The sequence below is a fragment of the Panicum virgatum genome, chromosome 8N, assembly GCF_016808335.1.
Source record: "Panicum virgatum strain AP13 chromosome 8N, P.virgatum_v5, whole genome shotgun sequence".
Taxonomy (NCBI): Eukaryota; Viridiplantae; Streptophyta; class Magnoliopsida; order Poales; family Poaceae; genus Panicum; species Panicum virgatum.
Genome location: NC_053152.1, coordinates 41,371,541 through 41,440,661, shown reverse-complemented (window position 1 = coordinate 41,440,661; position 69,121 = coordinate 41,371,541). Strand labels below are relative to the sequence as shown.

Sequence of the window (69,121 nt, the reverse complement as noted above, 5' to 3'; positions counted from 1 at the left end):
GCGAGATGATGCCCCGGCGGATGGATAGGTAGACTTCAATTCCCCTGCGCTAGGTGAGATTTTGGTGAGCTCTCGGTAGTAGAATTGCGGATTGTTTTGGTTTTTCTACCCTGCTAGTGTTACGATTTCGGTATCCGTATGGATTGCTTGGAACATATTTGTGGGAGTGATGGGGATAAAATATAAAATTATTCCCTTGCTTTTGCTTTGCTCGATTGCCAAAATTCAGCCTTAACACTGGGATACTGCGATCTGGGGAACTGTTTTGTCGTCGGAATTTGATTTACTGCACAGAATTTGGTGCATCGGTCGCAATGATTCATCTCTTTGGTTTGTTGAGGGCTGGCTGTCTTGCGTAAAGCTATTTGTTCTGTTTACATGTGGGGTTTGGCCTCGTCTGCTTTTCTGTGGGTGCATTGCTGTTCCAAGTATCCAAAAAGACCTGACTTTATATATGTCTGTTTCATGGGATTTTCGTGATCACTGATTGCAACATTGGCTTGGTTGTGTTGTAGGGCCAGTTAAGGAACCTGCATTGTGCGATTGATTCGGCACTGCCCATCAGCTGCTGCCGGGGTGTTCAGCTGATCATCCTGTTTCTGACATGGAGGAATCACAAGGTAGTCAGGAAGCTTCAGGGTTCAGAGCTTTCGGCAACGGAATCTCTGGTGCTGCTCAGGAGAGTGCTGGTGACAGGGAGCTCCACAACAATGTGGGGATTGCTTCTCAGGCTGCAGGGACTTATCTGAATGGTAGAAGGTTGTTCCCTTCTGAGTTTGCCATGTATGGCTCATCCGAGGCTGGAAGCAATCAGCATTTTCAGGGGTTCTCTCACAGTGGCAGTCTGTATGATGAGCAGTCCCTCACATCTGCATTTGAGGGCATGACTCTCGGTTTCAAGACCCGTGCAGATGATCCGCCTACCAGCCATCACAATGTGGCACTGACAAACGGACACCATCCATCTGGACATGTGGATTTTACTCCAAACCAGCAACACGTGCCTGCAACACGCCAAGATGATTCCCTGCCTCTACAGTTTAGTGTAGCACATGCCAAGCAAAAGTCTGACGTTGAACACCAAGAACAAGGTTATGGGTTTCCAGCGCACTTGGGGAAACTTTCAAGAACCTCTGGGCTGCAAAGCTTGAATAGCAATTTTGGTGTTCCTTACCACCCATCAACTGCATCTGCTTCACCCTTCCAGCAACAATGTTATGTTGATGAGCAATCTCAGATGTACAGGCCACATGATCAGAATGTTAGCTCAAACTTCGTATGGCCACATGGCGTACAACCATACTCTGTTGTGCAACCACATTATCTCTGTCCACAAATGCAACAAGTTTCTGGTTTTGATGTTTATCAACATAGAAGCAATGAGCATGCTGCAGTTTGCAATCCTGCAAATGTCCCATCCTCGCATATTGGAACGCCAAATTCTCTTGGACTGGAAAATGGGTATCCTTACTTCAATGTTGCTGCTTCTCAGAACAGAAATAACTGGCTGAATAATGCATTCACAGACAGCTTACCCAGTACATCTTACAATGACAGTTCAAGTGGCAGCGGTGATTTTCGCCATTATCAGCAAGCTGAAAAGTATTTCCATCCATGTGGACAAGGTTTTTCGCATCATCAGCAAACAGATAACCTTGCTCATCCATATAGACTAGGTTTCTCACATCATCAGACATCTGGTAGATTCAACACAGGCAGTTATCCAGAAAGCTTCCTGAGGAGTCATGATGTTGGAAATTCAATTAGAGCTATCAAGTTTGCTCCCTCAGTTAATGGCAGTGCTGATATGGACCACAGGACTAATGGCTATGGTCATGACCACCTTGGCATTCAGAGTAATAATTCCATGCTCCAGTTATTTTCATCAAAAACTGAGCCGACAGTTGATGAAGTTGTTGGAAGAATATGTATCCTAGCTAAGGAGCAGAAAAACTTCCACTTTCTGATGAAAATATTAACAGAAGGCACTCAAGAGGATGCTGATAAAGTCTTTTATGGAATAATTGATCATATTGGCGAGCTTATGGTGGATCCAGTTGCCAACTATTTGGTGCAGAATATTCTTGGAAACAATGATCGAAGGATGCGCATAATTTATGAAATCACCAAAGCACCTGCAGAGCTTATTAAAATTTGTTGCAACGCCCATGGGTATGAACATAATCTGACCTTTGCCATTTCATCACTAATATTTACTGCTTTCATCTCTTATCTTTTAGAGATAAAATTTCAGGACTCGTGTAATGCAAAAGGTCATCGAGACTATAGCTACCCCAGAGCCGGCTTCGATGCTTGTGACAGAGGCGGCTTCGATGGTTGTGACTGCGTTGAGCCACGGAACAATTCGTTTGATGACAGATCCTAATGCATACCATGTTATGAGCCTCTGCTTGGATACATTATTACCTGAACACAAGGCGGTAAGCCATCTGCTACATCATATGATTTAGCTATTATATTCTTGTGTACATTAGACACTATTCATATTGATTGTATTTAACTTTGATTTGTGTTTAGGTATAGTTTGTTCTTTGTACACAATGTCTCTGTAATGTTGTGACTGCTGGATACAGCAGAACATATCCAACATTAGAGAATGTGTACCCTGCAGCCTGAAATTTTGCAGTACAGAATATTAGTGTAGGTAAACACTCGCCTATGTGACTACCAGATAATTTGTTCTCTGTACACGATGTCTGTCTCTGCGGTGTTTGTGACACTGCTGGATACAGCAAAGAATCCAACATTAGAGAATGTGTACCCTGCAGACTGAATTTTTCAGTAGAGAATATTAGTGTAGCTAAACGCTAGCATATATGACTCTCCAAGCAGCGCATCAATTCATTAACAAACCAGCCTGCATTTTAACAAATTTTGGATGTCTGTATAATTCTTGCAGTTCATTATTGAGGCCGCTGCATCACGCTATCTTCAACTAGCAAGGGATCGTCATGGCTGTTGTGTCCTTCAGAAATGTATTGAACATTCAAATGATGAACAGAGGAATGATTTGTTGAGCAAGATTACATCCAGTGCCCTTAGGCTTTCAGAAGATCAGTATGGGTATGTTCGTTCTTTTTCCATCTTAATTCTATTTTTATCTAATCTGAATGATATACTGCTGTTACTATGCCTTTTGCATAATGCAAGATATAATTTCGGTTCTGGCAGGAACTATGTTATTCAGTTTATTCTTGGCCTCAAAATTCAATGGGCAACAGCCAGAGTAGTGGATGAGCTGGCGGGTCATGTTGGAAATCTGTCCATGCAAAAATGTGGTAGCCACGTTGTGGAGCATTGCCTTAGTCAGTCACCACAGCTGATGTGTGATAGGATCATCAACGAACTCATGAATGACCCTAAATTGCCTCAGATCATAATTGATCAGTATGGGAACTTTGTGATTCAAACAGCACTTAAACAGTGCCAGGTAAAGATTCAACTCCACCCTCAGCCAAAAGAATTCCATGTGCAATTCTTACCCAACGGTTGTTTAATGTTGCAGGGTGAACAATATGTTGCCTTTGTCGAAGCTATCAGACCGTACATTGCTACACTGCAGAGCAACATGTATGGGAAGAGGGTTCTCTCAAGGACATACTTGAAGAAAAAGCACTACCGCTTTGGCTTCTGTTAACCTGCCATTTTTGCCGAATGTATCCTCAGGGACAGCCAGAATCCTATAGATAGAATGTATCTTCGCAGAACGGCAGAAGATCTTTTGTTTCCAGGGAAATTTTGATTAGGGGAAGCATCACCCTTTTTGGTGTGTTCTCATATGTAGAACAAGTATAGTTTCATCTGGCTGTTGTATTTGCCAGGATCCTTTTCAGTATGTAGTTTATTGTACCTGTCAAACTGTAATAATATCGTGTAATACTGTAATGTGTTAGTGTGTTATGCGTTAGTTACGTCGTGTAATGTGTTAGTTGTATTATCTGGTAAAAGCTAAAGTGGTACCATATAGTTTGGTCTTGTGTTTTCTAGTTCAACTGAAACAATCTTTTGCATGTTGTTGGAGCCATCAACAAAAGCTGAACAATCATGTGATTTTTTAGCATGTTATTTGCACACGCTTCATTTTTTTTCTCGTGTACTTTACACATGATTGCTGCAATGTTTCTTGCAAATTTTGCTCATATTCAGGATGATCTACTGCTTGAATCAAACAAACTTTGTCCTTTCATATAGAGAAAATATTGAAAAAGCTTACCTCTGTCGAAAGAAACAGTGGAAGATTCAGTTTTGTAGCAGGATTTGAATGTGTTCTGCTCAAGTATTCACCTCAGAGCAGGTTTAATAACGCAGCCCGCCGGCTGGCTGCGTGCACGCGAATGTGCCGGCTTCTGCGGTGCGAGCGTTTGCCTCCGTCCAGTCCAGACCCACGAGCAGAGATCCATCCGCCCACCTCAGACGGCGGCAGCCAAGCGTCCGCTTTCTTCTCTCTCTTATCCTCTCTCCTCCAAGTACTTTCTTCTCTCTCTTATCCTCTCTCCTCCAAGTAAGATTCAGCTTGCTTGCAGCCTGCTATAACACTTGCTCTCAGTAATCTATGGTTAACCAAAGCATACATCAGACAGGTGCTCGAGTACCAACAGACTTCATTTCAGTAATCATCTATGAACAGGTGCTCGAGTACCAACACTGTGACTTCATTTCAGTAATCTATGGTTAGACCAAAGCATATTTCTAGCTCAACCAAAAGCCAGAAATCTCGAAACATCTGGTCCATGGTGGCTTCAAGAACCTGCAGAGTTGACAACTTTTGTAAAGGAAACTGCACGCCCATGATCAGCATAAACAAGGCCAACTGGTAATATTTTTCAATAGAGAATCTGAGTTCCACACATAAAAAGTTGCAAGTGCTCTGCCAATTTAACATCGGGTTACAAGAACATGAAAACTTCCTATTTGGTAGAGTAGGATATGATGTTTGTAGAACATCAGACTCAAACTACACCTAGAATCTGCCTCGGCCTCTAAAGCCGCCACGCCCTCCACCCCTTGGAGGCCCACCACGCCCCCTCGGTGGTCCTCTTCCACCACGGAATGAACCACCCCGGCCTCGGCCACCACCTCTTCCACCACGGCCACCACCTCTCGGTGCTCCTTGAGATTGCCCCCTGTTTAAAATGAGGTAAAAAGAATAGGTTCAATTAACTCCTCATGATGTTGGATATAATACCTGAGATGTCAGAAAACTAGATTTCTAGATAGCACTAAACCTATTGTGTATCTTCCTTGCTGGGTATATTCACTACCTATTTTATCAGAAAGAACTTTACTTAAAATTATAATTCATAATAAAGAAGATTCAAATAAGCTGGGGCTCTCTGCATCAGTTGGTAGCTTGGAACCAGCATTGCATTCTACAATGCAAACTAGTTTTGCATACAAAAAATAGTCGCTTTCATAACTTAATGGTGATATCATAGTTTTAATTATTTCTGAACTAGGCGAGAATTGAACATAGAGAATAGACAGTTTCTTTTTCAAGATTTAACGCAAGCAAAATGAGTTCCAACACAAATTGATTGAAGAAAGCCGTAATTTGCGAACCTACCAATTTACTATCAAGTAAAATAATGAATTGTGCAAATGAATGGAATATTTCAGTTTGCTTTTTCAGAAATAGGCAAGCATTTGCATGAGAAATGGCAACAATTAGATCAACCCGTACTTTGGCTGTGGCAGGAAGCGCGAGAGGGGCAACAATTTCATGGGGTCGATGTAGAACTTGTCGCCTTCCTTGTAGGAGGTTGCAATGATCCCTTCCATCATCTTTACAGAGAAATACTACACACACAACAGAAACAGATTCAGCACAACAGTAGAAGCATAATACTTTCAAAGCACTGTCAACTAGAACACTTCAGATAAAATCTGTGAGCCTGTAGCCCTGAAACTATGCATAGAATTCCAAAGAGGACTAGTAAGAACAAAGAATATTTCAAAAAAGGAAAATCCAAGCTACATAACATTTTCACCGTTAAATGTGCCAACCTATCCAAACACATAAATCGATGCAAATAAAAGACCCTACTAGAGTAAAACCTGCAAACCATATTCCTCACTGAACAAATAACTGCGCTCGTTCTCTCTACGACAGCCCAAGTCAATAAATAAAGCTACTCCACAGTCCTACCTACGCAAGGAATAAAGGGCAACTTCACAACTCGCTGTGAGCAAGAACAAAAGGCTCAGATTTCTCAAATGCACGACAGGATTGGTAGTAGGCGGCGGGACGAAGGGGGGCGCTCACCGATTCGTTGATGGGGCCGAAGATCTCGTCGACCTTGCCGATCTGGGTCTTGTTCTGGAGGTAGATGGGCGCGTTGAAGTAGGGCACCTTCTCGTTCGTGAGCTTCGTCACCGCGTCCCCCTCGCACGCGTGCAGGAACGTCGACACCTCTGCGCACACAAGCACAACACCAAGTCAGCGAATCCTCCCCCCACTACGAAACGAAACAAAACCGTAAGCTTTCCTCGGAGAGCGTGGAGATGGCACGCACCGACGACCTCGGCGGGCGGGCCCTCGTCGCGGAACCCGCCGCCGCCGCCGCGCCCACCGCCGAAGCGGCCGCCACCGCCGCCGAACCGGCCCCCGCCGCCGCCACGGCCGCCGCCGCCGCCGAAGCGGCCGCCTCCGCCGCGCCCTCTCGGTGGCCGCATGGCGCGTGTGGTGCCGCCCTCGGGCTCGCTCGGGGAGGAGGTGGAGGACTTTGGCGGCGCGGGAAGGGGGAGGCGGCGAGGGTTTATTAGGGTTTTAGGAGGGGAGGGTGCGGCGGGGGGTTTTGTGGGTAGGTTAGGAGGCTGGCAGGTGGGCCCGGGGAAGGGGAGGAAGGGGCGGCCGTTGGATCGATGGCTCGGGTGGGGAGGGGACGAATGGACGGCGATGCGGCGGGCAGGAGTTTCTCTTGCTCTTGGGCTCGTTTCGCAGCAGCTAAAAGAGTTTAGTATAGGAGTGAAATGGAAGCTAGGAGACATAGATTTCGAATTTCGAAGATGAAATCTGGTAAGTAAAAATCAAAGTTTGACGATACACGGCATACTAAATGTTACTTTTTCTGAAACCTGCAAACTCACATATTGTCTAACATTGTTTAGATTCCAATTTTTTTTACCAAAAACGTCACATAAAATGTTTGGACACATGCATGAATTATTAAATGTGAAAAAAACTAATTGCACAGTTTGCATATAAATTGCGAGACGAATTTAGTGAGCCTAAATGTGCTATGATTGACAATGTGATGCTACAGTAAATATTTGCTAATGACGAATTAATTAAGTTTAATAAATTCGTCTCGCAGTTTACATGTTTTGTTATTAGTCTATGCTTAATATTTCAAATGTGTGTCCATATACTTTAAAAACTTTACGCCAAAAGAACTAAACACACCCTAATAGGAGTATCGATTTAAACTTTTTAAAGCTGCCACGACAGTTCGGTACCATGCTATATTTCTTGACATGGTTTTAGTTCAGTGAGAACTTAGTATGCATAGGCCCTGTTTAGTTTCCAAAAAAAAATTATAGTATCCATCACATCGAATCTTTCGACACATGTATAGAGCATTAAATGCAATTGAAAAAATTACTAATTACATAGTCTAACTGATTAGCACGAGATGAATTTTTTAAGCCTAATTAGTCCATAATTGGATATTATTTGTCAAGTAACAACGAAATGTGCTACAGTACCAAAACTAAACTTTTTCACCAACTAAACACACCCATACTTTACATGATATTCTTTCATAGTGTATTCATCCTAAATATAAAAATTGTTAAAGAGCAAAATAGCCGATTTGATCCCTCAACTTTTGTCTCAGGCTCAAATTTGTCCCTCAACACCAATCTAGTCATCAAACTTTCTATTTGGACTCAATTTCATCCCTAATCATATGTTGGCATGGCTAGTCAACAATGGATGACCTAAAAATGAGTCAATAGATATAAATAAACTCTTTAACCTTTGATTTTCCTCACGTTCGAAGTGTAAATCTTTTATTCATAGATATAAGATCAACAAACTTATTTTTTCTATATCAATAAATTATAGGTTAATATAACTCTTTAACCTCTGATTTTCCTCACGTTTGATGTGTAAAAGAGTTTAGTATGGCAGTGAAATGGAAGTCAGGAGACATAGATTTCAAATTTCGAAGATGAAATATGGTAAGTAAATTTGAAGTTTGACGACACATAGCATGCTAAATCTTACTTTTCCTGAAACCTGCAAGCTCATATATGTGATATCTATTTGTCGAATAGAAGTATCGATTTAAACTTTTCAAGCTATCACGGCAGTTCGGTATCGTACTTATATTTCTTGACATGGATTTAGTTCAGTGAGAATTTAGTCTTAAGTGTAAAGACTTTTAAAAGTAATTCATATCTAAAAGCAAAATAGGCAAGTTTTCTTTGTTGCTCCCTCCTTACCTAAATGTAAGGACTTTTTTAAGTTTCTCATAAGTTAAATTAAATAGTCCTAAGTTTGGTCAAGTTTTTAGACAATAATATTAACATGCTATCACTTCAAATAAGCAAATGATGAAGCGAACTCAGCGTAGCTCAGCTGGTAAGGTTTCTTGTGGTGGAACCTGTTCACCAGGGTTCGAGTCCTCGACTCAGCACTAGTGCTCGTATTTTTCTGAATTTATTTCAGGATTTAACCTGTGCTATTCTTTCAGTGGTAGGCGACGTGCTCGTCGATAGCGAGACGCCAGTGGTGACTTCGTCAATCTCGAGGATCAGCCGGTTTAGTCTCTCGGAGGTGCTCATAAGGGTAGGGTTGCGTGCGTGTATTCATAGAGGTGAGTGTGCGTGCGTTTGTGAGCGTCTGCGTCTGTACTATATTTTCTAAAAAAAGCAAATGATGAAAATACTTCATAGTAGATTAGTTGCGATCATGTGATAGGGAAAAAGTATTTTCTTACTGTTGGCAGGGGCGGGCCCAGGATTTGGGAGGTGGGTATAGCCCAAATTTCATGAATTACAATGATAATTTTTAAAACAAAGATTGAATTTATCACTAGTCAGCTCACCCTGTGTTCAGGCTTGATTTCGCTCAGATCTGCTTTTGCTTGCTCGCCGACGCTCCACATGGGCACAACTGCTGGAGCGGCGGAGCTGTGGAGGCCCTACTCGCTCCACGCCTTGGGCGCCCGAGCCCTGCGCCCCTGCCTGGTTGTGACGCTAGCCTAGGCGCTGCCCACATCCTGCCCAGCAACCACGCCCGTGTCGCCGTTCGTCTTCCTAGCCGCGAAGGCCCTACCGCCGTCCGTCCTCGCAACCGCCGAGTCCCTACCTCTGTCTGTTCGTCTGCCTCATCGTGCCCTTGTCCCCGAGATCACCGATTGGAGGAGCTAGGATTGCTATCTTACAGCTGGGGATTGAGAAATTGAGGAACTGAGGGGGCGTACGGGCACTTGGTCTATTGGTCAGGATGGCTGACTGGTTGCATGACCGCTAATAGGCCTATATATGGGCGGTCGGTTGGGGAGGGTGGGACATGAGATGCTACGATTTTTAGCACCAACTAGAAACTAAAAATTTGAAATCCCGTCATATTATATAATATTCATATTTTTGATTCATATACATATAATATACTCTATATATATATAAAAGTTTGCAAAAAATAATGAGTATTCAGTTGAATACCCTTGGTACAACATAGGCCCGCCCCTGACTGTTGGTCAAACTTAATATCAATGTACATATGCATGAATCAAGGACGCACCTCACCTCTAAAGATCACCCTAAGTGGTATATGTGCCTTCATCACAGTGAACATGCCCTAAACCATAAATCATAGATAGTATCACATCAAACTGTAGTTGGATAAGTAAATCATTTTTGAATGCATATAGTTCAAGATTGGTATTCAAAATGAAGCAGAGTATCACAGTGATCCTCTATCATCAGAAAAACGATATAGACAATAGGATTACCGAAGTATACGCTCAACAAATATTGGTTATACAAACTAGTACTAGTTATATTTTAGGACGGAGGTAGGAGTTGATATTACTCCGGTTACCGGCTATAAACTAGCTTATTCACTTAAAATTTAACCCTTGTATATTGCCATCGCCATGCCAAGAGGCGAATCTAACATTATCCTTCATGCTGCGGTCGGCGAACAAAGCATGGTTAAAGGATATAACAGAGTCGATTGTTTTCCTCTCCATCTTTGTAGTTTCTTTTATTCTCTCTAACCTTTTAGTTAAGTGCCGTGAAGATACTTTGCCAACAAGCGTCTTGTCGTCTAAACATTGCCTTAAAGCATAATACTATTTTCTACTTAAACATGGTGTTAAGCAATGAAGCAAATTGCTATCAGAATAACCATACTGCATTTAAAACTAAACCGATTTTTAAATTTTAGGTAAAATAATGGCAAATTTGGAAAACTTGGAGAGGGAAATTAACTCTTCCATAGCACCCTTGCTCAACTCGAATTATCCCTACAATGACACTTTCCCCACCCGGACTCGCCCCCTTCTTTCTCGCATGCGTCCACCCTCCGCCGTCCCCAAATCGGAGTCAATCCCGGCGAAACCCTAGAAATCCTCCCGCCATGAAGGCCGCCAACCCTAACCCGAAGCACAAGCCAATGCCTCCACCCGCGGCGCCAGCGGCGGCGCCCAACCCGCACGCCGCCTCCTCCAGGGCGTCCTCCTCCTCCTCGTCTGCTGCCGACCCCAACAACAAGCGCCCCCACCCCGGCGACGCCGCCGCCACCGCCACCAGTGGTGCGGCGCCCGCGCCCCTGGACCCTGCCCCGAACCTCAACGGGGAGGCCGGCCGGTCCCCTCTGCTCCCCGCGCCGCACCCGCAGGCGCACCGACCCCTGGGCGCACCGCCGCTGCCGCCGCCGCCGCCGCCGCCCGTGCCCCAGCCCCTGTCGCGGCCGCTGCTCACCGTGGCCGCGGTGGAGGCCGTGATGGAGGCCATCCCGCCGCCGCCGCCGTACGGGCTGGAGGACCTCGACCGCCGCACCGTCACGCTCTCCGACGGCACCGTGCGCACCTACTTCGTGCTCCCGCACGAGCCGCCGCCGCAGCTGCGCCAGCCGCCGCCCCCGATACCGGCGCACCTCTTGGCCCCACCGCCGCCGCCGCCTCCGCTATTCCAGCCGCGCCCGCTCTTCGAGCGGTGGGCTCCGCCTCCGCCGCCCATGCCCGCGCTCCTGCCCACTGCTGGGTTGCTTCCCATGCCGGCCCCGAAGCGGAAGTGGGAGGATCAGGCCAATGGTGGCGGCGCGCCTGGGCAATCCTCCGGACGACAGCAGCAGCAGAAGGCTGAGGGGCGGGCCGTGAAGCAGATGAAGGTGGAAGAGACGGGGGTGGACCCCAAGGCGCTGAAGAGCTCCTTTCTTAAGATGGTGAAGCTGATGAATGAGAATGAAGCAGATAAGAAAAATTACCGGGCCAATGGGAAGCTTTCCCAGCTGAAGTGCCCTGTCTGCCAAAGGTATGCTGAAAATCTGAAAGATTTTGCCTTGTTGGTTTAATCCTATGTTTGGATGTGGTTAGCTGAGTGCAAAAAGTTCAAACTCGATTTAGATACCAAGCAACTTTGGAAGTGTTGCATGATAAATGATTTGTGAACATACTGTTGTTGGTAGTATTTCATTATACTAGGACACTGGGTTCCATATAGCACCTTTTCTTCCCCTAAAAAGAAGGGGGCAAAATATAACAAATGATTTTGGATTAGTGTTAGATAATCTTAACAGTTGAAAAAAAGACTGTTGTCAAGTTTGACATTTTGGATTTATCATGGAATGGCACTTCCACAGATTGTTTATGTATTTCTGCAACGTTTGGTATTTTGTTCACTCATCTTTCTCCTTGGTTAGCTTCTCTATTTGTCCATTTTTTGTATAGATGTACCAGTTTATTAATCAATGAAGTTACACCATTTGGCTTTTTTCGTGCGCTATATTAGTAAAATAAATGGAAGGTACGAAGGTTCAGAGTCAACTAAAAGTGAATCTAAACAAGGAATCTATAAGTGGAAGATATCTATAGCGTTTGTTTGCAGTTCCTAATAGTTACATTGCCATGTTTGATGTCATAGAACTACTAATTGGTGAAACTTTCACCAAATAGTTTCTGCAGTCCGTGTTTCTTTACATACTTCAAGCTCATATCTGAAATTTTTGGCTTCTTCAGAATTGTGGTTGCATCCTTTGTTTGCCTCTGCCTTCTTGCATGATTGATTATGTTTATTTACCTTCCTCTGCCTGTTTTGTTTTGTTTTTATCTTTTTCCTCTTTCCCCCTTCTCCCTGCTGCATTTTGCCTCTTTATCAGGCTGGTAAGGTGTTGCCTTTGCTGGCCTTATAAGTGCATAGGTGTTTGGAAGAGGGTGAGTCGCTGCACCTCACTGTAATGTCTTAAAAACCATGCCCTTCTCCATCACCTGTCTTCTATTTGGCTCTTGTTTGGTTGGCTCTTGTCTGCCCCAACTTCCTTGGGACAAAGGCTTTGTTATTGGTGTGAGGGCTACACAATGATTGTACATTGGACAAGTTTGGCAACTGTTCTTGGGATCCTTGGGTTTAAATTTGATCTCATTCTGAAATACATTAAAAAACTTTTTGTCAATCACTTTTTTCTTAGTTTGACTCTGCTATCTTATAGTGAACATGCAATGTCATATTGGGCTTCTAAACAAACTTGATATACCAGCATCGTAGCATATAGCATACTAGACTGTCAAATTGAGATATCTCTAAGTTCTGTATTTTCCTTTGGTTGTTTCAACATTTCCTTGTTCATTCAGTGATTGTTAAAAATATTTCTATTAGCACTGATGTTTGAAGGTAATTATTTCTTGTTAAGTGTTGGTTTGAGGAATGGGATAGTGATGATCCATTGATCCAAACTCTTAGGCTCTGTTTGGATGTAGATATTGGAGACCTTGGTATTGAATTGGCTTCAATACCAAATCTGAGTAGTATTGGTATTAGGTTACAATATCAAAACCATTGTTTGGATGTAGATGAATTCGCCAGATGGAATCGAAAGAACACTGGCTGCGGTGGTTGCTCGCACCACCCACCTGTCCGGGGCGGAGCTCCCCCACGCCGCCCGCGCTTCGCCGGATGGGCACGGGAGCGGCACAAGGCGAGGGAGCTGTGCGGCGAAGGAAGGAGGGAGGCGGCGCCGCGGCTCGCCGACGGAGGAAGGACGGGGCCGGCGCAACTCAGTGGCGGAGGGAGGAGGAGGCGACGCAGCTCGCCCGCGGAGGAAGAACAGGGCCGCTGCGGCTCTCCAGGGGAGGGAGGGAGAAGGACGGCGTGGCGCGGCTCGCGTGGTGGAGGAAGGATGGGGGTGGCGATGGAACTAGCGGAGGGAGGATGCGGTCGGTGGAGGATGGGGTCCGGCGTGCCTAGCCGGTGGAGAAGGATGGGGCGGGGACGGGGCGGCGCGGCATGGCGATGCGTGACGGAGATGCCGAGCAATACGGAGGGGAAGGGGTCCGAATTGAGGGAGGGGCTTCGGCTGAAGGGGCAATGCCGCTCGGTATTGGAGAAAATTTCCATTTCCAATATCAAGAACATCCAAACAATAAGCATTGAAGGAACCCAATTACAATGCCAAATTCCAGCCGCCAATGTCTACATCCAAACGGGGCATTAGCACACTTGTTTGGTTTGAGGAATGACATCAATAGGTCCATTTCTATTTTGTTCCTCATAGGCACATGTTAGTGGAAGTATAAAAATGATGTCACCCCCATCAAAATCATGGGTTGATTCTATGAAGGGCTATCCCATATATGACGAGTTGCTTCCGCGAACCGTACACCTCATTGGTCTCTCAGAGCCAATATAAGGATGTTGAGATGATAGCCATTGACCAATTCATTAGCATTTGAGCTTCATCCCTCTGGGTTATATTACCAATGATTAGGTTCCTCTTCTGGATGGTTAACTTAGTAAGCTCACTCAGCAGCAGAGAAAGCGCTTACCAGGCTCAGTTCTGCCTGTTGCTGTTTGCCTAACCATTTGTGCGGCATAATGCCTAAAAATGGCTATTCCTGCATTTCGTGCATTAAGTTTTATTTGGACTGCTATTTTAAACTTCTCTCAGTAATATAATAATTTCCGGTCACATCACAGTTATTGTGGATTAACTGACTCATTTTTTCCATTTATAGGAAGTTCCAATAATTTATTTTGAACTTTTCTTTCAATAATATAATTATTCCCAACGGTCACATTAACGATATTGTTGATTGGCAGCCCCTGGATTTGATCAGATGCGGCTGCTTTTCACCATGAGTTTCCAATTCCATATGTAACACAACTATTCACTATTGTGAAATGTCTTGCTTCCACTAGATGATTCAGCAGGGCTAACCTGCTACGAATGCAGGGGGTTTTCTGTGAACTTGCTTATAATTTATTGTTTTTAGTTGGGTTTAGTGGGAACCCACCTATAAATGACCTATATGCGAGTTTGGCAATACATCCACTGGCATCCCTAGGCCCTGCTATCTGTTCTTTTAAAAATGCGATATTGTCGATTACTTGCCCCATTTTTGGATCATAAACTTGGCAATATTCATATATTTGTTACAAAGATGAGATACATTGCCATACTGTGTATGACAATCAATTACCCCAGGTTCTGATGAACTCAACTGTCTGACCATTCTCAGTCATCAACAGAGGGGTTTTCAGATATGTACAGATTTTCAAGCCTTATTAGGGAGTTAACTGAACCCTAAAGTAGTTCAAATGGTTAGCAGTCAAACATGTTACTTGAATAGATAAACATACAAGAGCCCCTTTAGCTCCAAACCATCAGTTTTTATTTTGATTTGATGAAGAACACAACAATATTGCTTAGGATCGCACTCTCTTGTCGTGTCCCCATTTTTTGTTCTGGAATGGTCTGTGCTTGAAAAACTGTAGCATTATTTTCTTAATTGCTACTTTGTGTATAGAAATCGGTTTAGGAGCAAACAATACTAGAAAATTTGGGAGCATAAAACTTGGAAAAAGAGACATGTTGTGTGTACTTTGATGTGATACATACAGTCTAGATTGGAGGATTCCACAAGAGTTTCACTGGTTTCAAACTACTATATACAAAATTACTATACTCTAAAGATATAACCACAGGACACAGCTTAATATGAGCCACAGCCTTTAAGGACCTAAAGATGCACAGTTACATACTTGCATGTTGCACATTATTTGTTCTTTTTGTGAATGCTTGCCTTTTGTTTTCAACCCTTGTCATGACTACCTGGAACTATGAGGTTGTTCTGCCAAGCAAAGTTATTTTGCCACTAGGGTTTACTCCCGTTCTTTGTTTCAACAATTATTATGGATATTTTTGGATTGTTCTTTTTGTTCTTAGTTTCACAAACATGTTGTATCTTATTTCACTTTTCTGAGATTTTGTCAACTGTTTGGTTCATACAAAATCAGCTATAAATTGTCAACTGTTTGTGCATAATTTCCATTGAAGTTGCTTGTGTGCATGATTTGGTTACAGGGATTCTGTAGATTTGCATGCGCTCCTCAATCATGCATACCATGCAAAGAATGCGGAGCATCGTGCTGATCACTTAGGGTTTCACAAAGCCCTATGTGTTCTTATGGGTTGGAATTACTCCGTATCCCCTGTTTTCAAAACCGCTTACCAAGCATTATCTACTGCCGACGCTGAAGCCAATCAAGGAGATCTTATCTTATGGCCTCCAACAGTGATAATTGAAAACACATACAAGTCAAAGAACGACGGGCAAAAGGATGTCATGAGTAATAAAGAGCTGGAGAGCAAGCTGAGAGGTATTCCTTCAATGCTTGCTCTGTCACTGTGTTCTTGGTAGTTCTGAACCTCTGATTGATTAATATATTATTAATCTTCAGAGCTTTAGATATTTTGCCTTCTCTTAATTCATTTGGAGGGATAAATTGTCTGCAAATCGTTTTGACCAAAACTTTGTTAATTGCTTTCTTTAAAGATATGGCAGTCTACCCAAGCATTTTGTAGAGGTAGAAATGAAGAATAAAGTCAAAAAGATGTATCGGCTAACAGTTGGATCCCCAGTATTTCTGTTTGATAGTTTTTGTATTTACATAGTTTGTTACACCTGCTGAAAATTCCAAAAGGAGCAGGTTTGCTAACTATGGTGCTACACCAAATTTCCTCTATGCTTAGTATAGATACAGTCAACAACCTATAGCTTCCCCCTTTTTGCGTAGCAGAGCATAATCTGGCTGTAGCCTTGATCTGCGAAAGTATATGTACAGATGTTCTTTGTATTTGGAGGCTATGGTTCTCCTTTTACTATTATTATTCGTACTATAATGTTTTTCCTTTCTGTTTTTTTCTTTGTGTGTGGCTCCTGTAGGGTTTCATCCCTAGCCTACCTATCCCAACTTTCCGGGAGTAAAGGTTTTTTTGTTGTTGTGTTTTTGTGCCTGTTGCAGAATAGAGAGACCTTGATAAGCTAGCAAATCTTTTCTCCTCTCCATGATAGGGTTCAGAATGTTTCATTGCACTTTTGATTAGTGATGCCTCCACATTCCATGTAATGCTACATTTGGGTGGGTGATAATTCATGTCAGCACCAAACATCTTTGAATCTTACAATGATTTTGCTCTCTCGGTCGAAAACTGACATGTTCTTCACCAACTGTTATATGTTTTCCAGAAATGGGCTTTGCCGATGTCGATGTGCAGCCACTGCCTGGGAAGGATGGGCACAGGTCCATGCAAGCAAAGTTTCCAGCTAGCCTCGACGGTCTCAACAAAGCATCGCAGCTTGTTGAGTTATTCGAGCGCCAAGGCCACGGGCGGGCAACTTGGGCTCGCATCCGTAGCATCGCCCCCACCGCCGATGGGGGCAACAACCCCATGCTGGTGAAGGTAGATGGCAAGGGGGAGCGGACATGGGTCCTCTATGGCTACTTGGCCACGGCATGGGACCTGGACATGCTTGACCCCGAGTCAAAGCAGAATGTGACTGTGAAGAGCAAAAAGGAGCTCGATTTAGACTAGGAGAACCTGACCCAGATAGAGCCGTGTATTGTTACAGATAAAGACTGGTTCGGTTCGAGAAGTTCTTTGTTGAAGTAATCAGTTTCCATTGATATTGAAGGCAAATAACGGTTCTCTTCCATGTAAATTTTGATTTTTGGGTTGTGAAAGAGTCCATTACATTGCTGCAAGCCTGCAATTGTAGCATTGTATGACTACGCAATTTTTTTTCTCCAGAAGCTAGAACTTTGTGCCTTTTAGTACCCATTCTTACTGACAGTGGAAGACACGGCTTGTTTGTACTCCATATCTTGCTGTGGAGTACGAGGATTAGTTTCCGTCCCAGTTGCTGTGAATTAGCTCATTTTATCTTTTTCGTATGAAATGAAGTTTCCTAATCGCTGCTTACAAATCGTGTTCACCAAAATGGGCTGTCTCCCACTGCGGGTCGATCCTGTCAACTTTTTAAAAAATATTTTAACTTCAGTCGAAATATTTTCATCTAAAAAGTTCACTGCTAGACTACTAGCACGTGCGTGGATGTAGGAAAAATAATGTGAAGAAAGAACAGCAGAAGCCACCGAAGCAGCCTACGTGGGCTGTTGGGCCCACATGCCATCTTCGGCCCGCAGAGAAAGCGTGAAAGAGGCAAACAGCCGCGCCGGCCATTGCCGTGGTTAAATTACCATCTTGCCCCTGAGTCGGCTCCCCAAATTCCAATTTCCAACCGCCCCCAAACCATCGAGCACCTCGCGTAGTCGCGTGCCGCTCCCCGAAGCCCAAGCAACGTCCTACCAAAGCCCTCCCATGCGGCGCCGTGGGTGATTTTGGGCCGCGCAAGAAATTTGCAAAAATAAAACTGCAAATATTAATTTTTACAATTTTATCATTGGATCCACATTTTATAATCACAGATAGTCCTATAGTATTATTTACTAGGAATGTAAAATCATGAGTGGTCTATATTGTAATTATTTCGGGCCTGTGTTATTTGCAATTATTTCGCCCATAGTGTTATTTGCAGTCATAATATTGCAATTATTTCGGGCCGCGTCCCCCGCATTGCCGCCACCGAGCCGGGGGGACGACGCCGAGGCCGACCCCGCTAACTTCTCCCTCGCAGTCGCGCTGCCGCCGCGGGTCGCCGTCCTCGCCGCGGCCCGGAGCGCGCACCGTGACCCCACGTGGCCCGACAGGCACCCCTACATCCTCGCCGCCGGCCCCGGGTGACTGCTCTCCCGCTTCTCCGCCGCCCCGTTCTACGGCGCGCGATTCGGCCTGGACCCTCCTGAGACCCACGCCTCATTCTGGTACGCCGCTTCGGCACGGCCGCGGGCGGCAGCGGGATCACGGTCTCCGCAGTGCGCGTCCCCGACCGCCCCGCCTCCATGCCCGCCATCCGGAACATTGAGGGCGTAGGCCTCGTCGGCGCCGACGACGGCGAGGGCGAGGGCTACGTGATCGTGGAGCTCCAGATCGACAGCGGCAGCGACCGCGCCAGGCTCTTCCGCGTCCGCACGAGCGAGGACCACTGGATCGAGACGGACCCGCGGAACCCCCTGCCCGCGCGGGACAAGGAGTGGGTTCCCGGCGGCGTGGTCTCCCTCGGCGGGAAGCTCTACTGGTTGGACCTCTCGTGGGGGATCCTCATCTGCGATCCCTTCGTCGACGCCTCGGATCTTCCCTTCCGCAGCCTCCCGCCAGGCCGCGTTCTCGACCTGGCTCCTCCCCACATCCACGCACAACAGCCGCATCATCATGGATTCACGGTGAGCCGTGGCGGCCTGCGGTACGTGGAGATCATTGCTGAGGACGGCGACAATGGTGAGGCCGAAAGAGTCTTCATGTCGACACTGGAGCCCACCGGCTGGGAAGTGCTGTACGAGGAGAGGTTCGAGGAGATCGAACGACAATAGCTACAAGAAGACCTGGCTGCCTAAGGAGGCTGGACTGGTGATCGTGTACCGGTCGAACCCCGATCTGGTCTACTTCGCCCTGGAGCAACTAGGAAGTATTTCGAAAACAAATTGTAAATGTGTCATAGGCCACCTATTTAGTAAACCTAAAGTAAATAGCAAAATAAATTGACACAATAACATATACACATGTCACCATGAAATAATTCGAAAAAATCATTCTAAATATGTGATAGTCAAACTATATAGTTAACTTTCTCTAAAAACAACAAATAATTCTACCTTGCTCAAATTAATGAACAAATTGATAAATCATGTTCATTTTCCCTCATCCTTAAAATCCTTAAAATTTTGCATAATAACATATAGACATGTCCCCATGGAATAATTCAAAAAAAACAATCTAAATGTGTCATACTCAAACTATCTAGTAATCATTCTCTAAAACACAACAAATCAATTCTATTTTGTTCAAATTAATGAACAAATTGAAAAATTATGCTCATTGTTCCTCAACCTTAAAATCACTATTTTCTTTACCTAGAAAGCATGAAACGAAAGAATAAACACTGTGAAAGAAGAGTGGAAGAAGCTGCTAACCTTTAATGCACTTGGATGAGAGAAATCCTCACAAATTTTGGAGAAAATGGGCAGCACCTCCCCTCTAACACGCCATGGGAGAGAGGAGAAGTTCGGCCAAATAGATGGGTCGGGCTGGGGAAGAAGGGAGGGGGCAGTATATACGGGGCAACTTAGTGCCGGCCAGTGAATTCAGCCGGCACAAACTGTAGACAGTTAGTGCCGGCTGGACCCTTAAGCCGGCACTAACCTGCACCGTGCCAAGGGTCTAGCCGGCACTAAATTGGCTGCTGACCGTTAGGGGGCAGGCTGTTTACCGTTGGAGGTGACACTTTAGTGCCGGCTGTAGAGTCTAGCCGGTACTAACGTGACTGTGGTGTACTGTAGATACACGTTAGTGCCGGCTCACTTGTGACCGGCACTAACGTGCTGGTACCGATAAGCGTTTCTCCAACAGTGAACACATCTTCAGCGTCAATATTCGTGTGCATCAAGTCCTGGAGTTCGCAGAAGAGCCACATGAGCTGGTGAACCATGCCATGGCCAACATCGGCCTCGGGCCGCTATGTCCTCGCTTGGGACCTCCCATCAACGGCTGCTGAAGGTAATGCATGCAATGCGCTTACTAATACTGCATGTCCTGTTTCAACTTTGAGTAAAATACACGGCCGGTCCTCGAACTTATCAGGGTATGTCATCCCGGTCCCTAAACTTATAAAACTAAAAATCCGGATTCTAGAACTTGTCAAGGTGTGTCATCCCGATCCCTAAACTTAGAAAACCAGGAATCCGGATCCATGCAATAATTAAAAGTGGTTTCGAACCATGCTTTTAGTTCAAAAACAAATCCAACAAATAATAGATACAGTTTTAAACCATAAAAATATCTCCAAGCCCCCAAAATTCTCCAAAAATTCAAAAAAAAAAATACTAGAGATACATCGGAGCAAGGGGAGCCTAAATAAAATAATTGAAGCTCATGAAAATATCTTGTGAAAAATATATTTTCACATTCTTCTAGAGTTAAATCTAATTTTTAGAAGCTTCCAAAAATATTTTCATGAGCTCTAATTATTTTGTTTAGGCTCCGTGCTCCAATGTATCTCTACTATCTTTTTTGAAATTTTTGGAGGCTTAGAGATATTTTTTTTGGTTTAAAAAGCATATCTAGTGTTTGTTTGATTTTTAATTAAAAAAGTATGTAGAGATACACTAGATAGTTTTTTAGCTAAAGATATTTTCATGAGCTCCAATTATTTTATTTTGGCTCCCCTTGCTCTAATGTATCTCTAGTATCCTTTTTTTTGAAATTTTTTGGAGAATTTTGGGGGCTTAGAGATATTTTAATGGTTTAAAAACTATATCTATTATTTTTTGGATTTGTTTTTGAACTAAAAACATGGTTCGAAACCACTTTTAATTATTGCATGGACCCAGATTCCTAGTTTTCTAAGTTTATGGATCGGGATGACACACCCTGATAAGTTTAAGGACCTGTATTCCTGGTTTTATAAGTTTAGGGACCGGGATGACATACCCTGAAAAGTTCGAGGACCGGTCGTGTATTTTACTTTTTAACTTTTAAGAGGTTTTCCTTCTGAATCATTAGTTGAAATGACCCTCCAAGGGTGTAGCTTACACAGAATTTCAATTATGAATACTTTGTTTGTAAAGATAATGGAAGCTGTTTAGATATCTTTGTGGCAAGGTATGCATAATGTTGGTTACAGGGAGACATTAGGAATTCATAAAGAAGTGAATAGAAACTCTGTACTTATATCAGTTCTATGCTAATGTAGATTTGAGGTAATGAAGATAAACTGCATGCAATCTTAAAAACCAAAATAAGATGAGTAAAACAAGTACCAGATTGAAGTTTACTAAATTGACGTACTCAGTAACACTAAAGGCTATGCTACTTAAAGACTTCTTTTATCACATAATCATTGTGGCCGCACATAATCATGTAGCAGTTGCCTCCATTAAGGTGGTCATCACAATCTATGCATGTTATTGGTATGGATATTTTTGTAGATGAACTAGTTTTGCAAAGTTTTGCAGCAACCAGACTTTAAAAGGGAAGAAGGATTGTGAACTATGTCACACATGTTTCTTTAATAAAGGATGCTCCATATCCGTGAAGAAAAAAAAGTTGGATTTCAATTACTTTTTTATCATCTTTAACTAATAAGTTTCTTGAATTGTGCCAATCGTTTAATTTTCAACTCTCCGCAGATGGAAGACCGTTGTGACAGAGTCCACAAAAACAAAGGGTTCTTATGCGATAAAACTGGTTGCTTTGTCCGAGCTAAGACACTCGTAGAGGTTGGCTTAGAGTATCTCCAAGATCTCTTCTATCCGGCATGTGCTAGCTAGAAAAAGAAAACGGAGAGCAAAAACTGCATCCAACAGCTATTGTAAACGAGTCGTCATCTATCCAGGTTATGTATTCTTCCCCCTCCACTAGGCTTTTTTTGCAAAGCTCGGAGCGCTAGCCATCTTGAGCCCGGCCCCGTCGTCGCCCCTCCTTCCCGCCCCCTTGCTCCTCCTTCCCGCCCCTTCGCCGGTCAGCTGATCAAAAAATTGCTTCACTGCAGTACAGAACGGAGTAAAGCACAACATTGAAGCTAGTACGTCACGATACCTCAAATTAATTTGATCCAACTTACAGTCTCCTTGCATCCACGTATAGGTGCTGTCGCCGAGGGTCTTGACCACGTCCAGGCGGTGTAGCTCCAAAGGGGCAGCGGCACTTACGTCTAGCTGGGGCGGCGGCGCCAATCCAAGGGCTGCGGCGCTCAACGTCGAGGGCATCACGAACAGATGGATCACGGTGGAATCTGAAGGGGCCGACGGAATTGAATGGTGTGGACCCAGTTTTGAATATAGACATCACATTTTACCTAATCTTTTGGACTACTCTATAGAATTAGGTGCTTTTCTATTTTTACAAAGGCCCTACAATCTTCAAGTTTAGCTAACAAAATACAAAAGCTCTTGGAGATGCTCTTACACCACTACTACCTCCATGGGCAGAGTTCAAGGGGTATGTATTTTTTTTCTTTGTTGTGCAGTTGTCTTCTTTCTCACTTCACTAGCGATTTTAGGCTAATTTCATCAAATGTTCTGTTTCGTTAGATTGGTGGCGATCTTATTTGGAGGAGCACGAGTAGGTGCGAGCTGCATGTCGTGATTGGGCAGGAGGTGTCGGCATATCCATCACGATGCAGGTCAAAACATGTGGTGCTATCTGACACTGATGTGTGTCTTGCTCTGAAGAAAATATGTACAGTACCTCAAAAAGAAACTAGAACAGATGTACCTGAGCAGAGCTTTGCAGCTTGTGTACCTGAACAGAACTTTGCAGCTTGTGTCCCACCGTCTAACCATTTCACGCTGTGCAATTAAGAAGTGATTGACCTTTGTTATCAGGATCTGCGACTTTAGTTTTTGATTTCGCAATGGATAAAATTTCCTTGCTATGCTTTGTTCGTCAGCATTTTTTCGAGGGCAAGCTTTGATTTGAATTTTCCATCCTGGTTAAGCCAAGTATTGTGTAGGAGTGCCAAAATGTTGCTGAAGTGACAGAATATATTGTTTATTTACTTTGATGGGCATGCAAAGCAGCACGGCAAGCTTCAAACTACCAAAGAAGTAGCACGTCATAAAAATGTACATCAAAGGCAGCAGTGTCACTTCATCACATATTTGCATGGAACAACTCCAGTGCAATAACCTGCCATCAAATAGTTAATGTATGTATTCAACAGAAGTATTAATATTTGCATTGTGTTGAAAATTACCTCAAGAAGAACAATTTCCTACAATGGTAACGTGGCACCGAAACTCGATATATTAAACGCCATCTCCTTTACTAACAAGAAGAGGATTTTGGGAGCAAATTTTGGCAGAAATTGAATGGGTATGAAGAGGTTTTCCTAGGCTGTCGCACCAACACGGCAACACAGTATATGGCCTGTACAGAGTGTAATACCCCTATAATCTATGAAAAGACATACTCTCCCTTTCTGGCACAAGGCCATGGTAGGACCTGACATGTGCACACCATTTTTGAGCAAGTCAAATATGTAAAAGACCATTTTTGACCTGACATACACAACCGTTTCCAATTTGGTCCTGTTTTACTAACTATCAAATTATGATGACGTTTGGTAAAAGACCGTAGCAAACACTCCTTGTTGAGACGACACATGTTCAGGAAACAAAATGCTACGTAAGAACAACACACAGCATGCTATTAAGTTACATAGAGAAACAAGCATGAAACCGATTACAGAGGGGAACGCTAGTGTGTCTAACTGTGTGTTGCTAAACTCATTCTTCGAGGATTTGGAATCAGCCACACAGGGGTTGGCCAGTTAGACCAAAGCTGAGGGGTTGTGAGTTCCTGGCTGCTGTTATTTTCCAAGTCAAATACACCAATGTCGCGGCGGTTATTCTTGAAACCTGTAGTATAGAGATAGTCATCATCAGTGTAGTAGACATGATTTGCCTTCAGCTGTGGGTATTCTTCAGCATGGAGGCAAAGTGATTGATTATGCCCAAGAAACAGAACATTCTGACCCAAGCTACTTATTTTCTCAATCTTTTTTGATGCAGGCTCCACTTCATAAACGGTGATCGCGGTGGTATTGGACACAAATTTGCCACGGTCTAATTCCAGTTTTACATCTGAATCAGTTTCATCTTCGTCTTCTCCACGTGGTACTGCATCAGACCTCCATATTTGCAGCATCTCAGCACCTGAACCTTGAACAATGTACATCCTCTCGCCATAAATGTCTATCTTGTCCAAAAATACCTTGTGTGTGACTGCAGGAGCACCAAGATTGAATGTATGAATTTCTCCAATTGTAGTGGATGCATACAACAACCCCTCCTTGAATAAGCAGTCTTCATAGTAAGAATGTGGTGGCAACCAGGTCCACTTATCGTCCCCTGCCCTAGCAAACGAGAGCTGTGAATTTGGGTTGTGGATGAGCACCACGAAATAGCCTCCCATAGACGGATCCGAAGACAGGAAGGCCTTGTAGAACAGGTAATCCCTCACTGAAGGCGTGTATGAAATCACATCTTCTCCAGTGTAATACCAATACTCATAGCTGCACACAGCGCCTTCATCATCGAAGACCGGCTTCACTTGCTCGATAGTCGTGACTGATGGTAAGGCAATCTGCTCGCCGGTGATGGGATTGACAAGGTGAAGCTCGGACCTCTCATCAGCTGTGATGATCCATCCATATGAGGAGCCAATGATATACCTACTACGGATAGGCGGGTCTGGGAGAGTCAATGTGTAGGCCTTCTTCTCCGTGATGCTGTAGAGACCCGCTTCCCTCGCATCAGTGGATTCGGAGGTGTACAGGAGGTACGGTGTCTGCCGCAACCTGCAGTTTCCAGTGCTGCACAGGCTGGTGTAGGCGGCACGCCATGACGAGCAGACTGATCCTGCACGCACAAGGTCAGGGATCTCCAAGATAGCAAATATACGCCGCAGGACGTCCTGCGGCACCTCCGGCGATTTGTCCATCAGCTTCCAATGGAGAGAATTATTGACTAGTCTGGATTAAAATTCAAACTTTATTGCCGAGCTTATATCCTCATCAACTCAGATCCCCACTGTTGAAATCGTGGGGCTGAGATCCAGACCTGAAAGGAGATTTATTAGATCAGCAACCACCCCATGTCCGAATCGATTCTGAAATATCAAAGCTATTTGCTGAACCGTACACGAATCGGATTAGAGCCCGAATCTCTCGCGAAACTGGTTAGAATTCTCAACTGTGATATGTTCTAAAAATAGACAACTGTAAGTTTAAATTCCGAACAGAATTAAACCTAGCATGCATGACTCTAACATACTAGACAGTACATATATCATAAACATGATCTCAGAAAATATGATTATGAAACAGATCTGATCACAAAATACGTACTGTGCGGGAGCCGCCGGGAAGACGAAAGGTGCAGACGAGACGAAGACGGTCCTTCGAACGGAGCGCAGCAACCGGCCAGGCCCGTATCTGGGCACGTGCAGCCCGTGCGACCGCACAGGACCCCCGAATTCGAAGGGCCCCCAAAATATTAAGTATATATTAGATATAGTCATGTAAACACTTTAATTTAGTTGATTGTTTGACCCAATTTGTGGCAAAACATGGCCCAAATTGCTCCTAAAAAATAAATCGTCGTAGGCGTATCACTTGCGACTTTTTTTACATGAGTGCTATTTGGGGTCACGTGTGTGATCTCAAATGTACCTGTCACAGCACCCCAACCTCTTCAAGATTTCGTGTTTTGGGTATAAAATCGGCCTAATAAACCAAACCCCTCAATGCTTTGTTGCTAGAACAAACTTTTTTTCGGAAAAACAATTTTTGTTGCCCAAACAATAACAATTGTTCCAGCAACAAAAAAAATTCCGGAACAAAAAATAGTTATTGGGCCTTATGTGATGATTTAACTATCAGTCACACGTGTGACTTCTAACATTTGTGCTTTCACACAGCACATTGCGCTCGTGTGACTTCTAACATTTGTGCTTTCACACAGCATATCGCGCTTGCCAACTGGTATCGCTTGGTATTCATGATCCTTCACTAGGCCACCAGGGCCCCAGTCCATTGTTTCGCACAGGGCCCCCGAATTTGCCGGTACGGCCCTGCAACCGGCGTTGCAGACGACGGTACGCCGCAGCTCCTGACTTGGACGGAGGACGAGCCGTGGCGAAGAAGATGAGCAGTCGCGCTTAGCGCTTCCCGGTGCAGGATCACAAGAGCGAGCGGTTCCGGAAACCTGCTCTCCCGTTCGCCGGTGCACGCTGGCACTCGGGATGGAGAAGACCACGGTGGCGGCGCAGCAACGAGAGGAGGCAAAACCCTAACTCAGATTAGATCTTCTTATGAATTCCCAAACCTTAGAGGCTCCACGTATAATGATCTATGGTACACTTTTTCCATGAGGGAGGTGGTCCGTATTTAAAGGGAGAAAAACCCCTTACACTCTCGTCCATTTGTAATACGGGACTAATAGATGTTGTACCTTCTCTTAACGCTAATGAGCCTTTGAGATTTATTAGGATTATTTATATGGGCCAAGCCCATAAATCTAATATGATACCGGCTCCAAACAGGCCTCAGATCTCGCCAGTAACCACCATGTCTCGGCTAGCTAACAAGGTGATGGAAGGATTGACTCACCAGCAGGCTGCAGCAGGCGCACGGAGAGGAGCAAGAGCAGCCACACCACCACGATAGGCGCATCGCCGGCGAGCCGCGACGGGCTCGGTCGCCGGCGGCTAATCCGGGGGCAGAAGCGGCGGCGGACTGGCGGAGGGAGAATCTGGATGGGTCGACCACCCTCCAGCGGGGAAAAAAAGAGCTGTCGGCTTGTCATATCAACCCCCAAAGTTTCCATTTATTAATTCTCTTACAGGTAATTTCTCATCCAGACCCCAATTCTAATTTTATTTTTCTATATTTTGTAAAAGCGTTTCTAAATTTTGGTAAAAGTTTGTAGTTACTAAAGAGACCGATAAAATATTTGATTTTCGCGTATCGTGAAACATTATGTGGGCATTGTTGATTCGTTTATATGTGTGTGCTTATATATTCACTCAAGAAGACAACTATGGGGGTGTTTAGTTGGTGAAAAAGTTTGAGTTTGGGTACTGTAGCATGTTTCGTTGTTATTTGATAATTAATATTCAATCATAAATTAATTAGACTTAAAAATTTGTCTCGTTCTAATCAGTTAAACTGTGTAATTAGTTATTTTTTTCAACTACATTTAATGTTTCATGCATGTGTTCGAAAATTCGATGTGACAGATACTGCGCAAACTTTTTTGCCAACTAAACACGGCCTATGTGCAGAAAGGGGCTCTAGCTAGAAATGCTTTTGCAAAACTTCTATTTGCATTCTGACTTACCCCCTCCTCCCTAAATGAATGCCGCTCTAGACAATAAAATCATATACGATGTAAAAGCCTCTCAATTGTTGATTTGAATTATCTTGTTTTTTCTTTTTTGAGATTGAATTCATCTTGTGTAGTTGCATGGTTGTTGTTCACATGGCTCAACAAATTTTTCAAATGACGTTCATCCATGCTTTTCTTGGTGACTAGTCAATCCATTAGATATTGCTGGCTCAACATTTATTTTGAAAATGGTGGCTCAACATTGTCGTGTCGCTGACCTTTTTAATCACTCTACTTAATCCATATACTTATTATTGACGCATTTTTTTTCATGAAACTAGTTGGTCCAACCCTCACCTTTTTATATGTCTAGCTAATCTATGTATATGCATATCATAGATCAATATTAACCTTTGAAGATATTGGCTCAATATTTCCTTAAGAAACTAGTTGATCCAAGTTTTCCTCGCCCCTTGAACAACCATTTTATAAGTCTAGAGAATTAGTGACTTGACATTTCTTTGAAAATGTTCATCCAACTTTTCTTGTTGACTCGCCATAAAACAAACACAAATGAAAAATGGACTTCAGCATCATAAAGCAATCAGCGTGTTGGGGGGAAAAAAAAGAAAAAAGAAAAATAAAAAGACTTCAAATACAACATGATTGGGCTGTGGGCCACTTGCCAGTGCGTGAGGGCTGCATAACTATTGGGCCGTGGGCCCAGTTTGCAGGCGCGAACAGTGAACCGGCCTTCTGGCTTGGTGTCCTTCTCTGGTGCCCTCTGCCGCCGCATCGCCGAGCTCCCCACCTGATGGCGTCTTCCACCTCGCCGGCGGCGGCCACGGCCAGGTACTGTCCCGTGTGCGCTGCCATAGAAAATTACTGGTTTGAGCGGTTCCCGTCTGCGAGGGTCTACCTGCACCCCTGATTGTGATTGGGGTTTTGTGGTTATGCTTCCGTTCGAGCGGATCATCTTTTTACGAATCTGTCTGTAGTATGACGAGTTGGGTGGAAGAGGGCGTCGCCCGCTCAAGGTCTGGTTCGGTTAATCCCCTCCGCAAGGGGATTGAGGGGGATTTTAACTTGTTGGGGATTTAATCTCTCCCAACATCCTCTAATCCCCTTCAATTCCCTCGCAACCGAACAAAACCTGATTGGTTAGGTTTCGCCTGGGATTGCCAGTTCGTGTGGGTTTCCATTTCTATATCTTAATTATGTGTGTTAGGCCATGTAATCTATAGATCTGGAAGCGAAAAATACGATAATTTCTGGCAATTATGCACAACAACAACTCCATGACCAACGATTTACATACTAAAATTTCAGATACACCAACGATTTTTTGTTCCATCAGTGGCCATTGTTCTCAGTTAATCAGTATGCAGCACTCTTGGTTGCTTCAGTTCATTAACTCTTAAATTGCTATTTTAAACTTGAAATAACCTTTGCCTCAAGTCCTCTTGAATAATTGCTTCAGTACACTCACTCCAACATTTAATTTGCTACTATAATAATCTTGAATGAATCTAGTAGTAGGCAACCCTCTTGATGGTTTCAGTACGTGCACTCCTAACTTGCTATGCTTCTTGCTGCTATTAACAGTAGTGGCACTGGCGGCAACAGCTCAGTGAACGCTGGGGAGGCTGATTGGTTCATGGCGTCTCATGCTACCAATCACATGACAGGTGACCGGACGCTCATCTCCAACCTGGTACCTGTGAGCAACCAGGTTGTCCAAGCAGGAGATGGTGAGGGGATGCTGGTGTGTGGCCGAGGGTCCGTGAACACAGAGAGAGTCGTTCTCCCTGACGTGTGGTACGTCCCAGGGCTCACTATGAACCTGGTGTCGGTGGGGCAGCTAACTGAAGATCCTGATCTGAGTGTCTCAATCACTCAATGGGTGGTGGCATGTGCCGCATCAGCAAGACCAGTGATGGGTCTGTTCTTGGTCGAGCACCTTTGAGGTCTAACAGAAAGTATGTGGTGGACTTTCTGAAAGTTCAACGGAATTAGGTGTTCAGGTCCCTTATTTTGCAGCATGGTGGGCGTCTTCAGATTTACAGAGGGGTCAATAGTGATATCGGCTACTTCTTTGCTTCAGATGATATCGGCTACGTCCACCTTCTCCTCGTCGGCGGCCCTGCACCAGGTACTCATCCAGTCATCCGTTCGATGGCGAGCACGTAATCCTGCTCTATTTTTCTTGGTTGGTTTCTTGAGCCCGTCCAGACGCCACATTCTTGCAGGAAGACGATATCCGGTAGGCAGTCGCTGGGTAAGATCTCGCCTATGACGATAAGCCAGAGGCTGCAGTGCTGCACCATGTCTATTACTTCGATTGATTTTTCAGGTCAGTTGATTTACACCTTTGCCTCCAATTTCATTAGATTTCAGTAAGCTCTACCCGTGCTATACCCTGCTGTAGTGAGTTATGGCAATGCAAGCGCTGCTTAGTGATTCTTGGAACCGGTGTTATTGATCACTGCTACCTTTCTTCAGTCAAGATGATGAAATATAAATTAAAATGGCTAGATTAGTACATGTAAGCCTGTACGATGTTAATATTTTTTTCTCGATGTGGCAAGGACTAAACTATCTGTTAGGACATGTTTAGAATGAAAATATGATGCAACCATCATCTATAGTGCGCAGTCTATGCAAATATAGAAAACAAATACTTTGTGAAACCATGTTTTTGAACATGGAGCACAAGCAATTCAGATGTTTGCTGATAAATTTGATGCATGATTTATTTTATATTCAAGATCCTACTCGCAGAAGGAATTGAAAATTTTCATATCTACAGCTACAGATCAATGTCTTTCTTCAATCAGTCACTATACTCATCTGAATCTAAACCTTAGCTTTCGAAACATAGTAATTTTGTTGAATTTTATTACTTCATTTCAATGGTATCTTAAGTTTCTTATGAGGAGGATACTTTCTAAGAGTTATAGTCTCTTAGAGGTTTCATCACTGTGAGACTATTTTGCTTTAACATCAATAGTGTAACCTGTGCAAAACCATGGAGCTTCATCACATCCTTTGTATGGAAGCAAAGTCGTCTCCCGGCATTTTGGGTACCCACTTGCAGTATATTATTGACACTGGCTTTGGATGCTGGGTTAACGAGGAGCCTGTGCTTGCTATATAACTGCATGTCTTGCTCTCCAGCCAGAGATTGTCTAAAGAAGATAAGAGCAAACTGATAAATACTACTGGCAGAGTATTTGCTGCATTGCAAGATTTAATAATAGGCTTCCTACTTCTTGAGAAAATATAGTATGGAGCTGTAGATAAAGCTACAAGCACCATCTACGCCTTACACCCTGCACCTGAAATCTTTGCTACTGAGATTGCAAATAAGTCCCTTGGTTCTGTATTCAGTGTGTTTTAGAAACTGAGGACGTGTCAAATGGAGAAGGAACTCAGAATGATACCTTACTGCCATCACTACCATCTTCAAAACTGGTTAGATTTCTTTTTGTCATGAGCCATATAGCATTTAATTATTTGGTGTACAACAAGACTTCCATTAGGAAAATTCAGAAAGTGTACACGAGGAAGATTGAAAGTTCTCAGCCAATCACTGAATATCCTCAGTTAGAAGTATCTAGAAGTTGGGAGGTAATTTTTTGGTTGGATGCTAAATCTCTATCCTTTCTTAACTTGTCAATTTTGATTTGTCATTGTTTCAGTTATATTCAGTGCTTGTGCTTTATTGTGCAACAGGAATAAATGCCAAACTAGGACCTGGTGCAAGTGTGCAACTATATTGCCATTGAATCCCTCTATAAAAGCGCAGAAAAGGGGATCGTTTGTTGTTCTTCTGAAGAGAATCTCATATGACATTGCGCACAACTATCAAAGCTATGTAGGAATTCGACTTTTTAGGTTTCCTGTATATTTTTTTAACAAGTTTCCATCACTATCTACACTTATTAATTTCTTCTTTTTTTGGACGTAGTTCCCAGAGTTCGATTTTCTAAGTGCAGCCACTTCGATTTTTTTAGCACTATAACCTTTTGAACTTTTGATGGATTATTCATCTGTGCATGTCTATTCTAGGCACAACCTTTCATCCTTACGACCTGTAATATGTAGTAGTGTAAGATAGAGTTTATAGGATGCTTACTTTTTTTTGTTTGGTATTGTTGTTCCTGCTTCCTGCTTCTTTGTCATGGTTTCACCTACTCAATCTTGCTATGTTCTTTGATTTTCCTGATGTTTCTAGCTTCTGAAATAACAACTCTAGATCCTATGGTTTATGAAACAGACATCATTCTTACTAGGGTTTTTTGCATAACTGCCCTTGTTTTGAGCTCTAATTGCACGTTTGCCCCTATTTTTTAAACTTTGCATATTTGCCCCTGGTTTTCGAAATCGAAGGCACTGTTTGCCCCTATTTCTCAACACCGTGAGCTGGCTTTAAATAATAGTCCCAAAAAATTTTTGATAAAAAAAGAAATAAGGGGAAAAGACTATACTACCCCTTATCCAAAACACAACTCCTCCCCTCCCATTCTCCTCTGTTTTGGGCTGGGGGCATCCGGCGGGCGGCGGTGGTAGAGTTAGAGGCGGGCGGCGTCGTCGTGCTGGGGGTGCCCGGCGGGCGGGTGTGGGGCTGCGGCGGGCGGGTGTGGGGGCACGGCGAGCGGGCCCAACGGCGGGCGGGTGAGTGGGTGTGGGGGTGCGGCCTCAGCGCCGAGCGGCCCTGCACAACCAGGCGCTTCGCAGGGACCGGCGTGGCGCCTGCTGCTCTGTGCGGGAGCGTGGTGCGGAGCGGATGCTCGGGAGTCGACATCTGGGCGCTCGGGTGCGTCATGGCCGAGCTTGTCACCGGCCAGTTCATGTTCGACGAGGACACAGAGGAGAAAATGATGGATCTACGGCACGCGCTCGCCGAGAGGGGGCTGCAGGCGTTCGACGAGTGGCCGGCGTTCCAGGGCCTACCGGAGCTGTCGCCGGGAGCGCGAGAGGTCCTCGCTGGCCTGCATGCCGTCCAGCCCAGCGACAGGCTCCCCGCCACGGCCGCGCTCCAGCATCCATGGTTCGCCGAGGAGGAGGTGGAACGTCCTGCCGCCACCTGCCGCAGCGCAGGCAGAGCAGCTCGAAGCCTCGGAGTAGCAGTAGTGCTAGCGTTGTGACCGTCGTCTTCTGAGAGCTCCTGAGGACTGAATTGACTGTTGTAATCCTATTTATGTCGAGGGTATTTTTGTCTTTTCAACTTGTACTTAACACCGTTAACTCTCCTTCACGGAACAGGGGCAAGTGAAACCTTCAGATTCAAAAAATAGGGGCAAACGTGCAGTTAGAGAGCTCAAAACAAGGGTAGTTATGCAAAAAACCCTTCTTACTAAGTAATGTTCAGATTCCTGGAGGATTGATCTGGGAATATGAAATCAGGTACAAGAAATTTGCTTGCATATATGTTCAATATGGAATATAAAGCGCCAGCTATGTTTTCCTAAAAAAACAAGTGTTTCTGACCTTGAACCAATTCATGTTCTTTCCACTTGTCTTTTTTTGGCTAAAGTTAATGTTTTATGTTTTTCTCTCATTCCAGAGATTCAAAGTTGTTTTTAGTAGTTCAATGATTAGAATGGTACATGCATCTCTAGGTTTTATAAATATCTTACTTGCAGTGCAGAGGTCACAGACCATAGGCATAGCTGCTGAAGATCACTGGCTTGAGTACTTGAGATTCTTCCGTGCAATATTTATTCAACATGATATAAGGATAGGCGTGGAGCTCCAATGGGTTGATCCAGATTGCACCACCTGATCCGTGCAACTAACCAGAGGTGATGGGTTGATCCAATTTGCTGATATTGTTTTGATCTACACATGTTCCTTTTTTGTATAGATTACCACGATGAATTTGAGTATAAGCAATCTTTGTATGGCCAACATTTTTCTTTCCTTTGTATGGATATTTTTCCCCCTACCTCACGTGATGTTGTGAAGGCCATGATTTTTGCGATATTACTCATTCTTTTTTTTTACACTGTCATGTGCCAGTTTGTGTATCTCAACATTACTCAAATAGTCTGTTGCTAAGATGATATAGAATATATAATTATGCTCTTCTTATTATTTTAATGTTTTGCTTCTCGTAGCAACGCATGGGCATCAACCTAGTCTTACTCTAGAAATCCTAAGGCATGGACCTAGTCTTACTCTAGAAATCCTAAGGCAACCCGGATGTGTCACAAGCATCATTGAAGCGCGTTACACATGAAGAATAGATTAAAACGAGGGTCGCGGGATTGAGTTGTTACCCAAACTGGCGCAGGGGCAGATGATGGTGAGATCAGGTGCAGAGCAATGGTGGTGAAAAGATCAGCCAGCACTTGTTCCAGGAAAGCATCACCCGCCGGCAGCGGACAGCTTCTCGACGCGGGCGGGCGTCGTTGGCGCGGGCACCAGGGTGACGCTGAGGAGGCAGCGCCGGTGGCATGGGTCACCGGGGTTCAGGGCTTTGATGGCTTGGTTTTGTGGATTTTGTGGCGGGCGGTCCGGCGGGACGGAGTCGCCGTCGGGGCCCCCCTCGCTCTCGCAAGGCACGAGACGAGCCATGCATCAGCTGCCTGCCCTTTTGGTATGTTTGGCGGAGCATTAGATTTTTCTTATTTCTCTTGATTAAGAGCATCTCCAAGAGACTCTATATTCCTGATGAGTTAGCTAAAAAAAGAGAAACCTCATCAAAAATAAAATCCAACAGACTCTATATTTTGCTCACCTAGCTATCCTGCTTTGTATTTCCTCCCTCTCACTAGGCAAAAAAACCGAGCCTGTCCCGCTTGCCATCTCCCTCATCCCGCCTCCTGTGCAGGTCCCACGACCCGCTCCCCCGCGCCGCCCCCGCCATCCCAGGCTGCCCCCGCCGTCGAGCGCCATCGCTGCCCCCACCGTTCCGCCGTCGAGCGCCGCCCCTGCCCTCACCATCCCGGGCCGCCCCCGTCATCGAGCTCCGTCACCGCCCCCGCCGTCCTAGGCTGCCCCTGCCGTCGAGCGTCGTCGCCGCCCCCACCGTCCCGCCATCGAGCGCCGCCCCCTCCCCCGCCGTTCCGTCGTCGCCGCCCCCGCCATCCCGCGTCACCCCGGCCGTTGAGCGCCGTCCCGCGCCAAGTTTGACCTCGCCGACAGCGCGCAGCTACCGGAGGCCCGGGCGAAGCCCGAGTGGCATGTGGCGGAGGCCGCGGCCAGGGGTGAGGAGGCCGGCGCCGCCGTGTAGCGGTGCGGGGAGCTGGAGGCCAGGCTGGCCGAGAACTAACGCGAGCGGGAGGAGGGCCGCCAGCGGAGGGCTTGGCCGGCGTCGGGATGCCATGCTGGGTAGGAGCGAGAGGAGGCGAGGAGGAGGCGAGGGGCAGCAGGAGGCGGTGGAGTGGGCGCACAGCCTGGGCGCCCTCGCTGCGGTGGCCGCGGCGCAGGTGAGGATGATGGCGACGGGTAGCAGGAGGTGGCGGCGCGGCGGCTTGCCCATCGGGAGCGAGAGGAGAGGAGGTGAGGAAGGAAGAAGATAAGAAATGAGTATGACACGTGGGGCCCACTAGCAATGTAACATATAGAGAGTCTGTTGGTTTACTCCTCAGTTTAGAATTTTTTTTAGCTAGCCTCTTAATCTCTAAATTTAGCTAGGCTTATTGCTAGTCTCTTATATGTACAAGAATTTTCTCGAAGGGGCTAATGAGATGTAGATTTTCCGTTTAACACAGGAGAATCTTCTCATATATAGTGTCCAGTTGGATAGTCATACTGATAGATGTACAATTACAGATTACTTAGCTTCTTACAAATGCATTTAATTTCTTCTCTGGCAAGGAACGAATATTGGAAGGACGATGTATATATCTTTCTGAAAAGAAACTGAAGATAATGCCTCTTTTGTCTTTCCCTGGATGCTTTCTTCGAAACAAAGGTAAAAGAGAGTGCGCTTCCACCGCTTCACATTGCGGGAACCTGGCCAAATTATTGGCTGAGATAGTTGCGCTTGCGACTTGTAACGGCCAGCCAGTTGCTTTGCTTGTAGGTTGATGGCTGCGTGCAAGACTAACCAGGGCGTCATGTACATGTAATTGATATTTTTCATTTGCAGGGCTACTATGATCATCAGCTGACTTCTAAATTAAAACGAACGTTAACACATAAATATTTCGATTCTCACATGGAGTATTTAGCATTTTAATTAACACATGCAATAGAACTTGTGTGTACTTAGTGTTTCTTGTATCTTTTCTTCACCAAATTAAAATTCATTCGTGCATTACAACTATTTATTAGAGCCTATGCAGTCACCCGTTGTAAGAAAAGACGATGGTACGAAAGCTGATGTCGTTAACCGTCACCGGGCCATGATTTAAAGGGTGTGCACTTTTGACCTTCCACGCTACCTTCTTCAGTAAGCATCTGAGCTTGACTTAGTCGATTGACTTAGGCCCGCTCCTAGCTTATTGTATCGCACATCAAATTTTTGCCCAAATTTTTTGGGAACTAAACGCGCCCTAAGTGCTATACATAACTTTTTGCTAGCAGAGAACGGACCTTCAGATTTTGGCTTTAGTCCATCCCGGTTGTCTTGGAGCCCGGGACTAATGTTAGCATTAGTCCCAGATCCAATGGCTAGGCACAGAGGTCATCGTTTAGTCCTGGATGGAGCCACCAAATGAGACTAAAGATAGGAGCATTTGTAGAGACGGCTGAAAATAGCAATAGTCACTGCTAGAAAAACACACATTCGTCTGTGGCCGTTAGTACCGGTCACGGTTTCGGCCGGTACTAACGTGCCAATTTAGTATCAGGCCAAAAGAATAGTACTCATGGGAGCCTATTAGACAAAACCGCTCCACCGACAGCGGTCCACAACGGCTAGCGACCATTTAGTACCGGCTGGTGGCTCCAGCCGGTACTAAATGGCCCCCACGAAATTTAATACCGGATGGTGGCTCCAGCCGGTACTAAGTGGGGCGCTTTAGTACCGGCTGGAGCCACCAGCCGGTACTAATTCACCCACTATAAATTCACCCTTTTTTCCTCCCCGAGCCCGAGCCAGCCATTTCGCTCAGAGAGCAGCTCGAGCTCGGTTCCTCTCTCATTTTAGAGTGGTGCCGCCATTTGATCTTTTTTTTGTGTGATTTGCACTCATCCAAGTGCACCAAAGGTTTGCAATTTCATCCTCTCTGCATTGATGATCTTTTTGCTTTATGCTCCATAGTTAAAGAAATTTGTGATTTTTAGAAATAGTGTAGATGAGCATGATTTCTTTGATTTATGCAATGATTTGAGATATATAAAACCGATGACTTGAATGTTGGAGTAGGTTTATTGGCTAGGTTGAATGTTGATAATTTATAGATATTTTTCAATGGATTTTGAGAATGAGATGAGTATGTGGTCAGTGGATATTTTTATAATGAGTTTAGATAGTTCATGTGATTTACTTGTATATATGACCATATGAGTATAGTAGAATTTTTTGTATTATGAATGGATTATTTTGGCACTCTAGTGATGTATTTATTCAGGCTCACATTGAAACCCTCTAGAAGCTTAAAAAATTTTTATTTCGAAACAAGTATACATCGTTAATCTCATTTCAACAGTGATGGCACTACATTTCGGAGATACAAGATGCACTATAAAGACATCGCCAATAGGCTGGTCGCAACACCAGCACTTGCGGTTAATACGAACACAGCATTTGGGGCAGTCAGCGTGGCCGTTGTTGCACTGAGAGCATATCAACGAGCATGCTAACTGTGCCAAGTGTTGCGTTCCTACTAACCGTAAATGTTGGTGTTGCGACTGGCCTATTGGTGACGTCCTTGTACCGTACTGTGTCCCCTCGAAAGGCAGTCTCATCACAGCAGGGTCGAGGTTACCGACATATACATTTTCCGAAATAAAGTTTTTTTTTTCTTCTAGACGGTTTCTGGATATTGAAAAGAGTGTTCGCCTGAAATTGAAGGGCGTCAAAATAATTAGGAGTTATAGAGATTGATTTCAATTAATCTATTCAGGTTTTTCTGATTGAGGATTAATGTGATGTTGCATTGTAGTTCACAGACACTTACCAGCAAGTGTGAAATGTAAACGATTTAGTGTTGCTATTGGGGCATTAGTCACATCGTGCCTGCTCTGTCACAGCTCTTTCTAGACCCTTCATTATGTAGATAGGGTGAGGTCAGGACCGACGAAGAATAAAGGCTTAGACAGAGCTGTGACATAGCACGACACACAATGATGACTAATGTCTCAATAGCAATTCTAATTTGATTACATTTCAGACTTCATGGTAAGTGCCTGTGAAACTTGAATATGAGGTTATAATGATGTACATATTTTATTTGTAATTGTGAGAGTAATTACTGGTGTTTTGTATATGTTTTTATTGTTATTTGTAAGAGTAATTAATGTGATCATGGTAATTGTAATTGTAATTAATATTTACATTGTAATTGTAAGAGTTTTTTCAATCAATTTGAAAGTTAATGTGATTTATTTCAATTAATTTATTCAGATTTTATTGTAATGTAAGAATTTATAATGTTGTGAAAAATAAAAGTGTTTTCCAGTAAAATATGCTTCAGCAGCTGGAGAGAGTGGCACCGGTGGGGGTGATCGTTGTCCTTTTGGAGAGAAGGGCACAATTCCAGTAGGTCATCGGTCCAAGAAATCTAGTGCTTTTCATAGGGCAGCGCTCCGTTATTTGGAAAAAAGAATATAGAGAATGTGTGGCAAGGGGTGAAGAACCTCCGTTTGATCTTGAGGATTTATTGCGGCGGTACGGTTCGTCACCACCAAACCCGGAGGTTCCAGCTCCGCCATCTTCTTCTGCGCCAGCAAGAAATCTGTCAGAGCATTCTGCGTTCCCACGCAAGGACGGTTGAAAACCTATGTGTTGTTGTGCGAATTTTTAAGTTGCATGTTGGTTGTTGGGATGTTTGTGTTCATTTTTGAATGCAATCTATGTATGTGTTGTTGACTAAATCATGCTAGATAGTTGAAGACTTATGTGTTGTTGAATAAATTGTGTTGGATATAATAAAAACATTTGTTATTACAAAATTGTGAAGTTCTTTTCCACTGAATAAAATTACTTATCCAACGAGAATATATTATTTGTAGATGGATCGACAATGGATGTTCGGCCAGCGGTGCACAATGGCGTGGATTAACGGTCTTAAAACTTTCCTTGATGCTGCTGAGACCCACAAGTCGTCGAAAGGTTTCATGTTCTGTCCATGCCGCATTTGCAGAAATCAAAAGGAGTTCTCAAAAAGACATACTCTACATGTCCACCTTTTTAAAAAGGGTTTCATGGATAACTATACTCTTTGGACCAAACACGGTGAACCTGGAGTTCCGATGGAAGACAATGAAGAAGATAATGATGATGATAACATCCCAAACTGGGCTCATTTGTATGAAGCGGGTGCCTTTGAAGATGAACCAATGCATGAGGCAGAAGAAAATGCTGCAGAAGAACAACAACCACCTGACGAACTAGGTCAGGTTTTAGTCGATGCACACAGAGATGCTGAAACTTTGAAGGAGTCAAAGAAGTTGGAGAAGATGTTGGAGGATCACAGGAAAATGTTGTTTCCAGATTGCAAGCAGGGGTTAAAAAAATTGGGCACCACACTGGAAATACTGCAGTGGAAGGTAGCCAATGGTGTTTCTGATAAGGGATTTGAAGAGCTACTAGGACTTGTAAAGAAGATGCTTTCAGAGGGGAACGAACTGCCCCCGAAAACTTACAAAGCCAAAAAGGTTGTTTGCCCTCTTGGGTTGGACGTATAGAAGATTCACGTATGTCCTAACAATTGTATTCTCTATCGCGGTGAATACGAGGAACTGGATGTATGTCCTATCTGTGATGCAAAGCGGTATAAGATCAGGCAAAATGATCCTGGTGATGTCGACGGTGAGCCCGCAAGGAAAAAAAGCTCCCGCTAAGTGATGTGGTATTTCCCGATAATACCATACTTGAAGCGCTTGTTCAGAAACAAAACAAATGCTAAGTTGATGCGGTGGCTAAAAGAAGAGCGTAAGCAAGATCAGCTAATGAGACACCCTGCAGATGGGTCTCAGTGGAGAAAAGTGGATAGACAATTCCCAGATTTTGACAGCAACCCAAGGAACATAAGGTTTGGTTTAAGTACAGATGGAATGAATCCATTCGGCGAGTGGGGGAGCAGTCACAGTACATGGCCTGTGACCCTTTGTATGTTTAACCTTCCTTCTTGGCTATGCATGAAGAGGAAGAATATATTGATGCCGGCTCTTATCCAAGGCCCCAAACAACCTGGCAACAATATTGATGTGTACCTAAGACTGTTGGTTGATGAGCTTTTATTGTTGTGGAAGACAGAAGGTTTACGTGTGTGGGACGAGTACAAATAAGAGAATTTCGACCTCCGAGCATTGCTTTTTGTAACCATCAACGATTGGCCTGCACTTAGCAACCTATCCGGACAGTCGAACAAGGGATATCAGACATGCACCCATTGCTTAGATGAAACCGACAGCTTGTATCTGAAAAATTCTCGGAAGGTCGTCTATATGGGCCATCGTCGATTTCTTCCCCTCAAACACTCCTTGAGAAGGAAAGGGAAACATTTCAAAGAGGAACCAGAAACTTGTGCTAAGCCTATATTTCGTGACAGAAAGCGTGTTTTCTCGATGACAAAGGATGTTCATGTAGTGTTCGGAAAGGGTCGCGGCAGCCAACCAGTTCCGAATGATGAAAACGGCCATGCACCGATGTGGAAGAAGAAGTCTATATTGTGGGAGCTACCTTATTGGGAAGTCTTGGATATCCGCAACACAATTGACATCATGCATCTAACAAAGAATCTTTGCGTGAATGTACTAGATTTCTTTGGTATGGTCAGGGAAAAGATACACTAGAAGCAAGACGCGACCTGAAAGAAATGAAACAACGAGAAGATCTTCAACCTGAGAAGAGAGAGAAGGGACAACACTACTTACGTCCTGCTAGCTACACTCTCAGTAAAGAGGAGAAGCAAAGCATGTTTGATTGCTCGAACAGTATAAAGGTACCATCCGGGTACTCATCAAATATACAAGGAAGATTAAACATGAAGGAAAAAAAGTTCACAAATTTAAAGTCTCATGACTGTCACGTCCTGATGACACAATTGCTTCCAGTTGCGTTGAGGGGTATTCTACCGGAGAATGTTAGATTGGCAATCATGAAGTTATGTGCTTTACTCAACGAAATTTCACAGAAGGCAATCGATCCGGAGAAACTCATACAACTATAGAATGACGTTGTGCAATGCCTTGTCAGCTTTGAGATGGTGTTTCCACCTTCGTTCTTTAATATTATGACACATCTCTTGGTTCATATTATCAAAGAGATAAATATTCTGGGACCTGTATTCCTACACAACATATTCCTTTTCGAGAGATACATGGCAGTTCTTATGAAGTATGTTCGCAATCGTTCTCAACCAGAAGGATGTATCGCCAAGGGCTATGGAATAGAGGAGGTCATTGAGTTTTGTGTTGACTTTATTGATGATCTTAATCCAATTGGGGTCCCCATGTCACGCCACGAGGGTAGACTGAAGGGAAAGGGCATACTAGGGAAAAAAAATCTAATTGCTCATCCCGGAGAGTGAAATCCACAAAGCAAACTTCGCCGTTCTACAAAATTCATCCCTTGTGGCTCCATATATGGATGAGCACATGAATATCGTAAGGTCTGAAAATCCAGGGAAGCCTGAGGCCTGGGTTACAAGGCATCACATAGATAACTTTGATGTTTGGCTTAGAGCAAAATTGATGGGTGACGGCACGATTGGAGAGGAACTTCAATGGCTGGCAAGGGGCCCATCAATGACAATCATGCAGTACGAAAGGTACGAGATTAATAGGTATACATTTTACACAAGAGCTCAAGACGAAAAGAGCACCAACCAAAATAGTGGTATGCGTATTGATGCAATAGTCAATGATGGAAATAAGGACAGCTACTTCGGAGTCATAGAAGAGATATGGGAACTAGAATATTGGCCTTTGATGATTCCTTTGTTTCGGTGCCAATGGGTGAACCGAGCTGGAGGCGGCATAACGATAAACCGGTATGGGATGACAATTGTGGACTTCAAAAAGATTTTATATAAAGACGAACCATTCGTCCTAGCCAAGGATGTCGCACAGGTGTTCTACGTGAAGGACATGTCAAGAAAGCCTAGGAAAAATTCAGTCAAGTCCGACGATGAGCCAAAACGCCACATAGTTCTTCCAGGAAAACGGAAAATCATTGGAGTTGAGGGTATTTCGGACAAGTCAGAAGACTTTGATCAGTTTGATGACCGTCCTCCGTTCTCGATTGATGTTGACCCAAGCATCTTGTTAGCCAAAGAGGACGCTCCTTATTTACGCCGCGATCACGACCATAAAAAGAAAATTATAAATGTTCCATTAAATAATGTTGAGTCATAATATCCATTATGTTTTACTTTATTGTTCATTTGATCAATTGATTTATGTAATAATATATAATTTTTGTGATCATAAATAATATCAATTAGTATTGTTTACCTATGTATTAATTGCTCGTTCTGTGTTTGCATCATCAACATGATCCCCTTCATTGTCTACTCCACTGTTACCATTTTTCTTGATCTAAATAACATATATTAGCATTTTCATGAATTTTTTGAAATATATTACACACCAAAAATACTTAAAAAGACAATAAAACAATTTTTATACGCATATACCTATATTCTACAAATTTTTTATAATGAAAAGTATTATACAATAATTTTGCATGTTCAAAATATTATATCCTTCTATTTTAAATGGATTTATCAATTTTTTACACATTAGAAAAGCATAATCCATATCAAAATTTTTTTGTTTTAGTACCGTGCAGAACCTTGGCCCGGTACAAAAGTGTCCACATTAGTACCAGGCCATGGTAGCGCCCGGTACTAAATGTCCCAGGAGAGCTCAAGTTTATTATACAAATACCGACTAGGTTTGCCTGAACATCTAGAGCACGCATTGTTGATCACATTATCTTTTTAGAGTACCATAGCCATACCTCATATTCTCAACTTTCCATTTCCAATTCCATCTTTTACTACGATGTGACAGAGAGATCAAGGCTCTCATATCCGCGAGTCACAGCGAATCGATCCGATTTAACCTTGCAAGGTGGACCTAGCTCACACGCTAAGTGCAACCCCGTCGAGTCACACCGAGCAACTGTTCCCATAATTACCTCGAAATCTGACTCGTGGCCGCAAACACTCAGATGATGAGTCCCAGACGTGCGAACACCCGGTGTTCCCGTGGTGGACAACATCATCCGCCCCTCCCCCCAATGCCAGAGTAGTAGGTAGGGAGTCGGATTCTGTTGCAACTAGGTACTTAGCTTACCGGTTTCGACTACCTCCTACTTCCGGCAAGTGGTTAGTACTATTCAATCCTCGATCAGTAGTGCCACAATGGCACGGTCCTCAATCGACACAGGCGGAGGTTCATTTTCCATCCATTCCATATCTATAACTAAATTCATCTCTGCCCGGTCTCCATTTTTCCTTTCTTTTCTCGATGATTGATTCTCCAGTAACTTTTCCATAAGTATCAAGGACCTATATCTCGCGAGTGATAGGAATCACTCGATTTCTACCGAATTCCTACTTAGCAAAGCATTTCTAACGGTGCCTATATACTAGTAGAGACTCATAGGTACCTAGGGAGAGACATGCATACTAGGGTTTCATATAACTCCTAGAAACGTAAATGCACAAATACTTAAATAAACATTGAATACTGAAAATAAGGGTTATGCTCCGGGGCTTGCCTGGGTTTGACACGAGGTCAGTTAGTTAGTTTGCAGTCTTGCACCGGCTTGACATCATCTCCAGTCCAAGCATGCACTACAGGCAGTCCTTCCATCTTCTGGATGCATCCACCAACACCGTCTTGTGGTTTAGTCCCGTCATCACGTGCTTCACATCCGTGCATCATATATCTAGCGTACCTAAATGAAATGCAACAATGCATATGCATGAACTTAAGGAAAACATTACACAATGCATTTAAAAGGCATACAAGGCGAGCATAAGGTCGCAGCTGATGTGTGGGTTCAGATTTCAAACTCATTTAGCCTGAAGTGTCTCCTTCAAACAACAACTACTAAACTTACTTCGGAGGACTAAACACAACCCTAGGGCAACATGGATTAAATTATGGACCTAAAATTTACTATTAAGCAAACCTAGGCAAAGTATCTAAAACAAGCATCAATCTGGTCCTACAAATTTAGAATGATTTAAACAGGAGTTTGTTTTGTTGAGACTATACATGCATGAAAGAATTAATTAACAACAATTATAAAAGAAAAGGGCATAGCTAGGAGCAAATTAAAAGCAAAACCCTAACTTGCATATATGATCTAGCAACAAAAATTGTACCAGCATGGTAATATATTGATATAACAAGCCAGAAAAATTTATTACCATTATTGCAAACCGAAAGTATTTAAATTGCCCCTAGCAAGATTAATGGAGCAATTAAGTTTTACATGCATGCATAAAGCTTCTGTACATGGAAATTTTACAGTGGATTACACATGCAAAGATTAGGCTACTGCATAAATTTCATGATTTTTAGAGTAGCAGAACAACAGGAACAAATTAATTAAGATTAAACACAAAACAAATTATAGCACAAGCAAAACTGACATTTAACAAGAACCAATATTTTTCCCCTGAAGACCTTGATATAAGCAAACTAGCAAAATTTATTTTGCATTTTTAGCTTTTTCTAAAATTTTCTATGAATTTTTAAAATTTTCAGCCATTTAAACAATTTTTGGAAAACCCTAAACCCTAAACCAGGGGCTGACAGCCGAGCCCTGCCAATCAGTGGGAGGCCCAGCCCAGCCCCTTGCTGCCAGCACCGTGGCCACGGCCATGGCCATGGCCAGGCATGACGGCGTGGCGTTCCGCCAGCGACGAGGCAGACCGACGGAGGGGTGGGGCAGGCCCGCGTTCAGGGAAGTTAGGCGCCGGCGGGGCGCTCGGCGGCGCTGCGCGGGACCGCGCATGGGCGGCCCGCGGTGGGCGCGCGTCGAAAGCAGAGTAGCCGCGGTGGCGCGGCGGCGCTTCGGCGCCGGCGGCGCGAAGAATCATGGGGGAAAAGGCTGGGGAGGAAGAGGAGGTCGCAGGGAAGCTCACCGCGGGCTCGATTTGGGCGGAGGAGGACCGGGAGATGGAGATCGACGGAAGGGGGCGGAGCTCTAGTGGCAAACAATGGCGGCCGGCCGGCGCAGGGTTCGATTCGGCCGGAATAGGGCACGGCCGGGCTCGGGAAGGGGCGGCGTAGGTGCGGAATGATGTTGGGAGGCGCTGGGGGTGAGAAATCTCAGCGGGGCGGCGAGGGAAGGCCGGTGCGACGCCGGCGGCGGCACTGCTCGACTCGGCTCCGCCCAAGCTCGAGGAGAACGAAGGGGAGGGGGTACCGGAATTGGGCGCCGGGACTGGATAAGCACGGCTCAAGCGGCGGTCGAGAGCAACGGCGCAGCGACGCGTGGGCCCAAACGTCGAGAACGGCGGCATGCGGTGCCGTCACGGCGTGAGACAGAGAGAAAGGAAAGAGACGAGATGGTGTGATGGCAGTTTTGTAATTATATTGAAGTTCCAAATTTCATTTTGTAAACACAATTTTTCTCCTAATTTTGAATGGAATCATGAAAAATTTTGAACACAAAAGTTGTAGTGAATTTGAAACTCTACCACTTTTGTTTCAAGCACAACTCCATTTGAGGCTTAGTTCAAAAGTCAAATTTGAATTTTTGATGAAAGTGCTTTGTTGTCCTATTCATGCTTGAATTCAAATTTCTTCTAAATTTTTGTGTAGCAACTTGAAAAAAACCCACCAACATGAAAGTTGTTCACATTTTAAAACTCTACAATTTTGTTTTTAGGCAAAAGTTTATTTGAGCAAAAAATTAAAAGTTATTTTTAAAGCATTTTTCATTGGATTTGAAAACTAGTCATCATTTCATGTGTTAACAAACTAGCAAAAAAATGTAATTAAATGATTTCATGCATGCAAGGTCAGTGTTAATGATGATATCAAACACATGATTAACCTTAACTACAGGTGATTAACACCTGGGGTGTTACAATACCCCCGCTGAAAGTGCTTTCCGAAAAGGATGCAGCTACTGCTCAATTTGTACTGGAAAGCGGCCTCACAAAAGCTCAGCCCGAAGGGGCAGAAATCGAGGTTCACCCAGGGGCAAACAAAAAACCTTTCAAGTTGGGGGAACCTCTTATGTGGGAAGAGTTGATTCCATGGCTACCAACTAGGATGCGTGAGTTGCATGCATGGTACCTAAAAGCAAGTGCATCGAAGGATGTAATGTTCTGTGCTCGAGTACAAGATAGGCATTTCAATCAGGGGATGGATGACATATGGATTGAATTTGAAAATATTTATGATATGTACCATCAAGACACCTTAGACAAGTCTCTCAGTGTATTTTGTATGTAAGTGTACTTCGTCCTACCATTTGTATATATATAGTACTCTAGCTGTACTAATTATGTGTTTTCTCATCCTCTTCCTTCCTTTCTAATCGTGTAGCATGAAGGTTCAAGAATGCCAGAAAAAAGGGTACTATCACATCGGCTTCATAGACCCATATAATATACATGAGGAGAGTGTCAGGAAATGGCCTAAACGGACCGAGAACAACATACTTAGGGCCTTGCATAAGCAGAAAACTTGTCAATACATTCTGTTACCGTACAACTTGGAGTGAGTTCTTTATCTTTTTTCTTGACTTGACTATATATATGTGTATATATATCCAACATTTCTTATACATATATGTGTATGAAACAGATTCCACTGGATCCTTCTTATTATCGAGATCGATAGATGCTGAGTTCGGGTGTACGACTCCTTGAGGAAGCCAACATATTATTACCAAGACCTCATAAACATCATGCAAAGGGCATGGGCTCGCTTCATCAAAAAACATATAGGAATCGCGCCAACACCATGCGAGCTAGAATTCAACACTAACTTTCCGGTACGAATACATATTGCACATCTACTGTCATTTCTTTAATCAACATAAATATTTCATAACCCATATATATATATATATATATATATATATATATATATATATATATATATATATATATATATGAATATATAGATTATGAGACAGCAGCAAGGAAACAACCTATGTGGCTACTACGTATGTGAGTACATGATGAATTTTTGCTACCGCAGCTCGATGTCACGACATGAATTCAATGTACGTAGAACAACATTACTAACAATTACTTGCATTTAGTTCCATCTAGATATTAATTGAAAAAATTGGTGTTTGCATTTGATAGATTACTTGTATGGCGGAGGACCTCATCCAACCGGAAAGAATCAAAGCAATTCAAGAATCAATATGTGGATTCCTCCTAGATGAGGTCATAAATCCAAATGGAGAATTTTATAAGGATCCTAAGATAAGTGTGGGTCGAGTGGATCCAAATAAGGACATCAGCGATGATGAGGCGGCTGACACTTAGAATCTTGTACACATTTGTCGAACAAAACTTACATGCATGACGACTTGTAAATATATTATGTGCATGACGACTTAGTGTATGTAATTATAATAAATGTATTCTCTTGTATGCTAGATACGAATATATACGAATATGCAGACATACAAGAATACGAATACATAGATGTACACGAATATGAATATGCAAACGAATACGAATTAGTTGAAACCTAAAAAATGAAAAATCAGAAAAGAAAAAAAAAGACATTTAGTACCGGTCGGTATCACCAACCGGTACTAAATGGCTTCACCAGACACGCCTGCATGGCAGGCACTTTAGTATCGGTCACCGACTGGTACTAAAGTGCATCTTTAGTACCGGGCGGCCTGGCCGGTACTAAGTGACGGCGCATTTAGTACCGGCCAGGCAGTACCGGGCGGTCAACCGGTACAAACCGGGGGTTCCCGCCCGATACAAATGACGGTTTTTCTAGCAGTGGGTGGATCTATCTAGGTTGGAATTTCTTTTCATTGTACTACTATCAGAAGAGGTTTTTGAGCCACTTGTGACACTAAGATTCAAAAACTTTTTGTAGCAATGGTGGTTCTTGGATGGAATTGCTTTTCATCGTACTGCTATGAGAAGAGGTTTTTTAGCCGCTTGTGAAACTAAGATTCAAAAACCTGTAGTAATGTGGTTCGAGGTTGGAATTGCATTTTATTGTTTTATACTATGAGAAGCGGTTTTTGAGCCGCTGGTGATATTAAGATTCAAGAACCGTTTTAACAGCCTTTGATTGTATCCGATAGGGATTTTTGTAATACTGCAATGAAGACAATTTATTTCATTTCTATATTAGTACGCCATAAAGATATACAAAGTTCATAAATGCAAAAATAGTTTAAATGCATGTATGATAGGACTACACATAGGAGCAAAAAAAATTGCTTTTATGTGTAGGCCTATGATACATGCAGTCAAACTATTTTTGCTTTTATCAGCTATGTATGTCTTTATAGCACTACTATAAAAATCTCTATCATAATTTAGTTAAAAAATTATGATAGAAATTTATGTAGTACTGCCACAATGACATACATAGCTCATAAAATAAAAAATAGTTTGAATACATGTGTTATTGAACTACACTTACTAGTTTTTACTTCTGCGGTAGTGTCATATATGACTAGAAATAGTTGGGCTGCATATGCCATATATAACTAAAAATAGTTTGACTGCATGGATCGTGGAACTTCATTCGCTTTCCACTGCCGGATTATGAGCAAAATCAGCTTTCACGCTGTGTTGCAAGAGGAATGATCAGGCTGCCCCCACGGCTCGCCACATGCATAGCAGAACTGGAAGCCACACCTACATAATGAATACATGAAGTTATGTTGCCTTGAAAACAATTTTCTATCAATTTGATGTATGTACAAGAAAGTAAATTAACTTCTCGAAGTTACACCATCCAATCTAAAGTACCTAAATCAAACATTTTTAACATTGATCAAGTTTATCGAAAAATTAAATGCATCAACATCTACGACATCAAATTAGTTTCAGTAAATCTACCGGGGAATATATCCTAATTGCATATTTCTTTGGTATTATTGTAGATATATTACTATATTTTTCTATAAATCTAAAAGTTTGTTTTAGAACGACAGAACTAAAAACTAAAACATCTTAGGTCTTAAATTCGCGACAAAGAGTGTAGATTTAGTTTCACCTGCAAGTCATGTGCACACAGCCGTTGTGTTTTTCGACAAAGTACTTGCACTGGGGGCACCTCTTCCACTTTTCCCCCTTGGCCATCTCCAGCACCACTAAGTCCTCCTTCCCCTTGTCCCCAGGTGCTAATTGGCCATACTCGGCACAGGTAATGCCAGCGTGCCATGGCACGCGGCACCGTGCACAGAACAGCCTCCTGCACGCCGGGCACTCCGACTCCGGCACGTCGCCGCCGCGATCGTCCACCAAGATCTCCGAGCAGTCGTCGAAGGGGCAATAGCAAAAGTTGCTGCCTCCCTCCACCATGGACATGCATAGTGCGGCGCACCAGGCCTCGAAAGCCTCGCCGGATATGATACCTTGGCAGAGTTCGGGGTCAAGGACGTCGTCGCAGCAGTCCTCCCCGTCCCCGGGACACTTGACGTCCGAGATGCGGCCGCCTTGGGTCTTTGCGCTGATGTAGCCGGAGAGGCAGGCTGCGCAGAAGGCATGCGCGCAGTCGTGACTTGCGTGGTGCACGTGCGACGCTGGCACGTAGTCCAGGCAGATCTTGCAAGTTGCTACCGCAATTGCGTCGTCTTCTTCCCCGGTGGCAGGGGCTGCAACTGCAAGAGATGGCGGAGGCGAGGAGGAGCAGCAGCTGCACTCAGCTACGGCAAGCACGGCGGGCGTCTCAGCAGCTGTTGTGTCATTGTTGGCGGTGTTGACGACGACGACGGCGCTATCAAGCTGCGGCCTGAGCGATGATTGTGCTGCAGTCGCTGCCATGGTGGAATTAACAATCATCGCCATGGCGGAGGAAACAACGATCACCTCTTGAAGCTGGAGTTCCGCGGCGTACTCCTCGTCGGATATCGCCATGAGCCCGGTGGCGTCTGCTTGGTTTCTTCCTTGGCAAACTGCTATCAAGTACATGTCGTCGGCAACCATGAGGTAAGAGTCGTCGCCAAAGGAAGAAGCGGCGGCCATCAATCAGCTTGTCAGCTTTGTGGGAGAAGAGAACGGCTACCTCTGGAACGAAGCTGCTTTCTGGCCTCCAGAATGAATGGACCCATCTATATGTAGAGCAATAAAAACGTACGGTAACGTAGCTGCTGGACTTAGGAGCCTCTTTCATGCCAGCAGGACTAATTGTTAGTTCCTGAAAATCAGTACTAGGCCATACAAATAGAGGGACTAACGAGTGAACTATTTTTTAGTCCACACACCCCAACTAACAACTAGTTCATCATTAGTTGGTCATATCTAGCTAATGGGACTAAAAGGAGCCACTGGATTGAGAAATGGCATCACTGCCCTTCCCCTGCGCTATCTCCCCCCTTTTCTCTCTCCTCTCGCAGGGGCATAAGAGACTTTGTCTAGGAATACTACTAGCTATACAAGTCCATGTATCCAAACAGTATAGGACTAAATTTTGGTCATCTAACAAGTAGTGGATTAACAACTAGTGAGTGCTAGGTTATCCAAATGCAGGCCGTTAGAACTTTAGAGTGTATCGTTACTTTATGAACGCCCCACCCCCCGCCGCCCCCACCCACACCCACACACAATCACACGAGCGCACCACGACTAGATGCAAATACACACTCACACTTAAGAATATTTATGGTAGACGATGCTAGTGGATTTTAAATTTTAATATTGATGAAGTTATTGAGTTGCATCTATTGATCGGTTCAACTTAAAAGTTTAAGTTGATTGTGAAAAATGAACAATTCACTTATGCTTCAACATTCCTCTTACGTAGAGGCTTCCTCAGTCCACATACATTTGGAAAGTAACGAGGAACGCTTATTTTATTTGATCGCACTAGCTAGGTCTCAGTTATTTGAAAAGGAATGAGGTAGTTCTATCATATTTCTCACTCCTTACGTTTTTGTTTGGTTTGTGGTATAGAGTTAGTTGGTCCATCACCAACTCCCTCGTAAGCTAAAAATTAGTACAAACATAAGGAACGGAGTCATTTCACCAAATTTAATGCGATAAACTTATGACGCACGCCACCTCATCAGAATGTGGTGGTTCCTCAAAACAAACATCTTATTACTTTTTACATCCGCATTTCTTCTCCGACAATCAACAAGTATTCGAAGGACTTTTTATGTCCTTCAAATATTTGTTCATTGTCGGAGAAGAAACACATAGGACGGTGCATCTTTCTGAAAAGAAACTGAAGAAAATGCCTTTTGTCTTTCCCTTTGATGCTATATTCAAGACCAAGCAAAAGCTTGACTTTCCTTGCCTGCTCCACATTGCGCGAACCTGGCTCCTGGCAGGCTAATGGGTTGGCTGCAAAGAACAAATAGCAGGAGCAAAAGGACGCACGGGATTGGGAGGGAGGGAGGGAGGGAGGTATCTTTTTCTGGTTGCGTGTGCTGCAGCCAGGCTGTTAAGTCTCTCACCTCCACATATAATTTTTATGACGTAGATGATCTTACAGCCTGCTGAGTATGACTTATTATACTTGCTCTAACCTGGCTTCACCACTGACGCCACACTTCCACTGCGCCCACGGCTTTGTGGTGCATGCATGCCAGGACACTTTTTTTTTGAAACGGAACCGGCAAAAGAGCTGCCCGTTGTATTAATAAGAAGAGAGGGTCCTAATATACTTGATAGTGGTTATGCCGTTTGTATACAAATCCAATTGCTAGCTTTAAATAACTTTTCTTTGGAATCTATATAAATATATATCTATTTTATGATGCGGAATAATCCGTGTCCTATAGGATCCAATTGATAAATTTCTTTGATTTTTTTATTTGAGTTGTAGTTTTGTTGTTGTTCTTGATATTGTTGACGCAAAAATCCGACGATCGGACTTCCACATGGCCCCACACAGCGGACCTGAGAGATCTGCTTTACTCCATCGTACAGGCTTCAAATAGCTGCGTGAAGGTGCTTTGCGTACCAGTCAATTTGACCTGCAATTGATAAGAAATTAAAACAGTTAAATTCTAGGACTTATCAGCTGGTGTTCCGAATAGTCCCAACAGATGTATCGGCTAGAAGTCCGATACTGGTTAAATAGGCCATCGGCTATTCGCAGCCGATATGAACAGATACGCTATCGGCTAGATCGGCCGATATAGAGAAAGTAATATCAAGGCTACTAAAACGCAGACTTGATAAAACTAAACAACACTTAGATTAGATCCGATCGGCTATGCTTGATGTAATAGATTGAAACAGTAAAACTGCAGAAAAAGCCGATAGGTAACTCGAATCTAAGCTGGATAACTGTGATAAAAACTAAACTAAACAAGACTAAATAGATTAATCTTGCAAAGACTAGCAATTATCGATAACCGGCGAATAAACTAGATCTAGATAAAAGCATGACGCTATAAACCTGAGATTTAATGTATTCGATAACTTGAACAAAATAGATAGAGGAAGAAGCAGTGCGCCGTCAATCTTGGGCCTATCTACGTTATTCGACACGGAACTTACCGACGAGCTGGAGATCGAAGCCGATGCAGCCCTGCTAGCCAGAAGAACTCGTAAAAGCGAAAAGTTACTGCAATTAGGGTTTGACGAAGTTGTCAAGAAAGAAAAGTAGATGCAAATGATATAAAAGGTTTGTTTGATTGAACGTTGGTTGTTTTCCAAAACCCGCGGGTCTGCTATTTATAGCCTATGCTAGAACTCCTAGTCAATTACGACTTACATAACATGACCAAAAAGAAAAGAAAACTTTCCTAAATAATTGACTCAAACTAAACTTGAATTTGACACGATAAATTGCTGACATAATCAATCAGCACAAATCCTGCTCTATTGCCTGCAATGCCATGTCACCAAATCATCTTCTACCTTCGTCCTTCTGCCCCAGCATCGACCAATCTTCCATCGGCTGCCCACTTCACCACATCAGATTGACACGTGCCAAAAAACGGTGTCAACAGATATAAACTCCTCTTTCAATGCAAGCCACATTCTAACCCAGTCCACTTAATTAGATGTTTCTTATTTCTCTTGATTAATATAGTTGTACAAGAATTTTCTCAAAGGGCCTAATGAGATGTAGATTTTCCATTTAACACAGGAGAATATTCTCATATATAGTGCCCAGTTGGATAGTCATACTGATAGATGTACAATTACAGATTACTTAGCTTCTTACAAATGCATTTAATTTCTTCTCTGGCAAGCAACGAATATTGGAAGGACGATGTATCTATCTTTCCGAAAAGAAACTGAAGATAAGTCCTCTTTTGTCTTTCCTTGGATGCTTTCTTCGAAACAAAGGTAAAAGAGAGTGCGCTTCCACCGCTTCACATTGCGGGAACCTGACCAAATTAGTGGCTGAGATAGTGCGCTTGCGACGTGTAACTGCCAGCCAGATGCTTTGCTTTGCTTTGCTTGTAGGTTGATGGCAGCGTGCAAGACTAACCAGGTGGTCATGTACATGTGATTGATATTTTTCATTTGCAGGGCTACTATGATCATCAACTGACTTTTAAAACGAATGTTAACACATAAATATTTCGATTCTCACATGGAGTGTTTAGCATATTAATTAACACATGCAATAGAACTTGTGTGTACTTAGTGTTTCTTGTATCTTTTCATCCTCAAATTAAAATTCGTTCGTGCACTACAACTATTATTAGAGCCTACGCAGTCACCCGTTAGTTGTAAGAAAAGACGATGGTATGAAAGCTGATGTTGTTATCCATCACCGGGCCATGATTTAAAGGGTGTGCTCGTTTGTCCTTCCACGCTACCTTCTTCAGTAAGCATCTGAGCTTGACTCAGTCGATTGACTTAGGCCCGCCCGTAGCTTATTGTATCGCACATCAAATAAGTGCTATACATGACTTTTCGCTAGCAGAGAAGGGACCTTCAGATTTTGGCTTTAGTCCAGCTCAGTTGTCTTGGGGCCCGGGATACTAATGTTAGCATTTGTCCTAGGTCCAACGGCTAGGGCACAGAGGTCACCGTTTAGTTCTGATTGGAGCCACGAAACGGGACTAAAGATAGGAGCATTTGTAGAGACAAGTGAAAATAGCAATGGTGGTTCTAGGTTGGAATTTCTTTTCATTGTACTACTATGAGAAGAGGTTTTTGAGCCACTTGTGACACTAAGATTTAAAAACCTGTAGTAGCAATGGTGGTTCTAGGTTGGAATTGCTTTTCATAGTACCACTATGAGAAGAGGTTTTTGAGCCAAAGATTCAAAAACCTGTAGTAATGTGGTTCGAGGTTGGAATTGCATTTTATTTTTTATACTACGTGGAGCGGTTTTTGAGCCGCTGGTGATATTAAGATTCAAGAACCGTTTTAACAGCCTTTGATTGTATCCGATAGGGATTTTTGTAATACTGCAATGAAGACAATTTATTTCATTTCTATAGTAGTACGCCATAAAGATATACAAAGTTCATAAATGCAAAAATAGTTTAAATGCATGTATGATAGGACTACACATAGGAGCAAAAAAATTGCTTTTATGTGTAGGCCTATGATACATGCAGTCAAACTATTTTTGCTTTTATCAGCTATGTATGTCTTTATAGCACTACTATAAAAATCTCTATCATAATTTAGTTAAAAAATTATGATAGAAATTTATGTAGTACTGCCACAATGACATACATAGCTCATAAAATAAAAAATAGTTTGAATACATGTGTTATTGAACTACACTTATTAGTTTTTACTTCTGCGGCAGTGTCATATGTGACTAGAAATAGTTGGGCTGCATATGCCATATATAACTAAAAATAGTTTGACTGCATGGATCGTGGAACTTCATTCGCTTTCCACTGCCGGATTATGAGCAAAATCAGCTTTCACGCTGTGTTGCAAGAGGAATGATCAGGCTGCCCCCACGGCTCGCCACATGCATAGCAGAACTGGAAGCCACACCTACATAATGAATACATGAAGTTATGTTGCCTTGAAAACAATTTTCTATCAATTTGATGTATGTACAAGAAAGTAAATTAACTTCTCGAAGTTACACCATCCAATCTAAAGTACCTAAATCAAACATTTTTAACATTGATCAAGTTTATCGAAAAATTAAATGCATCAACATCTACGACATCAAATTAGTTTCAGTAAATCTACCGTGGAATATATCCTAATTGCATATTTCTTTGGTATTATTGTAGATATATTACTATATTTTTCTATAAATCTAAAAGTTTGTTTTAGAACGACAGAACTAAAAACTAAAACATCTTAGGTCTTAAATTCGCGACAAAGAGTGTAGATTTAGTTTCACCTGCAAGTCATGTGCACACAGCCGTTGTGTTTTTCGACAAAGTACTTGCACTGGGGGCACCTCTTCCACTTTTCCCCCTTGGCCATCTCCAGCACCACTAAGTCCTCCTTCCCCTTGTCCCCAGGTGCTAATTGGCCATACTCGGCACAGGTAATGCCAGCGTGCCATGGCACGCGGCACCGTGCACAGAACAGCCTCCTGCACGCCGGGCACTCCGACTCCGGCACGTCGCCGCCGCGATCGTCCACCAAGATCTCCGAGCAGTCGTCGAAGGGGCAATAGCAAAAGTTGCTGCCTCCCTCCACCATGGACATGCATAGTGCGGCGCACCAGGCCTCGAAAGCCTCGCCGGATATGATACCTTGGCAGAGTTCGGGGTCAAGGACGTCGTCGCAGCAGTCCTCCCCGTCCCCGGGACACTTGACGTCCGAGATGCGGCCGCCTTGGGTCTTTGCGCTGATGTAGCCGGAGAGGCAGGCTGCGCAGAAGGCATGCGCGCAGTCGTGACTTGCGTGGTGCACGTGCGACGCTGGCACGTAGTCCAGGCAGATCTTGCAAGTTGCTACCGCAATTGCGTCGTCTTCTTCCCCGGTGGCAGGGGCTGCAACTGCAAGAGATGGCGGAGGCGAGGAGGAGCAGCAGCTGCACTCAGCTACGGCAAGCACGGCGGGCGTCTCAGCAGCTGTTGTGTCATTGTTGGCGGTGTTGACGACGACGACGGCGCTATCAAGCTGCGGCCTGAGCGATGATTGTGCTGCAGTCCCTGCCATGGTGGAATTAACAATCATCGCCATGGCGGAGGAAACAACGATCACCTCTTGAAGCTGGAGTTCCGCGGCGTACTCCTCGTCGGATATCGCCATGAGCCCGGTGGCGTCTGCTTGGTTTCTTCCTTGGCAAACTGCTATCAAGTACATGTCGTCGGCAACCATGAGGTAAGAGTCGTCGCCAAAGGAAGAAGCGGCGGCCATCAATCAGCTTGTCAGCTTTGTGGGAGAAGAGAACGGCTACCTCTGGAACGAAGCTGCTTTCTGGCCTCCAGAATGAATGGACCCATCTATATGTAGAGCAATAAAAACGTACGGTAACGTAGCTGCTGGACTTAGGAGCCTCTTTCATGCCAGCAGGACTAATTGTTAGTTCCTGAAAATCAGTACTAGGCCATACAAATAGAGGGACTAACGAGTGAACTATTTTTTAGTCCACACACCCCAACTAACAACTAGTTCATCATTAGTTGGTCATATCTAGCTAATGGGACTAAAAGGAGCCACTGGATTGAGAAATGGCATCACTGCCCTTCCCCTGTGCTATCTCCCCCCTTTTCTCTCTCTCCTCTCCCAGGGGCATAAGAGACTTTGTCTAGGAATACTACTAGCTACAAGTCCATGTATCCAAACAGTATAGGACTAAATTTTGGTCATCTAACAAGTAGTGGATTAACAACTAGTGAGTGCTAGGTTATCCAAACGCAGGCCGTTAGAACTTTAGAGTGTATCGTTACTTTATGAACGCCCCACCCCCCGCCGCCCCCACCCACACCCACACACAATCACACGAGCGCACCACGACTAGATGCAAATACACACTCACACTTAAGAATATTTATGGTAGACGAAGCTAGTGGATTTTAAATTTTAATATTGATGAAGTTATTGAGTTGCATCTATTGATCGGTTCAACTTAAAAGTTTAAGTTGATTGTGAAAAATGAACAATTCACTTATGCTTCAACATTCCTCTTACGTAGAGGCTTCCTCAGTCCACATACATTTGGAAAGGAACGAGGAACGCTTATTTTATTTGATCGCACTAGCTAGGTCTCAGTTATTTGAAAAGGAATGAGGTAGTTCTATCATATTTCTCACTCCTTACGTTTTTGTTTGGTTTGTGGTATAGAGTTAGTTGGTCCATCACCAACTCCCTCGTAAGCTAAAAATTAGTACAAACATAAGGAACGGAGTCATTTCACCAAATTTAATGCGATAAACTTATGACGCACGCCACCTCATCAGAATGTGGTGGTTCCTCAAAACAAACATCTTATTACTTTTTACATCCGCATTTCTTCTCCGACAATCAACAAGTATTCGAAGGACTTTTTACGTCCTTCAAATATTTGTATATGTGTTTCTTCTCCGACAATGAACAAATATTTGAAGGACGGTGCATCTTTCTGAAAAGAAACTGAAGAAAATGTCTTTTACCTTTCCCTTTGATGCTATATTCGAGACCAAGCAAAAGCTTGACTTTCCTCGCCTGCTCCACATTGCGCGAACCTGGCTCCTGGCAGGCTAATGGGTTGGCTGCAAAGAACAAATAGCAGGAGCAAAAGGACGCACGGGATTGGGAGGGAGGGAGAGAGGTATCTTTTTCTGGTTGCGTGTGCTGCAGCCAGGCTGTTAAGTCTCTCACCTCCACATAGAATTTTTATGACGTATATGATCTTACAGCCTGCTGGGTATGACTTATTATACTTGCTCTAACCTGGCTTCACCACTGACGCCACACTTCCACTGCGCCCACGGCTTTGTGGTGCATGCATGCCAGGACACTTTTTTTTTTTGAAACGGAACGGCAAAAGAGCTGCCCGTTGTATTAATAAGAAGAGAGGGTCCTAATATACTTGATAGTGGTTATGTCGTTTGTATACAAATCCAATTGCTAGCTTTAAATAACTTTTCTTTGGAATCTATATAAATATATATCTATTTTATGATGCGGAATAATCCGTGTCCTATAGGATCCAATTGATAAATTTCTTTGATTTTTTTATTTGAGTTGTAGTTTTGTTGTTGTTCTTGATATTGTTGACGCAAAAATCCGACGATCGGACTTCCACGTGGCCCCACACGAGGACCTGAGAGATCTGCTTTACTCCATCGTACAGGCTTCAAATAGCTGCGTGAAGGTGCTTTGCGTACCAGTCAATTTGACCTGCAATTGACAAGAAATTAAAACAGTTAAATTCTAGGACTTATCAGCTGGTGTTCCGAATAGTCCCAACAGATGTATCGGCTAGAAGTCTGATACTGGTCAAATAGGCTATCGGCTATTCGCAGCCGATATGAACAGATACGCTATCGGCTAGATCGGCCGATATAGAGAAAGTAATATCAAGGCTACTAAAACGCAGACCTGATAAAACTGAACAACACTTAGATTAGATCCGAGATCGGCTATGCTTGATGTAATAGATTGAAACAGTAAAACTGCAGAAAAAGCCGATAGGTAACTCGAATCTATGCTGGATAACTGTGATAAAAACTAAACTAAACAAGACTAAATAGATTAATCTTGCAAAGACTAGCAATTATCGAATAAACTAGATCTAGATAAAAGCATGACGCTATAAACCTGAGATCTAATGTATTCAATAACTCGAACAAAATAGATAGAGGAAGAAGCGGTGCGCCGTCAATCTTGGGCCTATCTACGTTATTCGACACGGAACTTACCGACGAGCTGGAGATCGAAGCCGATGCAGCCCTGCTAGCCAGAAGAACTCGTAAAAGAGAAAAGTTACTGCAATTAGGGTTTGACGAAGTCGTCGAGAATGAAAAGTAGATGCAAATGATGTAAAAGGTTTGTTTGATTGAACGTTGGTTGTTTTCCAATACCCACGCGTCTGCTATTTATAGCCTAAGCTAGAACTCCTAGTCGATTACGACTTACATAACTTGACCAAAAAGAAAAGAAAACTTTCCTAAATAATTGACTTAAACTAAACTCGGACTTGACACTATAACTTGCTGATGTAATCAATCAGCGCAAATTCTGCTCTATTGGCTGTGATGCCAAGTCACCAAATCATCTTCTACCTTTGTCCTTCTGCCCCAGCATCGGCCAATCTTCCATCAGCTGCCCAGTTCACCACATCAGATTGACACGAGCCAAAAAACGGTGTCAACAGATATAAACTCCTCTTTCAATGCAAGCCACATTCTAACCCAGTCCACTTAATTAGATTTTTCTTATTTCTCTTGATTAATATAGTTGTACAAGAATTTTCTCAAAGGGCCTAATGAGATGTAGATTTTCCATTTAACACAGGAGAATATTCTCATATATAGTGCCCAGTTGGATAGTCATACAGATAGATGTACAATTACAGATTACTTAGCTTCTTACAAATGCATTTAATTTCTTCTCTGGCAAGCAACGAATATCGGAAGGACGATGTATCTATCTTTCCGAAAAGAAACTGAAGATAAGTCCTCTTTTGTCTTTCCTTGGATGCTTTCTTCGAAACAAAGGGAAAAGAGAGTGCGCTTCCACCGCTTCACATTGCGGGAACCTGACCAAATTAGTGGCTGAGATAGTGCGCTTGCGACGTGTAACTGCCAGCCAGATGCTTTGCTTTGCTTTGCTTGTAGGTTGATGGCAGCGTGCAAGACTAACCAGGTGGTCATGTACATGTGATTGATATTTTTCATTTGCAGGGCTACTATGATCATCAACTGACTTTTAAAACGAATGTTAACACATAAATATTTCGATTCTCACATGGAGTGTTTAGCATATTAATTAACACATGCAATAGAACTTGTGTGTACTTAGTGTTTCTTGTATCTTTTCTTCTCCAAATTAAAATTCGTTCGTGCATTACAACTATTATTAGAGCCTACGCAGTCACCCGTTAGTTGTAAGAAAAGACGATGGTATGAAAGCTGATGTTGTTATCCGTCACCGGGCCATGATTTAAAGGGTGTGCTCGTTTGTCCTTCCACGCTACCTTCTTCAGTAAGCATCTGAGCTTGACTCAGTCGATTGACTTAGGCCCGCCCGTAGCTTATTGTATCGCACATCAAATAAGTGCTATACATGACTTTTCGCTAGCAGAGAACGGACCTTCAGATTTTGGCTTTAGTCCAGCCCAGTTGTCTTGGGGCCCGGGATACTAATGTTAGCATTTGTCCTAGGTCCAACGGCTAGGGCACAGAGGTCACCGTTTAGTTCTGATTGGAGCCCCGAAACGGGACTAAAGATAGGAGCATTTGTAGAGACAAGTGAAAATAGCAATGGTGGTTCTAGGTTGGAATTTCTTTTCATTGTACTACTATGAGAAGAGGTTTTTGAGCCACTTGTGACCAGGGTTAACCTTACTGGTGGGAACCGGTCCGGTTTGACCGGTTGCCGGTCAAACCGGTCCGGACCGGTTCCGGTTCCGGCCGCTACCCAACCGGCCAAAATTCAAAATTTAAATTTAAATTCAAAAAATGAAAAATTCTCAAAAAATTCCTAAAAATACTTCAAGTTGCGATGAATCTAATGGTATTAAATTTTCTCAAAAATTCGTTCATTTAGCATAGTTTGCGGGGATTTAAAGTTAAATCAAAATAGAAAAAGAAAAAAATGGGTCGGCCCATTAAGGCCCACTTGATAAACCGGTCTAACCGGCCGGTAAACCGGTCAAACCGGCCGGTAAACCGGTCTAACCGGCCGGTATACCGGTTGCACATGCGATTTTAAATTTGGATTTAAATTCAAACCGGTCAAACCGGCCGGTATACCGGTACGAACCGGTTGAACTGCGCCATTTAAATTCAAATTTGAATTCCACCGGTTCCGACCGGTAACCGGCCAAACCGGACCGGTATACCGGTACCGGAGGGCGGCGGTTACCGGTCTCCGGTCGGTTAGGGGAACCCTGCTTGTGACACTAAGATTTAAAAACCTGTAGTAGCAATGGTGGTTCTAGGTTGGAATTGCTTTTCATAGTACCACTATGAGAAGAGGTTTTTGAGCCAAAGATTCAAAAACCTGTAGTAATGTGGTTCGAGGTTGGAATTGCATTTTATTTTTTTATACTACGTGGAGCGGTTTTTGAGCCTTGTGACATTAGGATTCAAGAACCGTTTTAACAGCCTTTGATTGTATCCGATAGGGATTTTTGTAATACTGCAATGAAGATAATTTATTTCATTTGTATAGTAGTGCACCATAAAGATATACAAAGTTCATAAATGCAAAAATAGTTTAAATGCATGTATGATAGGACTACACATAGGAGCAAAAAAATTGCTTTTATGTGTAGGCCTATGATACATGCAGTCAAACTATTTTTGCTTTTATCAGCTATGTACGTCTTTATAGCACTACTATAAAAATCTCTATCATAATTTAGTTAAAAAAATTATGATAGAAATTTATGTAGTACTGCCACAATGACATACATAGCTCATAAAATAAAAAATAGTTTGAATACATGTGTTATTGAACTACACTTATTAGTTTTTTACTTCTGCGGTAGTGTCATATATGACTACAAATAGTTGGGCTGCATATGCCATATATAACTAAAAATAGTTTGACTGCATGGATCTTGGAACTTCATTCGCTTTCCACTGCCGGATTATGAGGAAAATCAGCTTTCACGCTGTGTTGCAAGAGGAATGATCAGGTTGCCCCCACGGCTCGCCACATGCATAGCAGAACTGGAAGCCACACCTACATAATGGATACAAGAAGTTATGTTGCCTTGAAAACAATTTTCTATCAATTTGATGTATGTACAAGAAAGTAAATTAACTGTTCGAAGTTACACCATCCAATCTAAAGTACCTAAATCAAACATTTTTAACATTGATCAAGTTTATCGAAAAATTAAATGCATCAACATCTACGACATCAAATTAGTTTCAGTAAATCTACCGGGGAATATATCCTAATTGCTTATTTCTTTGGTATTATTGTAGATATATTACTATATTTTTCTGTAAATCTAAAAGTTTGTTTTAGAACGACAGAACTAAAAACTAAAACATCTTAGGTCTTAAATTCGCGACAAAGAGTGTAGATTTAGTTTCACCTGCAAGTCATGTGCACACAGCCGTTGTGTTTTTCGACCAAGTACTTGCACTGGGGGCACCTCTTCCACTTTTCCCCCTTGGCCATCTCCAGCACCAGTAAGTCCTCCTTCCCCTTGTCCCCAGGTGCTAATTGGCCATACTCGGCACAGGTAATGCCAGCGTGCCATGGCACGCGGCACCGTGCACAGAACAGCCTCCTGCACGCCGGGCACTCCGACTCCGGCACGTCGCCGCCGCGATCGTCCACCAAGATCTCCGAGCAGTCGTCGAAGGGGCAATAGCAAAAGTTGCTGCCTCCCTCCACCATGGACATGCATAGTGCGGCGCACCAGGCCTCGAAAGCCTCGCCGGATATGATACCTTGGCAGAGTTCGGGGTCAAGGACGTCGTCGCAGCAGTCCTCCCCGTCCCCGGGACACTTGACGTCCGAGATGCGGCCGCCTTGGGTCTTTGCGCTGATGTAGCCGGAGAGGCAGGCTGCGCAGAAGGCATGCGCGCAGTCGTGACTTGCGTGGTGCACGTGCGACGCTGGCACGTAGTCCAGGCAGATCTTGCAAGTTGCTACCGCAATTGCGTCGTCTTCTTCCCCGGTGGCAGGGGCTGCAACTGCAAGAGATGGCGGAGGCGAGGAGGAGGAGCAGCTGCACTCAGCTACGGCAAGCACGGCGGGCGTCTCAGCAGCTGTTGTGTCATTGTTGGCGGTGTTGACGACGACGACGGCGCTATCAAGCTGCGGCATGAGCGATGATTGTGCTGCAGTCGCTGCCATGGTGGAATTAACAATCATCGCCATGGCGGAGGAAACAAAGATCACCTCTTGAAGCTGGAGTTCCGCGGCGTACTCCTCGTCGGATATCGCCATGAGCCCGGTGGCGTCTGCTTGGTTTCTTCCTTGGCAAACTGCTATCAAGTACATGTCGTCGGCAACCATGAGGTAAGAGTCGTCGCCAAAGGAAGAAGCGGCGGCCATCAATCAGCTTGTCAGCTTTGTGGGAGAAGAGAACGGCTACCTCTGGAACGAAGCTGCTTTCTGGCCTCCAGAATGAATGGACCCATCTATATGTAGAGCAATCAAAACGTACGGTAACGTAGCTGCTGGACTTAGGAGCCTCTTTCATGCCAGGACTAATTGTTAGTTCCTGAAAATCGGTACTAGGCCATACAAATAGAGGGACTAACGAGTGAACTATTTTTTAGTCCACACACCCCAACTAACAACTAGTTCATCATTAGTTGGTCATATCTAGCTAATGGGACTAAAAGGAGCCACTGGATTGAGAAATGGCATCACTGCCCTTCCCCTGCGCTATCTCCCCCCTTTTCTCTGTCCTCTCCCAGGGGCATAAGAGACTTTGTCTAGGAATACTACTAGCTACAAGTCCATGTATCCAAACAGTATAGGACTAAATTTTGGTCATCTAACAAGTAGTGGATTAACAACTAGTGAGTGCTAGGTTATCCAAACGCAGGCCGTTAGAACTTTAGAGTGTATCGTTACTTTATGAATGCCCCCCCCCCGCCCCCCCCCCACACACACACAATCACACGAGCGCACCACGACTAGATGCAAATACACACTCACACTTAAGAATATTTATGGTAGACGAAGCTAGTGGATTTTAAATTTTAATATTGATGAAGTTATTGAGTTGCATCTATTGATCGGTTCAACTTAAAAGTTTAAGTGTTGATTGTGAAAAATGAACAATTCACTTATGCTTCAACATTCCTCTTACGTAGAGGCTTCCTCAGTCCACATACATTTGGAAAGGAACGAGGAACGCTTATTTTATTTGATCGCACTAGCTAGGTCTCAGTTATTTGAAAAGGAATGAGGTAGTTCTATCATATTTCTCACTCCTTACGTTTTTGTTTGGTTTGTGGTAGAGTTAGTTGGACCATCACCAACTCCCTCGTAAGCTAAAAATTAGTACAAACATAAGGAATGGAGTCATTTCACCAAATTTAATGCGATAAACTTATGACGCACGCCACCTCATCAGAATGTGGTGGTTCCTCAAAACAAACATCTTATTACTTTTTACATCCGCATTTCTTCTCCGACAATCAACAAGTATTCGATATATATATATATATATATATATATATATATATATATATATATATATATATATATATATATATATATATATATATATATATAACAAATGTGTTTCTTCTCCGACAATGAATAAATATTTGAAGGACGGTGCATCTTTCTGAAAAGAAACGGAAGAAAATGCCTTTTGTCTTTCCCTTTGATGCTATATTCGAGACCAAGCAAAAGCTTGACTTTCCTCGCCTGCTCCACATTGCGCGAACCTGGCTCCTGGCAGGCTAATGGGTTGGCTGCAAAGAACAAATAGCAGGAGCAAAAGGACGCACGGGATTGGGAGGGAGGGAGAGAGGTATCTTTTTCTGGTTGCGTGTGCTGCAGCCAGGCTGTTAAGTCTCTCACCTCCACATAGAATTTTTATGACGTAGATGATCTTACAGCCTGCTGAGTATGACTTATTATACTTGCTCTAACCTGGCTTCACCACTGACGCCACGCTTCCACTACGCCCACGGCTTTGTGGTGCATGCATGCCAGGACACTTTTTTTTTTTGAAACGGAACCGGCAAAAGAGCTGCCCGTTGTATCTATATATTCTATATAGATGCAACCCACTAAGTGTCATAATTGTATTTCTCTCAATCCTCATGCTGCCACGTCATCAATCCACTAAGTGCCATGTTGCTATGTCATCAACCCACTAAGTGTTATAATTTCTATTTCTCTCAGTCATGTTTTTCAATATGTTGCGGTTCATCAAAAGTATAAATAAAGAAGAAGGCCAACATCCAAATTTTTTATTTATCAATTAAATATTACTCTATGCAACATATATATGTTAAATCCCCTCCCTTTATTTTCTTTTATTATTGTATCATGAACATTATTTTCATTTATCAATTAAATATTAGTCTATCTAATATTAATAAATAAATCCACATTTGTTTCAAAAAGAAAAACTATTAGTCTCCTATGGTATTTCTGTCTTCTAAAATTGATGCATCCCACTAGGAAACGTTAACAAAAAGAAAAACAATTAGTCTCCTATGGTATTTCTGTCTTCTAAGATTGATGCATCCCACTAGAAAATATTAATTTATATTTCTCTCAATCCCCATTGAGCCACCAACAATGGAAGAAGCACTCCTTCATCCACCTTACTATGTCTCTTCATTTCTCTCATGTTTGTAACTTGATCATCCAAGCTGTCATTTCCTTAAGTCTCTCTATCTAACAATACACTACCACCACCACCCCTTCCACTTCTCATGATCTGTAGAACCCAACGCTCTATATATTTTGCTTAATCGAAGCCATCGTAGCGTTACACACACTCTCAACTCCCTTATTCCATTCGGTTCTGGTAGCTCCTTGCCTTCCCTAGCTGTTTTGCTACTCTTAAATTTTGTCTTGCATCACTGTGGCATGCAGGAAGAGCACCGTGAAGGATTGTTCCAGGTCTCTTCTCTTCAATGTTACACATTCATTCATTATGTTCTGATATTGACACTATGTTTGGTTCCTCCTTAATATTTTACTATTTGATACAACTATATTTGTTCAACTATATTTCCAATTATCAACATTTCACACACAACTGCATTCCTCACATTTCATTTTAAAAAATATTTGCATAAATTTCGCTTAGCCAAAGAGTCGATACAAATTCGAATCACTTCACAAAATGATGCAGACTTTTTCCATTTTCTCCTAGAATAAAATTAAAGCGATCTTACCATACCAATTACAATTCCTCTTTTTATTAGTTTCACCAACTTGAATTTTTTATATATACTTCAATTTTAGTATTTAAGTATATCTTATATACAACCATGCCATATATCTCCAATGCTAAAATTGACTACACCTTCATATCTCCATCTTTTCAATACACTCAACTTAAACATTTTTGTCCACAAACCCCGCAGCAACGCGCGGGGTATTCAACTAGTTAATAAGAAGAGAGGGTCCTAATATACTTGATAGTGGTTATGTCGTTTGTATACAAATCCAATTGCTAGATTTAAATAACTTTTCTTTGGAATCTATATAAATATATATCTATTTTGTGATGCGGAATAATCCGTGTCCTATAGGATCCAATTGATAAATTTCATTGATTTTTTTATTTGAGTTGTAGTTTTGTTGTTGTTCTTGATATTATTGACGCAAAAATCGGACGATCGGACTTCCACGTGGCCCCACACGAGGACCTGAGAGATCTGCTTTACTCGATCGTATAGGCTCCAAATAGCTGCGTGAAGGTGCTTTGCGTACCGGTTAATTTGACCTGCAATTGACAAGAAATTAAAACAGTTAAATTCTAGGACTTATCAGCTGGTGTTCCGACTAGTCCCAACAGATGTATCGGCTAGAAGTCCGATACTAGTCAAATAGGCTATCGGCTATTCGCAGCCAATATGAACAGATACGCTATCGGCTAGATCGGCCAATATAGAGAAAGTAATATCAAGGCTACTAAAACGCAGACTTGATAAAACTGAACAACACTTAAATTAGATCCGATCGGCTATGCTTGATGTAATAGATTGAAACAGTAAAACTGCAGAAAAAGCCGATAGGTAACTCGAATCTAAGCTGGATAACTGTGATAAAAACTAAACTAAACAAGACTAAATAGATTAATCTTGCAAAGACTAGCAATTATCGATAACCGGCGAATAAACTAGATCTAGATAAAAGCAAGATGCTATAAACCTGAGATATAATGTATTCGATAACTTGAACAAAATAGATAGAGGAAGAAGCGGTGCGCCATCAACCTTGGGCCTATCTACGTTATTCGACACGGAACTTACCGACCAGTTGGAGATAGAAGCCAATGCAGCCCTGCTAGCCAAAAGAACACATAAAAGAGAAAAGTTACTGCAATTAGGGTTTGACGAAGTTGTCAAGAAAGAAAAGTAGATGCAAATGATGTAAAAGGTTTGTTTGATTGAACGTTGGTTGTTTTCCAAAACCCGCGGGTCTGCTATTTATAGACTATGCTAGAACTCCTATTCGATTACGACTTACATAACATGACAAAAAAAAAAAGAAAACTTTCCTACATAATTGACTTAAACTAAACTTTAACTTGACACGATAAATTGCTGACATAATCAATCAGCGCAAATCCTTCTCTATTGCCTGCAATGCCAAGTCACCAAATCATCTTCTACCTTCGTTCTTCTGCCCCAGCATCGACCAATCTTCCATCGGCTGCCCACTTCACCTCATCAGATTGACACGTGCCAAAAAACGGTGTCAACAGATATAAACTGAAAGCGATCGGGTGCTCTAGCCTAAGAGGGGGAGGGGGTGAATTAGGCACTCTTAAAACCTTAACCTTTGGCTCCAACTAGTTTGTACAAAACTTAAACTAAAACAAGCTATCTAGATGTGCAACTTCGGTTCACCTTAGTGTAAAACCCTCATCCCAAAAGAGTTTAGCAACCTATAGCCAATCCTATCAAGAAACTAGTCTATGAAAGTAAAGGCACACAAGTTGCAAAATGAAATGTGAAAGCTTAAAGAGAGGGATGAGAGGAAGCGAACTCTCGACACGAGAATTTATTCCGTGGTTCGGATTGCCACAAAGGCGCTCCTACATCCATGTTGTTGAAGAACTCACGAAGAGTATCGCTTCCCGACAATCAAGTCTCTTCCGTGAACACAATCACGTCCACTTTGATCCCGATCTTCAATAAGAGAGATTGCCCATGAAGGAGGGGACTTTGTCCCCCGCACAATGTTGTCGACGCCGCTCCACACCAAGCCGGAGGGTCGTTGACTTGCCGGCGAGCCATCAAAGTTCCAAGGATGGCCGGCGCACCAAGATACAATGTTGGTTCACTCTAGAACCACAGCACAAGGATCTAAACCTTGCTTGATCACTCACTCAAGAGCTAATCTAGCACTAACACTCACAAAGTTTGTGCTAAGGACTAAGGATTTGATCTTTATGCTCTTGTATGGCTTGGAGGTATTCTTGGATATGTGTGTGATGTCTTGGGACTCCAGCAAACTCAAAATGGCCGGGGGAACTCATATATATAGGCCACCAACTCAAGAGAGCCGTTACTAGCCGTTGGCCAGTTTTCTGCGTAGCCATCAGAACTTTCGGTGCAGGGGCATCGGTTCTTCCGGTCACACTGCGCTCTGAAATAGCCATTTCCTCTCTAACATTGCTGCAGCAACTTCAGGGACCATCAGATGAACTGATGCTATGGCGTCGGAAATTCCGGTGACACTTGATCTTCATATAACCGTTGCACCTTGGTGACGTCATTGCACCGATGCATTGCTCCGATGGCATCGGTTCTTCCTGTGCTGAAGGCTTGGCTGCTGCACGCTTGACATCGTGACTGGACAATAGTACATCGATTGCACCGATGCCTCTGAGTGGACCATCGGTTAAACCGGTGCTACTGAGTGTTCTTCACTTGGCTCAGTAAGCACATCCAATTGCACCGATGCATGGGGCGTCGGTGTATCCGACAACCATCGGATGCACCGATGGTGTGGCGTCGGTTAAACCGGTGTAACTAATTCTGCACTGCTTCGTCCAATTTGTCGCGGGATTATTTGGATGCTTGAAATATATTATATCTCACTTTGGCACCTCTACGACTGATTGGATTTGTCATTTTGATGGTGGATTGGACATGACGTCTTGACGATAGATTGGACATTGCATCTTGAAGATGAATTAGACGTGTTGAATCATATCCATGGGACCTAAAGACTCCTACAAATGTGATCTCACAAACTTGTTAGTCCCATTGATTATGTTATCACTTAATCACCAAAATCACAAACAATGGCCTAGATGGGACCTTGTTCCTTACATAAACTCCTCTTTCAATGCAAGCAACATTCTAACCCGCTCCACTTAATTAGTTTTTTCTTATTTCTCTTAATTAATATAGTTGTACAAGAATTTTCTCAAAGGGCCTAATGAGATGTAGATTTTCCATTTAACACAGGAGAATATTCTCATATATAGTGCCCAGTTGGATAGTCATACAGATAGATGTACAATTACAGATTACTTAGCTTCGTACAAATGCATTTAATTTCTTCTCTGGCAAGCAACGAATATTGGAAGGACGATGTATATATCTTTCTGAAAAGAAACTGAAGATAAGTCCTCTTTTGTCTTTCCCTGGATGCTTTCTTCGAAACAAAGGTAAAAGGGAGTGCGCGTCCACCGCATCACATTGCGGGAACCG

The 69,121-nt window shown here is 43.3% G+C and overlaps 7 protein-coding genes and 2 long non-coding RNA genes across 18 annotated transcripts in view; 3 read left to right on the top strand and 6 right to left on the bottom strand.

Moving 5' to 3' along the window:
• Nucleotides 1–4,070, top strand: part of LOC120684351 (pumilio homolog 12-like) — a 4,543-nt gene extending 473 nt beyond the window's left edge. Inside the window, exons 2-6 of the mRNA XM_039966220.1 lie at nt 516–2,172; nt 2,255–2,441; nt 2,921–3,084; nt 3,193–3,451; nt 3,527–4,070. Coding sequence (XP_039822154.1) covers nt 605–2,172; nt 2,255–2,441; nt 2,921–3,084; nt 3,193–3,451; nt 3,527–3,658 — 2,310 coding nt within the window. The 5' untranslated portion in view covers nt 516–604 and the 3' untranslated portion in view covers nt 3,659–4,070. The remainder of the gene's footprint in view (nt 1–515; nt 2,173–2,254; nt 2,442–2,920; nt 3,085–3,192; nt 3,452–3,526) is intronic.
• Nucleotides 4,071–4,812: 742 nt separating this feature from the next.
• On the bottom strand, nt 4,813–6,779 carry LOC120686576 (putative H/ACA ribonucleoprotein complex subunit 1-like protein 1). The gene is made up of 4 exons (XM_039968790.1): nt 6,534–6,779; nt 6,284–6,432; nt 5,702–5,817; nt 4,813–5,144 (listed from the first exon to the last, which is right to left on the bottom strand). Exons 1-4 carry the CDS (start codon nt 6,691–6,693, stop codon nt 4,982–4,984), a joined length of 588 nt encoding a protein of 195 aa, XP_039824724.1. The 5' UTR covers nt 6,694–6,779; the 3' UTR covers nt 4,813–4,981.
• Nucleotides 6,780–10,499: 3,720 nt separating this feature from the next.
• LOC120685524 (formin-like protein 5) lies at nt 10,500–17,386 on the top strand. The gene is made up of 3 exons (XM_039967506.1): nt 10,500–11,505; nt 15,551–15,846; nt 16,716–17,386. The coding sequence occupies exons 1-3, from the start codon at nt 10,502–10,504 to the stop codon at nt 17,060–17,062; spliced, it is 1,647 nt and encodes a 548-aa protein (XP_039823440.1). The 5' UTR covers nt 10,500–10,501; the 3' UTR covers nt 17,063–17,386.
• Nucleotides 17,387–23,709: 6,323 nt separating this feature from the next.
• LOC120686173 (putative F-box protein At4g22660) lies at nt 23,710–26,247 on the bottom strand. Its single transcript, XM_039968346.1, has 2 exons — nt 25,494–26,247; nt 23,710–25,206 (listed from the first exon to the last, which is right to left on the bottom strand). The coding sequence occupies exon 2, from the start codon at nt 25,085–25,087 to the stop codon at nt 23,852–23,854; it is 1,236 nt and encodes a 411-aa protein (XP_039824280.1). The 5' UTR covers nt 25,088–25,206; nt 25,494–26,247; the 3' UTR covers nt 23,710–23,851.
• A 1,928-nt stretch (nt 26,248–28,175) lies between these two features.
• On the top strand, nt 28,176–31,651 carry LOC120686174. 3 transcript variants are annotated; one of them, XR_005680024.1, is made up of 5 exons: nt 28,176–28,326; nt 29,080–29,453; nt 29,579–29,626; nt 29,724–31,104; nt 31,210–31,651. It is a non-coding gene; the product is annotated as an uncharacterized LOC120686174 (long non-coding RNA). The 3 variants fall into 3 exon arrangements; XR_005680023.1 differs by having other exon boundaries at nt 29,080–29,626; nt 29,724–29,827; nt 30,485–31,104; XR_005680022.1 differs by having other exon boundaries at nt 28,177–28,326; nt 29,083–29,626.
• A 16,506-nt stretch (nt 31,652–48,157) lies between these two features.
• LOC120686171 (probable E3 ubiquitin-protein ligase RNF217) lies at nt 48,158–50,179 on the bottom strand. 2 transcript variants are annotated; one of them, XM_039968345.1, is made up of 3 exons: nt 49,795–50,179; nt 48,784–49,684; nt 48,158–48,422 (listed from the first exon to the last, which is right to left on the bottom strand). In XM_039968345.1, exons 1-3 carry the CDS (start codon nt 49,838–49,840, stop codon nt 48,347–48,349), a joined length of 1,023 nt encoding a protein of 340 aa, XP_039824279.1. In that variant the 5' UTR covers nt 49,841–50,179; the 3' UTR covers nt 48,158–48,346. The 2 variants fall into 2 exon arrangements, with proteins under 2 accessions (XP_039824279.1, XP_039824278.1); XM_039968344.1 differs by having other exon boundaries at nt 48,784–50,170.
• A 562-nt stretch (nt 50,180–50,741) lies between these two features.
• On the bottom strand, nt 50,742–59,090 carry LOC120686170. The gene is made up of 3 exons (XR_005680021.1): nt 58,478–59,090; nt 57,227–57,956; nt 50,742–50,975 (listed from the first exon to the last, which is right to left on the bottom strand). It is a non-coding gene; the product is annotated as an uncharacterized LOC120686170 (long non-coding RNA).
• Nucleotides 54,111–56,317, bottom strand: LOC120686169 (probable E3 ubiquitin-protein ligase RNF217). 4 transcript variants are annotated; one of them, XM_039968341.1, is made up of 4 exons: nt 56,032–56,317; nt 55,836–55,921; nt 55,021–55,758; nt 54,111–54,659 (listed from the first exon to the last, which is right to left on the bottom strand). In XM_039968341.1, exons 1-4 carry the CDS (start codon nt 56,137–56,139, stop codon nt 54,584–54,586), a joined length of 1,008 nt encoding a protein of 335 aa, XP_039824275.1. In that variant the 5' UTR covers nt 56,140–56,317; the 3' UTR covers nt 54,111–54,583. The 4 variants fall into 4 exon arrangements, with proteins under 4 accessions (XP_039824275.1, XP_039824277.1, XP_039824274.1 ...); XM_039968343.1 differs by having other exon boundaries at nt 55,021–55,751; nt 56,032–56,315; XM_039968340.1 differs by having other exon boundaries at nt 55,021–55,921; nt 56,032–56,316.
• A 1,836-nt stretch (nt 59,091–60,926) lies between the features above and the next one.
• Nucleotides 60,927–63,334, bottom strand: LOC120686168 (probable E3 ubiquitin-protein ligase RNF217). Of its 4 annotated transcripts, XM_039968339.1 has the most exons (4): nt 62,842–63,334; nt 62,646–62,731; nt 61,831–62,561; nt 60,927–61,469 (listed from the first exon to the last, which is right to left on the bottom strand). In XM_039968339.1, exons 1-4 carry the CDS (start codon nt 62,885–62,887, stop codon nt 61,394–61,396), a joined length of 939 nt encoding a protein of 312 aa, XP_039824273.1. In that variant the 5' UTR covers nt 62,888–63,334; the 3' UTR covers nt 60,927–61,393. The 4 variants fall into 4 exon arrangements, with proteins under 4 accessions (XP_039824273.1, XP_039824271.1, XP_039824272.1 ...); XM_039968337.1 differs by having other exon boundaries at nt 61,831–62,731; XM_039968338.1 differs by having other exon boundaries at nt 62,646–63,332.
• Between the last annotated feature and the right edge of the window lie 5,787 nt (nt 63,335–69,121).

What these genes read in the sequence shown, in the direction of transcription:
- LOC120686576 (XM_039968790.1), bottom strand. Translation starts at nt 6,693, where the DNA reads ATGCGGCCACCGAGAGGGCGCGGCGGAGGCGGCCGCTTCGGCGGCGGC. An exon ending in CCCGCCCGCCGAGGTCGTCG is followed by an intron (nt 6,433 to 6,533) that starts GTGCGTGCCATC and finishes TTGTGTGCGCAG; the next exon opens with AGGTGTCGACGTTCCTGCAC. An exon ending in TCGGCCCCATCAACGAATCG is followed by an intron (nt 5,818 to 6,283) that starts GTGAGCGCCCCC and finishes TTGTGTGTGTAG; the next exon opens with TATTTCTCTGTAAAGATGAT.
- LOC120685524 (XM_039967506.1), top strand. Translation starts at nt 10,502, where the DNA reads ATGACACTTTCCCCACCCGGACTCGCCCCCTTCTTTCTCGCATGCGTC. An exon ending in AAGTGCCCTGTCTGCCAAAG is followed by an intron (nt 11,506 to 15,550) that starts GTATGCTGAAAA and finishes ATTTGGTTACAG; the next exon opens with GGATTCTGTAGATTTGCATG. An exon ending in GCTGGAGAGCAAGCTGAGAG is followed by an intron (nt 15,847 to 16,715) that starts GTATTCCTTCAA and finishes TATGTTTTCCAG; the next exon opens with AAATGGGCTTTGCCGATGTC.
- LOC120686173 (XM_039968346.1), bottom strand. Translation starts at nt 25,087, where the DNA reads ATGGACAAATCGCCGGAGGTGCCGCAGGACGTCCTGCGGCGTATATTT.
- LOC120686171 (XM_039968344.1), bottom strand. Translation starts at nt 49,754, where the DNA reads ATGGCCGCCGCTTCTTCCTTTGGCGACGACTCTTACCTCATGGTTGCC. An exon ending in TGTGTGCACATGACTTGCAG is followed by an intron (nt 48,423 to 48,783) that starts GTGAAACTAAAT and finishes TTCATTATGTAG; the next exon opens with GTGTGGCTTCCAGTTCTGCT.
- LOC120686169 (XM_039968340.1), bottom strand. Translation starts at nt 56,077, where the DNA reads ATGGGTCCATTCATTCTGGAGGCCAGAAAGCAGCTTCGTTCCAGAG. An exon ending in AAAGCAGCTTCGTTCCAGAG is followed by an intron (nt 55,922 to 56,031) that starts GTAGCCGTTCTC and finishes ACTTGATAGCAG; the next exon opens with TTTGCCAAGGAAGAAACCAA. An exon ending in TGTGTGCACATGACTTGCAG is followed by an intron (nt 54,660 to 55,020) that starts GTGAAACTAAAT and finishes TTCATTATGTAG; the next exon opens with GTGTGGCTTCCAGTTCTGCT.
- LOC120686168 (XM_039968336.1), bottom strand. Translation starts at nt 62,801, where the DNA reads ATGGCCGCCGCTTCTTCCTTTGGCGACGACTCTTACCTCATGGTTGCC. An exon ending in TGTGTGCACATGACTTGCAG is followed by an intron (nt 61,470 to 61,830) that starts GTGAAACTAAAT and finishes TCCATTATGTAG; the next exon opens with GTGTGGCTTCCAGTTCTGCT.